The 68,858-nt window shown below is 39.6% G+C and overlaps 5 protein-coding genes across 8 annotated transcripts; 3 read left to right on the top strand and 2 right to left on the bottom strand.

Moving 5' to 3' along the window:
• The first annotated feature begins 6,499 nt into the window (after positions 1–6,499).
• LOC122641936 (zinc finger A20 and AN1 domain-containing stress-associated protein 6-like) lies at positions 6,500–7,978 on the top strand. Its single transcript, XM_043835276.1, has one exon. The coding sequence runs from the start codon at positions 6,996–6,998 to the stop codon at positions 7,503–7,505; it is 510 nt and encodes a 169-aa protein (XP_043691211.1). The 5' UTR covers positions 6,500–6,995; the 3' UTR covers positions 7,506–7,978.
• Positions 7,979–9,966: 1,988 nt separating this feature from the next.
• LOC122641933 (transcription antitermination protein NusB) lies at positions 9,967–32,054 on the bottom strand. Its single transcript, XM_043835273.1, has 7 exons — positions 31,706–32,054; positions 31,537–31,613; positions 31,204–31,338; positions 27,432–27,486; positions 27,130–27,217; positions 10,392–10,490; positions 9,967–10,280 (listed from the first exon to the last, which is right to left on the bottom strand). Exons 1-7 carry the CDS (start codon positions 32,014–32,016, stop codon positions 10,155–10,157), a joined length of 891 nt encoding a protein of 296 aa, XP_043691208.1. The 5' UTR covers positions 32,017–32,054; the 3' UTR covers positions 9,967–10,154.
• Positions 32,055–34,491: 2,437 nt separating this feature from the next.
• On the top strand, positions 34,492–50,873 carry LOC122641934 (PHD finger protein ING2). 2 transcript variants are annotated; one of them, XM_043835274.1, is made up of 8 exons: positions 34,492–34,644; positions 34,732–34,803; positions 35,003–35,190; positions 35,897–35,960; positions 49,756–50,012; positions 50,129–50,167; positions 50,514–50,584; positions 50,710–50,873. In XM_043835274.1, exons 1-8 carry the CDS (start codon positions 34,599–34,601, stop codon positions 50,855–50,857), a joined length of 885 nt encoding a protein of 294 aa, XP_043691209.1. In that variant the 5' UTR covers positions 34,492–34,598; the 3' UTR covers positions 50,858–50,873. The 2 variants fall into 2 exon arrangements, with proteins under 2 accessions (XP_043691209.1, XP_043691210.1); XM_043835275.1 differs by having other exon boundaries at positions 34,494–34,644; positions 50,514–50,873.
• A 2,445-nt stretch (positions 50,874–53,318) lies between these two features.
• Positions 53,319–56,241, top strand: LOC122643060 (protein SINE1-like). Of its 3 annotated transcripts, none has more exons than XM_043836696.1 (4): positions 53,319–53,439; positions 53,854–54,756; positions 54,844–55,199; positions 55,644–56,241. In XM_043836696.1, the coding sequence occupies exons 2-4, from the start codon at positions 53,862–53,864 to the stop codon at positions 56,124–56,126; spliced, it is 1,734 nt and encodes a 577-aa protein (XP_043692631.1). In that variant the 5' UTR covers positions 53,319–53,439; positions 53,854–53,861; the 3' UTR covers positions 56,127–56,241. The 3 variants fall into 3 exon arrangements, with proteins under 3 accessions (XP_043692631.1, XP_043692632.1, XP_043692630.1); XM_043836697.1 differs by having other exon boundaries at positions 53,854–54,751; positions 54,839–55,199; XM_043836695.1 differs by having other exon boundaries at positions 53,854–55,199.
• Positions 56,242–63,933: 7,692 nt separating this feature from the next.
• LOC122643061 (glucan endo-1,3-beta-glucosidase 8-like) lies at positions 63,934–65,796 on the bottom strand. The gene is made up of 2 exons (XM_043836698.1): positions 65,456–65,796; positions 63,934–65,090 (listed from the first exon to the last, which is right to left on the bottom strand). Exons 1-2 carry the CDS (start codon positions 65,788–65,790, stop codon positions 63,968–63,970), a joined length of 1,458 nt encoding a protein of 485 aa, XP_043692633.1. The 5' UTR covers positions 65,791–65,796; the 3' UTR covers positions 63,934–63,967.
• Between the last annotated feature and the right edge of the window lie 3,062 nt (positions 65,797–68,858).

Consider the following 68,858-nt stretch of genomic DNA (forward strand, 5'->3'; position numbering starts at 1 on the left):
AAAGTAGAGGTTTTTGACTCTTCCCATTCATGGCCTCATTTTGCCTTGGTTATTTCCAAACTACATATCCCAAAATAAAACACAGTCTTACCACACATTTTCACCTTTTTTTATTTGAAATATTAATTCCACATTTTCAGACAGGTAGCAATTTGCCGATTAGAAACGTAGAAGAAAACATTATAGTAAAATGTTTATTCACTTTTTAGGTTGTTTTTGTTACTAATACCATCTAGAGTGTTTGGAATTGAGCTTCAAGTTAAATCAAAGCTTGCATGACCTGCTCTACCAGAGGGAATCTAAGGGTACTCATGTTGCATTTTAGTTGCATCTTTTTGCATTTTATTTTGAACATTTGGTTTGGCTGAGTTCGATCGATTCTCAACTGCTTCTACGACTATATTAATTGGAATCAAGTCAGAATCAATAAAGACCAATCCCATTTATGTCACCTTAATTGGTGTTGAAAAAAAAAAAGAGACCAACCCCTTCTCTCCCTCCTCTCTTCTCGAAGATCCTTTTGTCCCTCTCCACGATATCCCCCATCCCACGATATCCCCCACCCACAAATATAATAAATTTACTTAATTTCTCCTTTAGACATTTTGGAGGAGTCTTTTTCCCTTCAAACTCTTCCCCTCTATGCCCTCCCCTTCTCTCTTTCTAGCTCATTCCCAAGCTCTCTCTCTCTCCCCCACCCACAAATATACTAAATTTACTTAGTTTCTCCCTTAGACATTTTGGAGGAGAGTTCTCTCTCTCTCTCTCTCTCTCTCTCTTTGATACAGGCACTCAAAGCTGATGGAGAGTTCTCTCTCTCTCATACGGACACTCAAAGTTGATCGTGATTCTCTCTCGAACTCTCCCAATGTTCCTTCTCTCTCACAAATTCTCTCACTCTCTCAATATATCTCCCCTCACCTGTTTCTCTATTGCCCCAACATATGGCCACACGTGCATGTTTACTAGTATATATATATGATTTATTTAACCGGTTCTCCGTCACATGATTTAGGTCAATTTCAATTTCAATCTATAATTAATAATTAATTGGTCGGGTGATTGACTATTTATTTATTGGGTGAGCAAGTCTGGGTTATTGGGTATCTACCCAGGGGCAGGGACGTCATCTCACAGTGCCCTGCGAGAGGGCATAGGAAACACCACCAATTAAAGATCTTTCTCCCTTATTTTTTTTTGAAAATTCTAGAATTCGAGTCGAAGTAATTATTAAATTGATTGGCCCGTTTTTGGGCTTATTCGGGTAGGTCCAACTTAATTTGGGCTTGGTTTTGACACCCTTATCTACACGTACTCAAAAACATAAACTATGTTAAGTTAAAGCCTAAAAGTAAGTGGAGAAGGGAAGAGAACTAGTAAATTCATATTTTTTAAATTAATGGTGTCAAACAGTCTATTTGGTCCAATTTCGATCTATTTTTTCAGTTTCTATATATCGATTCAGTTTGGTTTTCAATTGATATGGAGTTCTCTTTGCATAGAATCCAATCCAAAAAACCTATAGATATTTGTGTAATTGTTTCAGATTTTTGGTCCTCTATCGGTTTATTCATAAAAATTTGAATTCTATTTGTTTTTTGTTTTTTTATTTCAGCCCGAACATCCAGTTTCAACCGGATTTTCCTGGTTTATAAAAACCAAAATCAACACCGATTTGATAGTGTCCGGTCTATTCGGTTCAATTGGTTGGTCAAACCTTATTTATACATCCATATTCGACTTCCTATTCCTTAATTCATTGGTCCAAGTTTTTTGGGACCCCAGTGCAAATTTTGTGGAAAAATCACATGCGTATTAAGCCCCTTATTTTGAAGGGAAAGTCTGAAACAGTTACACCTCGTTCGTTTTTTAAGGGGAAAAAAAATGAATTTTTCTCCTCTCAGTTCCCTATCCGGTTAGGTTCGTAGGTTCCTCTCATAGGGAGGGTGGAAATGATGATCTCACCCCACCTAGGCAGTGTGTTCGGATAGGAGTGAGGTCGTCATTTCTGACACCGTATGAGAAGAACCTACGAACCTGACCAGACAGAACCAGAGAGGAGTTAGATCTGAAAAAAATAGGACCATAACATACCAAAAAATTGTTCTTGTTTGGTTATTGAGATGGAAAACTAAAGCGACTATTATGCTTAAATTAAATGAAGGGGGATTGTCAACCTACGTGGCAATTTATTTACCCCGCAACTCTACCCCTTTTCAAAGTCCCATCATTTTCATTTTCATTTTGGGCAGCACTTTGCAGGGAAAGCGCTATGGTAATGGGAATCGTCAGTTTTCTATGTTCCTTGACACCACCTTCTCTGAAAACTAAGGCCAAGTCCTCTTCTACTTTTTCCTCCCACGTCTTCTTGGGATTTCTGTTTCTTTGATTATCTGTGATACAGAGTTTGGTAGTCGTCGCTTTGTGTCTTTAACAAGTTAACTTGGATAGGGAGAAGGCTTAAGGATGGTGAATGAATTACCATTTGCAGGTGCAACTCAGTGTCAGTTAGCAACTCCGGTGGACAAATCTCCAAAATAGATGCCAAGAAGCCATGGATAACTGAAGTAGCCCCTTTCGTCAGCAATCGGCCATCCCCTCTCTCTCTCTCTCTCTCTAGATATTAAGTAACATGTACATGTGTTTTATCATTTGAATATAAAGCTCCCATCCTCTGTATCGGTTTCAACGTGTATCAGATAACCAAGCTTGAATCAACCTTCAACCCAATCAGGTTTTGGAGTTTGGAATCTGGATGAGTGGACGAACGATACAACGCTTCCAAATTTTTTCTTGATAATCGGAATCAACATACTTGTCCGTCCCTTTTGCAGTGCCGACTGATAGCGCAGAAGGGTGTTGTAGTGGCAAGACTGAGGAATGGTGTTACGAAGAAGGATTAGCACTTGTTTAGTCAGTTGTCTCTATGAAGAAGAAGAAGAAAGAGAGACTGAAATTGATTGTTTTACTTATTAATGTGAGGCCCACAACTTTTGAGTTTTTCATCCTTCCCTCCCTTTGTTTTCATTTTCTTTTGTCTAACGCCACTCTGTTTGGGGTCCACAACCTGACCTTTCCCACCCCTTTTTGTCTAGCAAACAAACTAGGCCTAAACGTTTTCATCGTCTCCATTGTGGAACCTCATTTTGGTGTTATGATTCATGGAGAAGGTTCTCCATATCAAAGTATTTAGTCTACAACTTTATAGGTTTTTACGTTTCAGTGTAAGTACCATGACATCGGGATGCGGGTTTCTCTGTCTTGCAAGCGGGATCCATAAGGTTCCCATGGCCCCTTTGGCGATAGGGCTCTTTCTTGGGCTTTATGAGTTTTGTTGATCATGGGGGATTGGGATCATGTTTTGTAATTAAAAAAGAATAGAGTCGCAACTTAGGATTCATGCCTAGGACCCAATGGGTGTAGCCTTATCTGAATGAACAGAAAAGACTAAGTGATTCCGTCTAGTCTGGTCAGAGATTCGATAAGCGGTCATGTTACAAGAATGAGAAGGTATTAACATCCCATCTCACCCGATCAAATCGATCTTTCTGTTAGATGCTAAGTGTCAAATAATCTCCATTTACAATTAATCTAGGTTAACATATGAGGCTAAAAAATATGCACATGAGAAATCAAATCAATGATATATATATATATATATATATTTGGTTAAAAAATCCATGATATTTACATGCACCAAATCATGACCTACTTTTACATGTTCAAATAAAAATGAAATATACTAACTAATATGTACACTAACACAGTGTGTTTTGACAATCTATATTGTGTCAAAATGGAATATAACAAGTACATCTTAATGTCAAAATGCAAGGACCTCGGACTATCAGTCGTCTCCTGGGTTAGGTGGAGATAGATGATGGAATCGCTTCCCTCCTACACAGGCCAATCGATGGCTTTTGTCAGGGATCTTCGTCACTTGGACAAGGTAACGGCTAATAGGAGAAGTTTTGTTTTCTGTGGGCGGACATAATAACAATCATACTTGGTCAAAGATCATGGAAAACATTGTTAGAGATAAGGCAATCTTCAAGTGGAGTAATCAAAAGATCTACCCACACTTAGTTTAATCAGTTTGCAAAGGGGGTATTTAAGGGGATAAAATGGGAGAGAGTGGGAAGAAATCTACCCTCAGAACTCTCTCTCTCTCTCCTGCTCCTCCTTAGGTCTCTTCTCCATGATTTTAGTGTGGGGGGGGTCCTTCCTATTTATAAATGTTTTTTTTTGGGCTTTTTGGGTATTCTGGGATTGTCTGGCATTTGGGATGCGAAACCTATGTCCATCCGTGTCCCGTTGTCATCATCATCGGAGGGTGACAAAAATTCAGTGTCTACACTCAAAGACAAGGATGTGTAGAGAGATTTATCCACGTCGACAACGTGGGAGGAATCTCCCACACCACATTAATCACGGCTTCGACAACAAAGGGATCACATGGTCAAGGAGAAGAGTGTCAATACGACCCATACGTTCAGGATGTGAGAGGACGGGGAAAAACATCCCACACTATCGGTGTGAGGATCTTTTTTTATACGGTTATAGTCGAACTAGACTCAAACTGAAACCTCAATTCAAGGTTAGCAAATCTCAATCCTAGATTGGCCCAGGCCCCAATTTTTTTGGGCGGGCTTTGAATGGGCTCAGGCTGGGCCAAACGTGCACCATCTAGGGGTGCCAAAACCTAACCCAAACTGAACAATATAGCCTGAACCAAACATAAAGGATCCTTATTGGATTGGCTTTGGAGTGGGTATTGCATGCCTGAAACGAAACGAACAAAACCGAAAACTGACTTAACATGAAAATGAGTAAATGACACTGAAACTGGGTGGAAAAAAACAGGGTCGACACCAATATATCCCGATACCAGCTCAAAAACTCATTAAAAAATGTATGTTTCCCCTATAATTTTACATACATATATGTCAAACTAAACCCAAATCAGACCAATACTGAAACTAAAACCAAAATCAAATTAATTAGAGAAACCGATAAGAACCTGAAACGTCCGAAACCTAAGTTTTCCTTATTGGTTTGGTTTTAGATTCACATACTTACCATATCGAAACCGATTCAACCCGGAAAGCGCCCAAACCGACCGATTCACACCCAAAGCCACCACCTATTCGTAGGCATAGCTCATTTTCATGCCCCTTTTCGAAAGAAAAAAAAGGCTTTCTTGTCTGGTGCCGTGATGTATTTCCTCCGCCAATAATTAGGCTTGCGGGCAGCTGTTGGGCAGGGCGGGCAGAATGCAGATGCTGCCTTCCGAGTTCCGATGCGAGCAGAGCCGGGTGGTGCTTGCGCGAAGAACGGCTTAAAACCCTAGCCTGAAACCGAGAAGAAGCCTCTCTCTCTGAGCGCCCACATTTCTCTTTCTGCATAGAGTCGATCGATCGATGGATCATCAATTTGTATAGGTCAGCTTTTATATATCACTTTCTGTTTTTGATTATCAGTAATTTCTTTTACTTGATTATTTTTTTGATGTGTTCTTTGGATCTCTATTTGAGTTTGTGTGTTCTCGCTTTTTGCAAAGGTAAGATTTACCGTCTCGTCTTGATTTGTTGTTATTATTGACCGATTCATGGCTCTAATTGTTGGTGAAATTCGATCGCGATCGCCTCTCAATCTCGGGTTTGATGGATAGCTTTTTTAAAAACTCCCAAACTCCTTGCATTATAATTTCGGTAGTTAGTATTCGTTTCTTAGAAGGATTCGAATTATTTTAGATCTATGGGGGTGAAATAATCGGTGATTCTGTGAGGTCGATTTGGTTTCTATGTTGATCTGCTTTCCCTGTAGTATCTGCTATTTCCTTGTCTATGTAGGGAATTCTCATGATTGGCGTTGTGAAACTCTTTAACTCTGGGTGTTGATCAGGTATTTCGCGTTATAGCTGGGGTCTTGGGACTGGATATGTTTCTCTTGAAAATTTGGCTTTTGGGAATGGTATTTGAATCTTTGGGATTGAATATTTGATATTTGTCTTGGGTTTATATATGATTTTGAGGATTCTGTTTTGTTTTTTTGGTACAGATCTTTACCCTAGATATTTCCAGTTCTTATAGCTGATAATGGAAAATCTGGAACCCTTTAAGGTTTCATGACTTTATTCACTCCATCGCAATGGAGATTGGTTAATTGTAGCAGTTTTACATATTTCTGATCTGGTGTATTGCGTACCCTATTGAATCTATCTTTATGATGCTCTTACATGATCATTCTTTTCTGATTAGATAGAAGAGCCTGTGTTTTATCTCTCACTCGGATATATTGTTTAAAATTTGTGTTTAATTTGTTGCTTCCAGTTAAATGAATGAAAAAGAGAAGAAAAGATGTAGGTTGCAATCTCTACTGACCCTCATGATGAATTAAAACAAGAACGATGTTCTTATTTTATTTTATATTATCTGTCTTTGCCTGTTCGAGTAATAGTGCCATTACCCAGTAACTGTGTCTTAATTTCTGAGTTTTTTTATATTTTGAATTTAGGCCTCAAAGACGAGGAAGGGCAGTTTGGGGCAATTGTTACAGCTGAATTCATTCTCTTTGAGGACTCTTTTGATTCATTTTGAAAAGTTATGGGTGATGGACTGCATTTATATCGATTCTAGGACTTCGAATCCCGTCATAAAGTTTAGTTCATTGGAGTTCAGTCTGAAATTTCTCTCCAATAAAAAGTTACTTTATGGGACTCTGAATTGAGCTTTTCAAGCCTACAAAATTCTTAGATTGGATTTCATAGAACCTGGCAGAAGAAGAGACAGTGGTGTGGGGGGGAGGAAGAGGGAGAGAGAAAAGGTGCTTTGGTGCAACAAATTTCTTCAGAAGGCTGGTTTGTATTGAAAGAAAGGCTGGGCAGAGTTTCGAGGCTTTAGGACTTCACCTCTCTTCCACTTTGCATATCAGTTCCCGAAGTTCCATTTCTAGAGAATATTTTTTTGTGGGTTTTTCCCTCTAGTTTTCAGAGGATGGCACAGGAAAGTTGGAAAAAGGAGACTGATGAAACTGAATGTCAGACACCCAAAGGCCCAATCTTGTGTGCAAACAATTGTGGCTTTTTTGGAAGTGCAGCCACCAACAACTTATGTTCCAAGTGCTACAGCGATCTATTCATGAAGCAGCAGCAGCAAAAACTCAGGGCAGCTCCAGTCATTCCGGTTGCTGACAAGATGCCTATAACATCCTCTTTGGTTCAACCCGAACCTGTTGTAGAGAAGGTGGATAGTGTGGGAGAAGGCCATGGACTGAAAGAAGGTTCCTCGTGTCAGGAGGCTGTCAATCCGCCTCCAAACCGTTGCATGTCTTGCCGAAAACGCGTTGGGCTGACTGGGTTCAAGTGCCGATGCGGTAGGACATTTTGTGCTGTTCACCGGTACTCTGAGAAGCATGAGTGCTCATTTGACTACAGGAGTGCTGGCCAGGACGCCATAGCTAAGGCGAACCCTGTTGTGAAGGCTGAGAAGATTGAGAAAATCTAACTTCTGGATTTGATTTGTGATAATGGTGATTCAGAGAAAAGTATGAGAAGGTAAATGGCCTCTCTCAGATTTGTGTTCTCCAATATCTCTAGTATGTTATCTAAGGGTATATCTGCAAAAAATGGAAACAGGCTAGGAAGGTGGGAGTTGCAGAAAGGTTTTTTGTTTCCTCTATTTTGGGGGGCAGGGGTGGAGTTCCGTGGGAGGGACAGAGCAGGTAGCATATTGCCAAGGTTGTGAACCTCACTCGGCTGAATGGTTCTGTGTTTAATTAAAATAGCAGTTTCTGTGGGATGAAATGTGTTATAAATGATCTATGGTTGTTTTTTAGGGTTCATAACCATGTGTATCTATTTGAAGGTTTGTGATTGGGCATGATGATTGAAATGTGTTTGTTATTCTATCAATTGTGTTAAATGTTCAACAGTTGTAGACCAGAATTGGTCATGCTTTGCCCTGAAGGAGTGGGAGAACTAATTGCCAAATTGAGGGAGAAAAAGAATGGCTTTGGATCTTTTAATGGGTTATTAGAGAATCCATGGATGTTTGAAAAATTGTTCTTGTCCTTCCTCTTTCTGCCCACCTAGCCCTTGACTTTGGATACCAAAATAAATGTCATTAGCTTAACACATCGAAAATAACATCCATAGTAGTAATAATACCTTTAACATGACTAGTACATGCCATTACAGATGATGGGAATATATTGTTCATTCTTTACCTTCAATATTTACAACCTTAAAACTGAGTCATAATATTGATTAATTCCAAGTAAGAAAGAAAGGAAATATGTCCTAAATCCAGTATAGAGGGTGTTTTGCTTGTTAAACCACCTTCTCAAATCTTTAATAAAGGTGACCAAGGGTCCATCCAAATCGATGCGTCATAGCAATTTTTCAACAAACCAATTTGCATTTATCACGCAAATGAACAAAAGAAGTTGAATGCCCTTGGGGTCTCCAACTTGGTTAAACTTGCAACTTTGATATTTTTCACGAGAATTACAGAAGTTTCCTTCCTCTTCTTCTTTCTTTATTTGTTTATTTTTATAAACTAATTTTGCTACTCTTACCTTCCTCTCTTACTTGCAATCAAACGAACCGTGAGGGAAAGCTAGTCTAATTTTTCTTGGGGTAGTAGCTAATGTATTATTTATGCAATTATGCCTAGCAAAACATGTGGAATAGAAACCCAATCCATGCAAATTGGTTTTGATAAATAATAATGGGGACGTGTCAATCATGTTTGTTCTTGAATAGAAAGGTTTGATCTTGTACCCAAAGAGGCATTAATCATTAGATACTCCGGTAATCCTTTACTTTGTCAGTAGTTTTTCTTTTTCTTTTTCAATACGAATTAGGGTTCCACTCAAATCATATATTCCCATGAATGAACATCGGTTACCAATAAGAGATTCACGAGAACTTACATGTAATCGAATGTTAACCACCTCATATGGATATATTTCTAGAACACGACCAATAGAGATCAGATATGACAATGTCAAATATCTGAAACCTAGAATAGAAAATAGGAAGACGCATATAGATAATAAGACGTGAATGCAAAGCTGGAATTATAGAAATTAAATTTGTTTTTATCAATCAAAAATTACCCCTCCATCCGGGAATCTTTTTGCCATATTTCTTTGATGATTTTATTTATTGTTTACTTTTAGGGATATAGCTTTTTCAGACGATTATCAAGGAATTTTCTTAATTGTCCACCTAGTATGATAGTATTATTATTTTTACATGCTTGTATTTCATGGTTTGTATATTTATTCTTTTCTAATTGACATTACCAATTTGAAGCACAGGAAGATTATAGGTATGAAATGCCCAATCTAAGCTGTCCATCAAAGAGACACCCATAACTTTATAGAAGGTTATGCCCAATCTTAGCTTTCCTTAATAGAGCTTAGGACCAGGAAACCTTCTTACATACACCATTAAAATACATAAGAAGATTTCCTGGTCCAGCAGTCTAATCAGGGAATATGTGGTCAGGTGCGTAGTTTTGCCACATGCCAAGTAATCAGGCTTAGGTAGCGTTTGGCAACACTCCCGGAGAACAGTTCTTCTGTTCTCAAAACCAGATCGTTACCAAATGGTGCCTTAAAGTCTGTGGATCGGTAAGAGTCCAAAGCTCCCCCTGCTCACAGTTTAAGTTCCAAACTTAAAAGCCCTACAGCAAAACAAACCACTGAAAAATAGAGGACTACAAAGAAGGTACAGTACTACTACTACTACCAAGAGGGTGCATGGACAAACATAGGAGGTAATGATTCAATTTGAGTCTAAAATTTATCACAATACCAATCCAAATATGATCCTATTTGCCAATTTGCTCTTCCCTGTGGCAGAACTAGGTGTCCTGACAACAGATTCCCTCACCTGCTCCGCTGACCAGGAAAGCTTTTGCCAATACACAATACATTGTCTTCAAATTTTCTTTTTCCTTTGATGGGAACATATGAGGAACTCTACTGTAACATAAAAGGCACGAGCTATCAGTTAGTCTTCTCCCATGCCATCTGAGCAATCCATCATCTCCATCGACACTCTGAAGCCAATTTAGATTGTGGATTTGATACTTAAATCAGAACTTCGGAATATGTGGGTATAGATCCATCCACCACTGCCACTTTCAACTTCTGCCTTTCAAGGGCTGGGAAATATTTGTTTCAATATGGTCTTTCACAAAAGTCCTCATGCAACCATTGATAATACGCGGTGCAGTCCCATCGCAGAACCGTTTAGCAAGATCAATTGCCTTCACGGTTAGCCATATAAATTAAATCAAATAAACCGAAGTGATGTACTTTAAAGAGGTAACAAAGACGTCTTACTTGTGAAGGGGTAGGCATAGAGGGTTGGAGCTAACCTCATTGATGACAATTTGGTGCTGTGTCCCTATAACAGTTATTTCACCCATCGCCAAGTGGAGAATACATAGCTCCAAAATTCTTGCAGCTGGTTCCTTCTGTAGCATTCAATAATTTTATTTTTTTTTTGGGGGGGGAGGAAAGGGGGGAGAAAGAAGGTATTAGCAAATTATGGTCATCCATATTATTACAGAAAGTTTTGGAGAGATATTTACAACATAATTGAGGTGAAAAGAATCAGGAACGATCTGGAGATGTTGCATACAAAAGTATGGCATTGCGACACCTGGCTACTCATACCAAGTACAAAAATGTTAAACCTACCCTATAGGTGTTAGAAATTCATTCTGAGTGTGATCTTGATTTTACATTTTCACTCTTCATTTCTGGCTGACTGGGTGTATTATTAAAAGTGAGGAAGAAAACATCATCTCCCAAACCACATGTGATTAAGTCCCTCATTACTATATTCTAAACTTCACTTGTTTGGAATGAGGTTTACTCAAGTTGTTTGTTTCTCCTTTACCCTATTAGCAATTTCAATTATTTTCCTCTATCCTTTATTTTTAGTTATATTTCTATTGCCCCTCTGACCTCTTTCATAGTAGTTCGCATCAATTTTTATTGGTGCACAAAATACCCTATTAATCAAAGGGTGTGAGGTTATACTTTGATTGGGCCAACTACCTACAGGGTTTGATTTTCTTCAGTTATCCTGTATCAGTGAAACTCTTTCATCTTTGAGTGAGCTGTACCTTGAAAGCTCTAAAAAACCAAACTGAAGATTTGGATCTGGGAGACCTTAGGGAGGATTTATATAGAAGTAACTCCTGAATCAGACATGTGATAGGTACAAAAAAGAAGGGAAAAAGATATGTTATCAGAATAAAGCACCAAGCCAGGTTGAATCTAAAGGAGTTTGAAGCATGGTACACAGTTTCGCCGAAATTTCATGAAACTCGACGAAATATTTCGGTTTTGCAAAGGCTCGAAATGAAACCCAATACGATACTTAAGAATGTACATAAAGTTTCGTTTCGCCAAAATTAGGACGAAACGTTACTTTGGCTTACTTGTAAATACATAAATTCTAACAGAACATTTAAAATAGTTTCGCCAATGAGGCTCGGAAAACCCATTTTTTGTGCTTCCTGCGCCAATTCACTGCTGTACAAGGTTGGAACGCAGTGGAAGCGAGAATTTGCTGCGTTTTTGGAAGATTTCTGCAAGATTCAAAGCTGGAGGACTTCCAGCATTTCTTCCGCCATATTATGACATGGCCAGCTTTTGTGATACAGTCGAAGGATAACTTGATTCGGAAGCAGCAACAACATTCTAGTGGTTTAGATCCTGCCCAGAACTCGATGTGGTATTAGGGTCTAGGACTCGGGGTGACTTGTTGCTTGTATCGTTGACTCCGATATATTTGACTCTTCGTAACAAACCACATAATGATGTATGATTTATAAAATGGTTTATAATTTGATGTCTATCCATTCCTAATGCACATTTAAGTTGTTTTAATTGAAATATACATGTTCTAGTACTAGACATCATATGAATAGGCCATATTGGAGAATGTATACAACACACACTACCATCAAACTATCAATTTGGGTGTACTTTTTTAGAGGGCCTAAAATACGGCTTCCTAAAAGCATAGTTGTCACAGTGCCTAGGCGAACCAAGGCAGTCGAGGGGGGCAAAAATTAAGGTGACACCAGCAAGGAACCAAGGCGCCAGTCCAAGCAACGCCTGGATGCCTAGGCGACGCCTTGACAACTATACCTAGAAGTTTCAGGACCTAATTTGGCCATTTGGCCATCAAAACCCATCATCAAAACTTGCAAGAAAAAAGTGAATAGCTTTTGGCCAAAATTTTGGTTTCGGTCAAAGTATTTCGATTTCGAGCCTGGTTTAACCTTGGTTTGAAATGGCGGTTCAAATGGAGGAGATGTGCTGGAGGTAGAAGTCAATCATTCATTGGTTAAAGGGATGAAAAAACGTGTTCTTAACAGCGTGGTAGTTGCCTAAAGGTGATCAAATTCATCCTTAGGCTGAGAATCAGAGAAAATATTTCGTAATACCTGAATGATATTTCCAAGGGAATAGATAATTTCTACTCCCTCCATCCAACAAAGATTGTCAAGTTCAAGGTTCAAAAACTCGGGTCTCGGTGGCATCTCGGCCAGGCCAGAAACCGAGTCGAGCCGAGATCTCGCCGAGATCTCGGCGAGTTGCTGCAATTTTTTTTTTTTTGGACTCGGACCCCTAACTCGGTGGGTTGTACACATATTTTGGGTCTGAAACTTGGTATCCAGCCTATTTCAGGCCATTTAAACACAATGGCATGCCCAGATTTGCCAAAAAACAAGTCCAAATATGAGTTTCACTTTGGACCATAGGTTGGTAGGCGACGAGTCGTACTAAAACAACCTAATCTACATATAATTTAGTAAAACATAGCAAATTAGCAATCAAAACATTCTAATTAGTACACATCAATCAAAACATTGAAATAAAATGTACATTACATCAATGTTCACTTAATTTGTTACATAAAATGAGATTGAACAAGAAATTCATCCCCATATCGATCCACATAGAATTCCCATGTCATGGAATTGCTATAGTGTTGCAAATAGTGTGACACAGTTTCCATATAAGTCTTCTGATCAACATATACCAATCTCCCTATCTTAGGGTACATGGGAGGCTGTTGGTATGAGGTGTAAGATCCACTGCTACTGTCATATTGAGTTTGAGGCATGTATGGCTGGTTTGGGACTAGGAATGTGTACCCAACACCTGACCCAGAGCTTTGACTGTCATACTCAGCTGCTGACTACCCATACTGACCATAGGCACTATAATCAGAACTGGTGCTCTGCTGACCATAGTCATAGCCATGATGACGCTGAGATGATTGCCATAACTGATGCTCACTAGTAGTATCTATACTCATGCTTCCGAAACTTGTAAGCATAGTGTTCATACTGCTGTTGTCCTCCTCTAAAGCATATGACTGATGTGAGTGTTTGCGACCCTTCTTTCTGTTGTATGTTTTAGGGTGGCCACCATGGTCTTGATCTTGAGTGGCATGCGTAAACTGAGACTCACCGGTGAAACGCACAGGGTCCTCCTGCGTTCCAACTTCTTGCTCGTACTGCTCGCGCATCCCCTCATGACGATCATCATAATAACCGCCACTCCGCATGCCACTAGCAGCAGCAGCTTCACCACCACCACCACCACCAGCATCACCATCACCATCACTAGCATCACCAGTGTCATCACCACCACCATCATCATCATCAGCAGAACTTCCTACAGCAGGCTCAAAAGGTTTTGGTGACTCTGCATGTGCACGCCCCTCTTGCGTCGACATATATTCATCAACATCAGTGCCGGTTACAGACGCAATCAAAACATTCTAATTAGTACATATCAAATTATCAATCAAAACATTCAAATAAAAAGTACATTACATCAATGTTCACTGAATTTGTTACATAAAATATGATTGAGTAATAAATTCATCCCCAAATTGATCCACAAAGAATTCCCATGTCATGGAATTGCTATAGTGTTGCACATAGTGTGACACAGCTGCCATATAAGTCTGCTCATCAACATATACCAATCTCCCTATATTAAGGCACATGGGAGGCTGTTGGTATGAAGTGTAAGATCCACTGCTACTGTCATATTGAGTTTGAGGCATGTATGGCTGGTTTGGGACTAGGAATGTGTACCCAAAACCTGACCCAGAGCTTTGTCTGTCATACTCAGCTGCTGACTGCCCATACTGACCATAGGCACTATAATCAGAACCGGTGCTCTCCTGGCCATAGTCATAGCCATGAGGATGCTAAGATGATTGCCATGACTGATGCTCACTAGTAGTATCTATACTCATGCTTCCGAAACTTGCAAGCATGGTGTTCATACTGTTGTCATCATCTTGAGCATATGACTGATGTGAGTGTTGGCGACTTCTTTCTTTTGTATGTTTTAGGGTGGCCACCATGGTCTTGATCTTGAGTGGCATGCGTAAACTGAGACTCACCGGTGAAACGCACAGGGTCCCCCTGCGTTCCCACCTCATACTGGTACTGCTCGCGCATCCCCTCATGACGATCATCATTTCACACCATTTCAAGTTGAATATTATGTACATATGTTGTACATAATTTTCCATAAGCAACAAGTATTTTTCCTTAATATTATATATATTTTATAAATTTTTATAATATATTTATTAAATCTGAAAAATAAAATAATTTTTTTAATGGGTGAAAATAAAAAATTAATCCATGAGGCTGTAGAGCATCCCAAGTTGTTTAACATATATCAAATTCATTTTCAAACAATCACTATTCATCCTATTTTTTTCATTTTCTTTTTTCAAATAAATCATTTATTTTTCCAGAAATTATAATAAAAAATTTAATAACTGAAAAATAAATCTGACTCCATTAAGTGATAGATCGGGCAAAGATGTTTAACATATATCAAAACCACATGAATCTAACAAGTATTACACAAATTGTTTTGAAAAAAATAGATTTGGAAAAATTAGAAAATACCTTTGAAATCCTACAAATAGGTGATGATTTGGAGTTGAATCTTCACTTTACCACTTGAATCTCACTTCAAACATCATAATCCACCAAAGATTTGAGAGAAATAGGAAGAAATTTGAGAGAGAGAGAGCTCTTGGAGTGTTTTTCTCTAAACTTTAGAGAGCTTTGGACAGAACTCGAGATTTCCGAGTTCTGTACATTGCTCTCTTTTAAAAAAATGGGCATATGGGCATATGGGTCATGAAAACTGGGTAAAAAACCATATAACTCGATACCAAGATCTCGGCTCGGCGAGATATTGAAATTTTATAACTAAAAAAAAACAGAGAAATGGCAATCGAGACTTGGCCGAGATCTCGGCGAGATATTGCAGTTTTAGGAACCGACTCCCATCTCGACTCGCTATCTCACGAAACCGAGAAACTCGGCGAGGTCTCGCGAGTTCTCGAACCATGCTCATCGTCATCAGAGTCCTCTTGAAAAATGTTGGACAGTTCAATGGGTTCTTTATCATTGGCCTCAATTCCTTCACGTATGTGCCTCATCCTTAATCTCATATTGTAGTGCACATACACAAGCTGCTCCAGTCGTTCGCTACCCAACCTGTTCCGCCTCTTTGAATGTATCAATGAGAATGTACTCCAGTTGCGCTCACATCCGGAGGATGAACAAGTTTGCGAGAGCACTCTCACTGCTACCTTCCTCAGGTTGGGTGAACTTGTACCATAAAGCACCCACCAGTTGGCTGCATTACAAATATAGAATAGTAAGAATATGTACATTCTAAAGAGATAAAATTATAATTCATAAATGTAATATCATGCCACCTACCAGGGTCTAACTTTTGTCTACCCTCCACTGCAACTAGTCGACCGAAACTTGCTAAGGCCTCTCCCCTTGGTTTAGAGCCTATCGAGTTCTGTCCCTACTCTCTCTTATGTTGGAAATGGGTTTTTGGGTGAAAAATGAGCTGAATACAAGTAAATAGCACTTTTAGGCCCAACCGAGATATCGACGAGATATTGGTTTTTTTGCATTGAAAATACCCTGTTTTTTAGCCTCGAGATATCACTGAGATCTCGGCCGAGAAATTGCACTCCTAGGAACCGACTGGTAACTCGACTCGGTATGGCCCAAAACCGAGAAACTCGGCGAGATCTCGCGAGTTCTCGAACCTTGTATAAGACCCATCCAGCCGATCACCATCTTGTTTTCATGGCCATACTGAACAACATTGAAATCACTGCCTAATCCACAGGGGAGGGACCCAACTTGCAATGCGATCCAACAGAGGTCACCCCAAAGAGAGGCTCTCTCTCAGAGGGGCAGTTAGAGGCATAAGTAGAAGTGACTTAGAAACTAGAATTCCCTAAATAGTCAAAAATATTGAGATAGAGGAGCTGGGAGGCTGAGGAGAGAAGAGAAATTTGAACTTTTGATGGGTCCCAAAGAAACCAAATACGACAGTTGGATAAGAAGGACAAACCACTGGCTATGGAAGAGGTAATACGAGGGGCATTGGCTTCTATGACTCCAGTTTCAATAAGGCAGCAGAATACAGATTGCAGGAATTTTATACGAGAACAAACCTCAGCGTATTTAGAAGGAGAGTTAAGGCCACGGGAGTTCCAAATGAGGCCTTGGTTCATTGAAAAGGATTAGGAGAACACAACAAGAGCCCTGCAGAGGTTGGGCATGACAAACTTTGGGGGGGGGGGGAGAGCAGGGCTACTCCGGTAGCAATGATGGTAAACATGAATATTAGGAGATGGTCAAACCAAGGGGGGAGGCTAGGGGAGGGGTAATGCAAGAGTCGACCTCTAACCAGGGAGAGATCAATTGCAGCCAGGATCAACACGATAAGGAACAAATTAAATAACTAAAACTCACTTGTTTTTTTTTTTTATTGTTGTTTTTCTATTACATATGAATGGAGAACATAAAGAATAAGAAGAAAAGAGAAGAGGATAGAAGGAGGAGGTAGGGGATGGGCTATCTCAGCCCTGGGTCTCTCACCCACAGCTATCCCAGCGATTGAAAAGGAAATGTTCTCCCATAACCGATGACAAGCATGGCCCCAAAATTCTGTTATTCAATTCTGATCCTTCCTTACAATAGGGGCCTATTAATAGCTTAGGCAAGCTTTCAAAATAGAAGGTAGTGTAATAAATGTAGAGCGGAAGAAGAAAGAAGAAGAGAGGAGGAAGAAGAGCTGCTGCAATTGGGAGATACAGCCGTAAGTTAGACTGCCCCCAAATCAGTATATTTAAAATAGGTTTGAATAAAATAATACAGAGACAAAAATACCCCTGAATGGGGAATCGTGAATAGAGAGCTGACGCTAGCTCTATTCACGATTCCTCCTCCCCCTTACTCCTAACACTCCCCCTCAAGCTGGAGCATAGATGTTAATCATGCCCAGCTTGGTACAAATATAATTTACTCTCATACTTCCCAAAGGCTTGGTGAACAAATCAGCAAGCTGTTCCCCAGTGCGAATATGACGAGGAGAAATAATCCCTTGCTGCAGCTTCTCACGAACAAAATGACAATCAACCTCAATATGTTTCGTTCTCTCATGAAACACCGGATTCTCAGAAATATGAATAGCAGCCTGACTGTCACACCACAACAGCATTGAAGACTCATCACCAAATCCAAGTTCAGCCATCAACTGTCTAATCCAAATTAGTTCACAAGCGCCATGAGCCATAGCCCGATACTCCGACTCTGCACTAGATCGAGCTACCACAGTCTGTTTCTTGCTCTTCCATGAAACTAGGTTCCCTCCAACAAAGACACAATAGCCTAAAGTAGACTTTCGATCAATAGGAGATCCTGCCCAATCCGCATCAATAAATCCATCAATCCTTCTATGGCCATGATTAGAGTATAAGAGACCACACCCTGGATCCTTCTTAATATATCGCAACACCTTTATAACTGCCTCCCAATGAGCTGTCCGAGAGGCGGACATAAATTGACTCAGTACACTGACAGGAAAAGAGATGTCAGGTCTAGTCACAGTCAAATAGTTGAGTTTCCCTACAAGCCTTCGATACTTCTCTAGATCATCCAGAACATCCCCATCCTCTGCCATAAGTTTCACATTAGGATCCATAGGAGTATCCAAAGGCCTAGATCCCAATAATCCTGTCTCTGAAAGTAAATCAAGCACATACTTCGCTATGAGAGCGAAATCCCTTTCCTTGATTGAGCTAGCTCAATACCCAAGAAATACTTCAGTCGTCCCAGGTCCTTAGTCTGGAATTGCTGTCCCAAATATGTCTTCAAGTTCTCAATACCTGAAGAGTCATCCCCTATGATAACAATATCATCTACATAAACTACCAAAAATATCTTCCCTGCATTTGATTGCCTGAAAAACACTGAGTGATCACTCTCAGACCGAGTCAAACCAAATTCCAGCACAACATCTGTAAAACGGCCAAACCACGCTCTCGGTGACTGTTTCAGCCCATACAAAGATTTCTTCAACTTACACACCTTACCAGACTCCCCCTGAGCAACAAACCCAGGAGGTTGCTCCATATACACCTCTTCAAGGAGGTCCCCATGCAAGAATGCATTCTTAACGTCTAGCTGAAACAACAGCCAGTGATGTATAGCAGCCAATGAAATCAAAATGCGGACAGAAGTTAGTTTCACAACCGGAGAGAAAGTATCCAGATAGTCCACACCATAGACCTGGGCATAGCCTTTAGCAACAAGACGGGCCTTCAACCGAGCCACGGACCCATCAGGATTAACCTTCACCATAAATATCCAGCAACAACCAATAGCAGACTTACCAGAGGGTAAAGAAACAAGATCCCATGTCTGATTGTCCTTCAGAGCAGATAACTCCCCAGTCATGGCAGCCCTCCACCCAGGGTGAGCCAAGGCCTCTACCACCGACTTAGGAATAGGATAACTGTCATAAGTAGACAAACAAGCAACAAAAGAAGAGGACAAACGAGCATAGCACACAAAACGATTAATAGGGTGTTGGGTACAACTACGAAACCCCTTACGGGTAGTAATAGGAACATCAAGATCAAAAATAGAAGGTATAGTAGCAGAGGAGGAATTACCTGGAGGGGGATCTGAAGGCGAGGAGGACGAGGGAGATGGTGCTGCCTGGGTACTGTATCTCTCCATACGTGTAATGCGATGTGTCGGCTCATCGAGTGGGCGACGACGAAAAACAGCCAGTGGTTGTGTTCGAGGTGGCACATGAGGTAAAGGTCCTGCACAGGAGAAGAAGTATCGACAACATAAAGAGGGAGATCACCGTCCAACTCTGAAGCAGGCAGCGAGGATGCAACAAATGGAGTAGATTCAAAGGAGACATCAGCGGTAACAAAGTACTTTCTTAAATCAAAAGAATAACAACGGTAACCCTTTTGGGTTTTAGAATACCCTACGAAAAGACATTTAAGAGCTCTAGGATCCAACTTAGAGCGACCAGGACGATGATCCCGAATAAAACAAACACACCCAAAAACACGTGGTAGTAAGACAAACAATGGATGGGAAGGGAACAACAAAGAATATGAAATACCACCACCCAAAACAAAAGAAGGCATGCGGTTAATAAGATAACACGCAATCAAAACAGCATCAGCCCAAAAAATTTTAGTCACTTTCATCTCAAATAAAAGAGATCGAGTAACTTCCATCAAATGTTTGTTCTTCCTCTCGGCTACACCATTTTGTTGAGGTGTATCCGCACAGGAGGACTGATGAATGATCCCATGCTGAACCATAAACTCATTAAAGGGAGCAGAAAAATATTCTTTTGCATTGTCATTTCGAATAACTTTCAAAGAAGTAGTAAATTGAATCTGAATTTCAAGCACAAAAGTACAGAAAATGGAAAACAATTCAGAACGATCTTTCATTAAATAAATCCAGGTAACTCTGGAAAAGTCATCTACAAAAGTGACAAAGTAACAAAAACCCAGCACAGAAGTAATAAGACATAGACCCCACACATCAGAATGAACTAAAGAAAAGGGTTGGACAGCCCTGTTATTGATTCGAGGGGGATAACTTACACAGTGAAGTTTCCCAAACTGACAAGACTCACATTATAAACTAGACAAGGACTGAAACCGACTATCTAAAATCTTCAAACTCTGCAATGAAGGATGACCCAAACGACAATGAATCTGATGAGGAAGTGCCACACTCGAATACGCCACAGTGGATGCGTCGTCAAGAAGATACAGTTCCCCAGATACGCGACCTCTACCAATTGTCTTCCTCGACTGGAGATCCTGAAACTCACAATAATCAAGAAAAAAGGTAACAGAACAATTGTTAGCTTTGGTGAATTTTCGAACAGATAATAAATTAAAAGGAAATTTGGGCAAGTAAGAAACGAAGGACAACTACAAAGAGGGGGTAACTTGCATAGTGCCTGTACCCCGAACTTTAGCAAGAGATCCATCGGCTAACACAACATCGGAAGAAGACTCACGAAATGAAGAAAAAATACATGATGCTCCAGTCATATGGTCCGAATCACCTGAATCAATGATCCAGGGACGAGAAGTAGATGATAGGCATGCAATAGCATTACCTGGCTGAACTAGGGTAGCAGTGGAGAACTGAGATCAAGGATTTAAGTATCGGAGTGTATCGTATCGTCTCGGCCGATATGTCTCGGTATCGGTCGTGGCCGAGACGAGACAGGTCGAGACGTATCTTCTTTTTTTTTTTAAATGTAAATGTCTCGAATGTATCGGTATGTATCGACCGATATATATCGATATGATACGATACGGTCGATATGTATCGATACAGACGAGACATGATTTAAACCATTATTTTATTATTTTTTAGATAACGATACGTATCGAGACGTCTCGATACGTATCGGCAGCTTAAAAATCACATGGGCCCAAGTCTTCTCAGAACGGAAAACTCGAGCAGGAGCAGGCTGGAGGAAAAAAAACAGTTCCAACTTTGAGAAACCCATCAAAAAACATCTTTAAACTTGGTTTTTGCCAACGATTTGTTGAGGGCTTTGATTCCTTTAACGACTAAAGGAGGTGAAATCTCATCATTTGCTGCATCTAACAGCCTACATTCGAAATCAAAAGGTGTTCTTGAAGGGAAAGCTAGGTTTTTTGAAAAAAACTTGATTCTTTTGTTTAAATCTTTGATTTTTGGTATTTTTTTTGCTATGATTCGAAGGGAATATGTTAAACTAACTTAGTATTGCATTCTTTGTATACATTTACAAAGATTTGAGTTCAAAATCCATGTTTCTTTGCATTTTTTACCCAAAACCGAAAATTGCTTCTTTAAAAAGAATTTTTTTTTATTTTCTTCTAAAATTTAAAACAAATGCTAATATATATGTTCGGTTAGTACACAACATCATCCTAGTCGCTCCTATTGTTGAAGACCCTTACAGACATGACTTTGATCCACCCCGACATTCTTCATGGCAATAGAGTGACTCTACATGTAAGAAATTTCATCTTTTAATCTTTTATAACAACTTCAATGTGCCGCACTTGTCTAGTTATTGATTATTCACAATTCTTAGTATATATGCATGATATATGACACAAATTGCTTATTTATATTGTTTTTATTGTCCAAAAGTGTATTTCCATGTGTATTTTGATCATTTTCATGCGTTTCTGCACCGGTCGATATGTATCTCCGATACTATACGATACGATATGATATGATACGTCTCTTAAAATCGCCCGACCGATACGATACCCGATACCGATACTTAAATCCTTGATTGAGATGACTGAGAATTCTGAAATTGAGTAAATCGTTCATAATCTTCATCAGACATAGTCACTGTTTTACCCTCAGGCTTGGAAGGAGGGGTAACCATTGGATCACTGCTGGCTAAATTTGCAAACTGAGGTGGTTTACCATGAAACTTCCAACAAAAGCGCTGAATGTGACCAGCTTTGCCACAATGATGACAAGTGCGCACCTGTCCTAAAGTCTCTGAAGGACCGGATGTGGGTGCTTTACTATTCCCTGACCCACGTCCACGGCTACCACCACTGCTGCCCATACCTGTCCCACCACTGGACCCACGGTTGGGAAATGTTGCAAGAGCTGAACTCTCATTACCATGGGTGGAATCTTGGCTGTTCTCACGAGAAACCCGTAAAAGTCGAGAAAAAGCTTCTGGAAGTGTGGTGACTCTATCCCCACCGAGGATTTAAGACCGCACTGGCTCAAATTCTTTTTGAAGTCCACCCAAAAATACCATAACAGCCAGCTGCTCTCGCTGTTGCTGCATCTCTTTCACATCAGACGTGATAGGAAGAATGGAATTCAACTCCTCATATAGTTGCTTGAATTCCGTAAAATATTGGGTTATAGTCAGTCTTCTAATCCACATTATAAAAAGCTTGGGACAAGCCATAAATCCGAGACAAGTTGTCCTTCCCAGAATAGAGGACATTCAAGTATTCCCATAAATCCTTTACTGTGTCAATGTGAATAACCAGGTCTGCAATCTGATTATCCATTGAGTTCAACATCTGACTCAATATGCGTGCATCCACCGTATCCCATGTCGTGTCTCCTTCAGGCTTTGGCTTTGTGAGATGATCCTGTTGATCACGGCCCGTCAAGGCAAATCGAACCACCTTTTTCCATTGCTGAAAATTAGAAATCCCTTCAAGTTTCCTTTCGGTAATGCGATGAGAAGAGGACAGTTCAGTCACAGTAGTCTTTGCATCACCCATTCTTAATTAATATCACAATCAATCACTGAAAAATTTTCTGAAATTAATACACCACCAATAACTCGATCCAGACAGCAACAAAAATCACCACCAATAACTCGATTCAGCCAGCAAAAAATTTCTGGAATTGATACACCACAATAACTCGATCCAGCCAGCAACAAAAATCACCACCAATAACTCGATTCAGATTCTAATCACAAACAGTACCTGAATCGATCTCACCCTTTATACATACCCCAAGCCGAGACCTAGTTCCTCTATATTGACATGAACTAGTCTCAAATAAATTCACAAAACTGCAGCAAAGGGTGCTGCATCCCCTTTAAGATAATATCACGGGAAACCCCAAACCTTTAGGTCTTCAAACCGCAAGGTTGTTCAAAATAAAACGCAGGGACCAGAGAAGGATTAAGGATGTTGGATCGACTCCTACAGTCCTTGCTCTGATACCATGTAATAAATGTAGAGAGGAAGAAGAAAGAAGAAGAAGAAGACAGGAGGAAGAAGAGCTGCTGCAATTGGGAGATACAGCCGTAAGTTAGACTGCCCCCAAATCAGTATATTTAAAATAGGTTTGAATAAACTAATACAGAGACAAAAATACCCCTGAATGGGGAATCGTGAATAGAGAGCTTACGCTAGCTCTATTCACGATTCCTCCTCCCCCTTACTCCTAACAGGTAGAAAATAGAAACTTCCTAAAATAGAAAGTAGGAAATAGAAACTACTAAACCTAGCAACTAGTGACAATGGCAACTTATTGAAAATAGAAACTAACTAGAGTTAGAAACTAGTAAAGCTTTATATATCAGCCTTCTAAAACAAAAGGAAGGACACTGAAAAAGAAACTAAATAAATTAGAAAGTCTTCTAGAAGTCTTCAAAGTTGCATTCAATCTCCACCAGCTTGTCCATATCTGCCCTCAAATCTATTTTTGTTTTTAAATTTTGTCTTGGTCTCTTATCTTCTTCATTCTTCTGTTTAGGCTGGGGCTGCCTTAGGTGATGCTCCATCAAACCAACAAAAACTTGCCACATCATCAGACCATGCTGCCTCTCACAGCAGTCGAATCCACAACCTTGCTGGACTGGTTTTGGGGCTTGTTCCCGCTGGTACATATGGACTTGTGATCTACATCAAAGGGACTGGGAAGGGAGAGGAGGCATAGGTCTCGAAACTTTAGTGGGACAAAGCAGGATCGAGTCAAAGTACCGCCATCAGCCATGGGATACGGGCAAAGAAGATGGGTAATTCGGTTTTTAGGTCGTTAGAGAGGGAGGAGTCCAAACTCTGGGATGAGAGAGCTGGAGAGGAGGGCTGGACCAACCCAGAGAGGCCAAGGAGCTGGGCTGAAAGATTGGGTCAGGGTATCCTAAACTAGAGTTGTGGGCCAGGGAAGGGGAGACCGAGATAATGGGCTCAATAAAATTATAAAGGTTGGGGGTTGATGGGCTGTGGGCTTAGATTTAGGTTTAGAAACTGGGCCAAGGCAGAAATTGGGTTGAAAGTAGTACTGCCAACATCGTTAGCTGGATTAAGAAGACTGGGCCCCACTCCCGAGATCGAGTAAGCGAGGGGTAAAAGGGGGGACGGTGGACTAAAAGGCATCATCGGAACCAGCAGAAGCTGAGGGAGCGGAGAGGGGAGAAGGGGCGATGATGACGGATGAGGGTGTGACAGTAAGGTGATTCTATGGCAGTTGCAGCGATAAAGAAGCATGCAGGGTTTGCTGGAGAAACCGACTAGACTGAGGGCAGCAAGGTTCATTAACACTGGGAATAGGATCTACAACGGCCTCGGGAACAGCAACAATGACAGCCTTGGGGACGTCACCAGGTTGCAGGGAGGAGAATCAGTTTGAACTGTTAGTCCTTCCTTGGTTACGGACCAGCGGTAGGGATGAGATACAGGTTGCACACGGATTCAACGGCCATGTGGACGACAACTTCTACGACGGTCTCAGCTGGGAGAGCGATGACCAGAAGGGATTTTGGCCCAAGATGAGGGAGGAGGGGGAGGTGGGTGAATGGTGGGATGGTGTTTAGAGGAAATAGAAGTGACGGTATCTGGGATAAGTGATTGGGTCTCCTGATCTACATCCACAATTGATTTGGGAGAGCACAGGCTGGAGTCGTATCCAAAAGCTTTGCAGACAAGGCAATGGGGAGGGCTCCGTTTGAACGCAACACCTTGCTCGAACGAATATCCTTCATCGTCGGTGACAGTGATGAAGGAAAGCAGGCGTTCCTCAGTAGAGACCTCAATACAGATTCAAGCATAGGCGAGTCTGTTTTTCCTCTTGGTTCTGGCGTCTGAGTAAAGAGGTTTTCCCAACACCGAACCTACAATACTAAGACCATCTGTACACCAATAATGGAGAGGGAGGCCAGGCAGAGAGATCCACTCAGGGATTGAACTGAGGTCAACACGATGGTGCTGGAGATGGCAATCCCATCAATGGAGAAATGTCAGTTTCCAGCCGATTTGCCACGGACCTTCCTCCAGTGCTCGCAACTTGCCATGTTCATCAAAGAACTTGAAGATTAAAAAAAAAAAAAAAAAAAACCATTATCCATCGGGTAGGTATCAGCATTCCCTAGTAGTCTCCATTGCTTAGTGAGGGAGAGTTTGACAATATTGAATGGTGGTCGGCTTCCAATGAAGTGGCCGACCAGGGAGTTAAGACAAAGACCTACTTAGTCATCCAGTAATCTAGTCTGACAATGGGCTATCTTGGGGCTTACAACGATGGAAGGAGCAATGAAGTGGAGAGGAGACATCAAGTTTGTGATACCAATACCGCTCAACAACACCAAAACTCTTACCAAAAAAAAAAAAAAAAACTCTTATTGTTTCCTCCAATCATCTCTAATTTATGGGGGTTGTATTACATTTATAAAGATCTTCTAAAATGCCTAAATTGACTCGTAAAAAGACTCTTAATCACTCTAACATACTCAAGAAAGTAAATAAACTAAAAACATAACTCTATCTAACTATTTAGTATCTTAATTTATCTCAAACACTTAACTACTAATCTCGTATGTAAACTTTGTCCCCAGTTTATGGGCTTATAAATTAAGCCCATTATAATGAAACCCAAAAAACATAAAAGGCCCAACCTATAATATAACTATCCAAAGCTCCATTGCAGCCTACTAAACTGCCACCAACACCTTATGGGTCTTCCAAGCATGCGCATAGGCCTCCATATGGTATTAATGTCCAAATGCAACTGCATCAACCCTCCAATATGGCAAGGCAGAATCAATTCATGACCAGTCATTGCCCTGCCAGTTTTGCAAGAGTTGCTTTTGTAAATGAGCCGGGTGGTGCCAGAGGCACTAGGAGATATCAGGAGGTGATCGATCATCAAATCATATGATGGAAGTAGGAAAGATCTCAAAGGCCAGAAACCGCCACCAGGGATCTATGGTCAGAAAGAAACAGGACAAAGACTTGAATGAACTTGAATGATCAATGCTGAACCAGCATATATGGTAACTCCCTAGGTTTCTGAAAGCATTACATGGAATTAGTGACTCCATTTTTTGGCTAATATTCTCCATTTATTTGCAGTTGTAAAGTTCCAAGTTGGAGGGCTCACAAAATTACGTTATCGGGTCTTTTCTCATCCTGATCCTCCTCTTCTGTGTTTCTCTATGAATTATTTTGCCCATTATCAAGAGAAAGAGTGCTCACCATGGGATCAAGCATTAACAATAGAATGAAAGCTTGAGCGAAAAAGAAAGCTTAAAGTATTGAATTAGTTTAAATTGGACCATATATGAGTTTTCGTAGACAAGCTTGCTTCAATATAATTTCACATTAAGTTCATACCGTTATATGAAGAGGAGCAAAACCACATGATTATCTGCAGAGGCACATAACTAGATACATGCCATACACTGATGCTCACATCAATGACTACATAGCTACACAATGGGTTTTCAAAAAAAAGATTAATACAACAGAGCACATAATGGATGGAACATCACATAGAAACAAGCTACAGTTTACACACCACAAGACAGTAATAAGCTAAATCAATAAAATTATCCCACAGTTTTTTAGGGATAGGTGATGATTCCACAATCATTGAACTTAAATGGAATACACCCATGTACATGCAGATATCAACAACTACATAGCTATTGCAATGTGGGGAAAAAAGAAGAAGATAAATGCAACAGAAAGAGGAACGTGCTATGCATGGAACATAAGATAGATTATTAGCTGCAGTTTACATAGCAAGATAATAAATTTAAATCAGTAATGATTGTTCCATAATCTTTGAACTTTAGTAGGGAAAATTCACATGCTAATAAAATCAAAAGATTGATTTGGTTGGCTGACAAGTAGAATAGAGCAATTAATAGGTTTAAAAACCCGTAATTCAAGGTATGCACCTTCCAATTTGGAGGAGCTATGCTGTCAATAACAAGGACATTCTTATCCCATCTCTCTGTGACTGCAACCAAAAGTTTTTTTGTGAATCTGCGAAAGGAAGAAGAATACAGTGAGTACAACCAAAAAATTCTGCAAGACTCTTGCCCCTCCTTTCATCCAAGGGTAACTGCCCTCAACCTTGAATGGTATTGAAGCTCAAACTTCTAGGGAAGTGCACAAGTACTCATGGGAGGATAGCACCTTTTTCCTAGAAAGTGTTTTTATGAAAACAAACTTAAAAACTTAACCCTGAGGGGCATACCGTAAAATTAGTTTGCTGTAAACCAACTTTGGAGGAGCTGAGAGGACTTCTGCTTCTGAGATACACAGAACAGGTAAAATGTTCAACATTCATGCTATAAAGAGGAAAAAGAAAGTACAATATTACCTACATTGTTAGATTTCTACTGATAATATGCCAGATAATCTGCCACGAATAGGTTGCGAAGAGGGTAACTGATGTGAAGAAGCTGGTACGCTAAAGCTTGAAGGATGACAGCAGCAAATAACAATATTTTCAAACACCCCCCCCCCCCCAAAAAAAAAGGGCACATGGATGCACACACACAAAGCTTCAATTATTTGGACACACTAGGAATATAAAATGAAACTCAATGAGCTACTTTTCTCTTCATAAGGTTCAAAGACAGGTAAACCTCTGCAGTAGGTGAGGTTTGAGGCTGGTCGCTGGCTTCCAGAATGAGTTTCAGAAAGATTTCCTACCAGTATGGATAATTCATAGAACACATTGAGAAGTTGAGAAATGTTCATATCATGGGTAACCTGGATAAAAAACGTAGCAACAAAAAACTATTGTCCTCCCAATAAAAAGAATTAAGTCTGTCATGTATCCTTCAACTCCAAATAAAACAAATCTTCTAACACATCCCTAGGCATAAGAACATCTCTAATGTGTTACTTATAAGATACTATGTCATGAACTACAACAGTAGTTGACAAGCTAAAATGGAAGAATACTATTCAATCGTCGACATCATGCGAGCCAAGTTCAGTTAGTTGCAGTCAACTGACTTCAACCTAAAAACTTTATGTCTGCATGGAGGCCCCATGATTTACCTTGAACATATCTAATCTGTCTTTGTCAGGGAATAATCCCATATTGACTATGTTTGGGAGAAGTTCATTGAAGCCCGTTTGAGAAGAGAGACTCATATGTCGGTGAACCAGTTTGGCTTCATGGCTTCATGCCAGGTAGATCTACAATAGAAGCTATCTACTTAGTGAGGAGGTTCATGAAAATATATAGCGATAGCAAGAAGGATCTCCATACGGTCTTCATTGACCTGGAAAAAGCCTATGACTGAGTCCCTAGAGATTTAATCCAGCATACTCTAGTGAAGAGACGAGTATCGAGTAAATATGTGCAGGTAATTAAAGATATGTATGAGGGCATGGTGACTAGTGTAAAATCTAAAGGAGGTCAAGGCAAGGAATTCCCAATTACGATTGGGTTACATTAAGGATCCACCTTAAGCCCTTATCTATTGGTGCTTATCATGGACGAACTAACCAAGAGCATTCAAGAGGTCTTGCGGTGTATGCTATTCGCCGATGATATTGTTCTGGTAGATGAGACAAAAGAAGGGATTAACACTAAGTTAGAGTTATGGAGATCAACCTTGGAAACAAGAGGCCTTAAGATCAGTAGAACGAAGACGAAGTATATGATGTGTAATTTTAGTCGCACTATGATGGATATTGATATAGTGCGAATCAAGGCAAGAGACATACCGCAAAGTGTTTATTTTAGATATCTGGGGTCTATCATAAATAAAGAAAGTGACATAGAGGATGATGTTTCACAGAGAATTAAAGTGGGATGGACGAAGTGGAGAGGTGCGTCCGGAGTGTTGTGTGACCGACGTATTCCTTTAAAGCTTAAAGGAAAGTTCTATAGGACTGTTGTTCAACCGGCCATGATGTATGGGGGCAAAATGTTGGGCAGTTAAGAAGTGTCATATTGATAAACTTTATGTAGCAGAGATGAGGATGTTAAGATGGATGTGTGAAAAAACAATGATAAAGTACGGAATGAACATATAAGATCGGACTTGGTAGTTGCCCCGATCAATGACAAACTACGAGAGAGTCGTTTAAGGTGGTATGGTCATATTCAACGGAGGCCTAGGGATGCCCCAGTTAGGAGTGTTATGATTCCGATTGAAGAAGCTAAAAGAGCTAGGAACAGACCTAAAATGACCATAGGAGAAGTGGTGAGGAAGGACATGCATAAGCTAGAACAAGTATGACCTCGGACAGACCCATTGGAGGGCAAGGATCCATGTTGCAGACCCCATTTAGCTGAGATTCTCCTTACACGGTAGGCTATGCCTCTTTCCTTTCACTATCTTTCATCTTTCATCGTTCATTTTTCTATTTATTTCCCATCTTTCATTTGTAATTTTCCTTTTTCATCTCTCATCTCTGTCCCCATCTTTTCTTTCCCTTTTTTTTGGTTAAAACTCTGTTTTCCCTACTTTGTTTTGTTTAGATCCATGTAGCCGACCCCATAAGTTGAGATAAGGCTGAGTTTGTTGTTGTTGTTGCTGTTGACTAAGTTTGGGACCTTGGATGACTTAATATATCAGTTGGGTCCACCTAAGAGCTTAAGCATTTTTGGGATAATCAATAGTCTTTAACGGAGATCTCATCAATGATCACCACAGTGACCAAGATGCCAACTATTTTTATACTCTTATTTGGTTGTTGCACTTGTTTTAGATTAGCTCTTTGAGCTGATCTTTACATGGTACAATGTATCCCTTGTATCTCTACATAATCCTTTTCTCTTAAGTCAATGAATATTACTTCTCAAAAAAAGAAAAATATATCTGATTCTCTGACAGTATATGAGGTCTAGGCTGTATGGGTGCCCAGCTTTGCTTCTTCACACAGTGTTTAACATTCTCAGACCATTGCCAAGATTATGTTCCAGTAGATTATAATCACATTCATCACACGTTTGTGAAAAGAAAAAGCATCAGAAATAATGTAATTGCAATGCATGGATTCATCAGAAGAATAAGTTGGAAAATAACATCAAGCAATCAAAGAAAGCATTTGAAAGGTCGGGTAGTAATCACGCAGAATGGGAAATCAACAACAACAACAAACTCAGCCTGATCCCAATACTATGGGGTCGGCTACATGGATCCAAACAAAACAAGGTAGGGAAAAAATAATCAAGAGATAGGAAAAGAGGTGACAGATGAAAGTAAGAGGAAAACGGCACAGCCCAGCAAGTCAGGAGAATCTCAGCTAAATGGGGTCTGCTACATGGATCCTTGCCCTCCAATAGGTTCTATCCGAGGTCATACTAGGAACAAGACCTCGACTATGCATCTCTTTCCTCACAACTTCTCCCATAGTCATTTTAGGTCTGCCCCTAGCTCTTTAGCTCCTTCAATCGGGATCACATCACTCCTCCTTACTGGGGCGTCCCTAGGCCTCCATTGGACATGACCATACCATCTTAAACGACCATTGCAAAGATTATGTCCCACTAGATTATAATCACATTCATGGAAGAGACCATAACACATTAAACGACTCCGCAGAATGGTATATCAATATCCAAGAAATGGATCTGCCAATTGATATCATGGAAGAGACACTAAACTATTATAACCTGTGAGTTATAGTAGCAGCACAACAAATTGAATCAAAGGTACTACAAACTGCTAGCACTCAAAGTACATAATTCGTATCCATCCCCCAACCTCCCCAAGTCCCCCCCTCCCAACAAAAAATACAGAATTCGTAGCTTAAAATATGTCGAATTGTGCATCAGTTTGCTGGGAAGTTTATAAACATTTAGCCTCTCAATTATGAACTTAGGTATCACTTGATAAGAAGCTAAGAAGCTTTTGACTTCATCCTCGAAAAATAAAATAATGGGAATTCCACTGGAAAAACCCACCATGTATAACTAAATTTAAACTGGGACGAATCCATTTGACATGCGTGTCAAACAAAGTGCAATTAAGAAAAAATATTAAGGTTAACAGTTTTACCTATTGCAGATTCCTTTTCATTCTTGCGTAAGTGCTCCTCTGCCATTTCTTCTGTCTCCGTCGAGAGAGGGGGCCCACTGAAGCTCATGTGATTGTATTCCAACAACAAGGCCTTGTTGAACTCATAGCCAGGTTCTGAAGGTGAAGATGAGATACCAGTAAATCAAAAGTATTCTTCATCAAGGGAGTTCCCCAGTGCCAATGGGGTTTCTCCTTCTAAAAGAATAACTCTTTACATTTGATAGATAGAGCTAGAATACATAATTCGTTCAGAATAAAAGAAACGTTCTAAATGAACAAAATTGAGCAAATTCAAGCAGCAGAAAATCCGACCTCTTCTCGCATTCAGTCTCTTTTCTAACAGCCGAACTGGGTCAGACCCTTCTAAACAAGCAGCATAAAGTATCAACCTGCCATTACATTTCCACCGTTTCAAATTCGTAAAGAAAAGTACCTGCAAACCCAGAGAGAGAGATAGAGAGAGAGAGGGTCTTCCACTCACAGAGCAAGCTCTCTGGCAGCTCTCGGGCTACAGAACCTTCCACTCTTATCGATCTTTGGAAACGTTTCTTTCAGTGAAGAAACAGAGACTGAAGCCTTTTCTAGAGCTTCTGTAACGGCGGAAGCAGGAGAAGTAAGGGAGCTTCTAACGGACGATAAAAAGATATTTCTCTTGGCCCATAAACAACTTTTAATTCGTTTGGGATAGAACCTAATCGTCTGAGACGGTCGAAAAGCGGTAAAAATACTGAAAGAATCCAAGTTGTTATGGAATTTCGAAGAAAAGAAGCTGAGAGCAGAGCTTCCTTCCATTCTGCTTCAAAATCAGAACTCAATGGCCTCTGAGAATATATAACCAGATAACAATATCTTCTTTTTTTGGTAACCCAAAAAAAATATTAATTACCCTTTCACCCGTGAGATTTAGAAAATTTCACGTACCACCCACCTTGCTTTCCAAACTAATTGACCCAAAAAAAATCCAGTCCTTTAACTGTACATGGTAGTTGGGAACGGTAGGAACTTTGAAGTCCCATTATGACCAATATACCCTTGATAGGATAAAATGACACTAAAGTTCTTTTCGTATTCTTCTTCTTTTTGACTGATTCTAAAAACAATCCTAAAGAACTCACCCCAAGGTAATTGTCTTCCCAAACGGCAAATGGACAAACTCCAGCCCTAACCCCAACATATAAAAACCATAACCGTAAGAAAAACCTATCCCAAATCATATGTAATTGGGAGAATTATTTTCACTACCCTACACTTAGCTTATATTTATTAAAACTACCCTACCTTAAACTTCTTTTCTGAAACTACCCTGCTTTTAAACTTTTACATCTCCTTCTACCTTCATGTTTTTAAATATCTCGATTGCCCTTCTTTTTCACCTAGTAACCAGCTAATCTATTTAACCTATCATTCAGCTTCTACTTTTACTATTTTTATCATTAAAATAGTAAAAAATGAAAGCACCACCTGCTTCTTCTCTCTCCTATTTTTTACTCCATTCGGTTTTTTTTTTCTTCTTCAATTTTTCTATTTAAGTAATTTTTTATTCAACATTCCATCCTCATTGTTCTTCGAACAGATCATGGTTCTAAGTATAGGTATCGTAGTATTGGCGATACGTATTGGTTTTGCTAGTCACCGATACTGTATCGGCAGCACGGGATAGACAAGGGGTAAAATGGTCAAAAAACCCATTTTTAAAGGAGATTAAGGGGAAATTTTGCTTGATCCAGCCGATACCATATCGGTTTTGCAGGTTACTGATACCCGTTTCGATACCGTACACTAAAACCATGGAACAGATGGATTCTCTTCAAAACACCCCACTTCTTCTCTGTCTTCCTCTTTTTATTCAATTTACTTTTTACTATTTTTGAAGATAGTCGATCTGTTCCATGGTTTTAGTGCACGGTATCGATAACCTATAAAGCAATATGATATCGATATGGTATCGGCTTGGATCAGTTGTTCCTTAAAAAAATGAGTTCTCTGACCTTTTTACCACTTGACAGTACCTTCTTGCTACCGATATGGTATCATAATGGTATCAGTATCGGTGACTAACAAAATCGGTACATCGCCCCGATACGGGTGATACGATACCTATCGGGCGATACGATACCGATACTAAGAAACATGATCTGTTTGAAGAACTATGAGGATGAAATGTTGAATAAAATATTAATTAAATAGAAAAATTGAAGAAAAAATAGCAAAAAAAACTGACTGGAGTAAAAAATGGGAGAGAAGCGGGTGGGTGCTTCATTTTTTACTATTTTAAGGACAAAAATAGTAAAGTGTAGAAGAAGAATGGTAGGTTAAATAGACTAGCAAGTTACTAGGTGAAAAGGAAGGGCAATCTGGGTATTTAAAAATATGAGGGTAGAAGGAGATGTAGAAGTTTAAAAGCAGAGTAGTTTTAGAAAAAAAGTTTAAGGTAGGGTAGTTTTAATAAATATAGGCTAAGTATAAGGTAGTGATAGTAATTGCCCTAATGTAATTTAAGTATTTAATGGAAAGGAGATGAGATTTTGCCTTAATTTCATAGAATCGAAGTGAGAGGAAAGAAGGGGCATGAGATTGTAGCCTAATTTCACATAAAAGAAGGAAAAAGAGAGTTCCCACCCTTGTTTCACATAATCTAAAAGAGATGAGAGGGAAAGAATATCAAGCCCTGAGGAACTTACCTTCGTCAGAGAGTTGTAGCTTTCTTTCCATCGAAAAAGTGTAGGAAATTCGAAGATGGGTTTGGAAGACCCATATGTTCCTAACGTATGGTTCCTATTCCCTATTTGAAATGTAAGATCTAATTTGGGATGTTTGGGTTGAAGATATAATAAGGGTAAAATGGTCTTTTATATTTCACAACTACCACCTGATTAACATCGTCAGTCTTCAGAGGTACAGGTGTAAATTCCCAATGCAAGTGGTAGGGGATTGCAATTGGGCTATAGTCTAGGGGAGGACTATGTATTTTACCCAAGTTAAAAATAAGAGAGGAGCCGGGAGAGTGGTTTGCGTACGTGTCAGAAGTAACCACTTGTCCTTTTTATTTCCATTAATACTCCTCATCACCTTATAAATGACAAAAATGAAACAAGTGGCCTCTTGCACGGAGCCGGAGTGCCGGACCCTATTGATTTTGTCGCGCTTTTATGCTTTCGCTCCCGCCCCCGATCCCGCTCTCGTTTTGGGTACTTAATAGATTTGAATTTTAACGACTTACATGTGCCGTTCAGACGCAACCCTTACTTCTTACCAAAAAAAAAAAATCAAAATAAAAAAACGCAACCATTACTGATTACTCCTTCCACCGTAGACGTCAAAAACTCGATTGTCAGAACGAGAAATCAAAGGAACCCTAATTTGAAGACAGAACTATGGCGATTGCTAGAACTGGAGCCTACGTTGATGATTATTTAGAGTGTAAGATTCTGTGAATTATAATCCCTCTTTACCTGGAACTCTTCATTCTATCTATATCAATTAATTTATTTGCTTTTTAATTTAAAGATTCGAGCACATTACCAGCAGAGCTGCAGAGGCTTCTGAACACCATGAGAGAACTCGATGAAAGATCCTTAGGTAGGATTTTTTTCTGATATTACCTTTGACTTTGTCTTCCGCAATACCCAGTTCGTTATTTTGTTCAGTTCTGATATTTCCGAGAGCAAATGCTTTATTCGCTAAGCTTTCTTGGTGTTCTCGATTTCTCCAATAGGCCCAGGTTGTTTTCCATTTTTTTCTAATTTTTGTCTCTACTTTATCTCTCTCGTGTCTGAAGCAATGATAAATCAGACGAGAGAACAGACTGAATACTGCTTGGGAATGCATTCTCAAAGCTCAAAAAGGGGGAACTACGATGAAGACGAAACGTTTGAGAAGATGCGGAAGGAAATCGAGGCAAACCAGGACAGTGCCTTGAGCCTCTGCACTGAGAAGGTCCTGTTAGCAAAGCAAGCTTATGACCTCGTAAGTCCCTTTGCTTTTGCTAGAATTTTTAGTCTTGCTTGATATTTTATTTGTTTTGTTTTATGTCTTCGGGCTCCTTTTGACTGTATTTTCATTCCTAATGGGTGGCATGTTTTACTATTTGGTGCTTGTGGAACATCAGGTTGTTCAGTTTTATTGGAATCAAGCTCTCTTTATCTGATGATTTGGTATTTAACTACTGCATCAATGGCATGAAGAGACTGATTGGCTCATCAAACAATGACACATAGGGTTTAATCGAAACCAAAATTGAAACCTATTCAAGATAATACAAATGTTGATTAATGATTGCATTTGGTGTTTTGTTTAAACCAAAAAAATAAAAGGACAGGACACTCTTGGCTATACTGACTACAAGGAGTATTAGCATAATAAATATTTTATTCAAAGATTTTATTTAACGTCACTAATAATTTAAGCTATGCTTGCAACCATATGATCTCCTTGTTGAGATTAGCTGGGAAATGCTTATGAGTTCGTTGTTATGATGGAAATATTCTTACATAAAATGTTTTTAAACATGAAGAACTCTTATTCAATCCCACGGAAAATGGACAGTTCATATATTAAGAAGTTTCCAAGTCTTATTTAATGAGTCCATGTTTCCTGATATGATTATGAGCATTTAGCTTGAAATCTCTCAAAATTTAGCTTGAAATCTATCAGTTTTTGCAAACCCTTGCAGATAGATAGCCATGTGAAACGGCTTGATGAAGATCTCAACAACTTTGCAGAAGATCTAAAGCAAGGTATGATATAACCTGAATTATTTTATATCAACGTGGTTTCTTACTGACATCAATTTTGGATTTTGAACCATTTGATTAATATTTAATTGGTTTTTGAATCTTCTATTTAATAATGCCATGAATCATGAAATTCTTTATTGATGGGGACCAAGGTTCAAAAACTCGTCTCATTCAGTGTTTTGGTCAGGTCGAAACTAACGAAATTTTTGCCGAAACTCTTTTTTTTGGTTTCATTTTGAAGTTTCAGTGGGCAAATGGCCAAAGTAGGCTAATTTAAGGAAAGCTTGTTTTAGGCTTAATAAACATATTTAAGTCTTCAAATTGCAATAGAAAAAAAAAACCAATTGGTGGTTTTAGATTTGCACCCTTAGTTGGCAATAATCAACGAACCCCGGTGCATTACTTATGTAAATTTTCCTATTCGACACATTGTTTTAGTACTATGAGACATAATTGGCAAGTAAAACAAGTAAATTATGTAATAATGGATGAAGGAACATAATATTAATAATTATTTAAGAAATATTTAAAAGACTTAAAGTACAAACTACAAAGTACAGTGAACAATACCTATTACATAGATACCCAAGTACAGTGGTCCCAACAATACAGTTCTGTAACACTGTTTACTGATATGAACTATGGCGTGCTAGATCAAGTCCACTCATGGTCCATTGGAGCCGACGTGCATTGTTCTCCGTTTGCATGACAAATGCATGCTACATCATAGCGTACGAGAAGAAACGAGGGTAGTCTTCCACAACTGCCCTATAACGGTCTCATCTACATACTACAGGCTAGCCACTGAGCCATTTTCAAAAAATTTTGTTGCATACATGTATGGTTGGTAGGCTGGGTAGGAGAAGCTGTTGACAAAGGACGATCCAGTATGTCCCTGTGAGTGGACGTCATACTCAAATTGGGAACGGATGAAGAAGATGCATACTCTCTAACACTAATGAAATGACTATATGGACTGTACTTTGAGAGGGGGCTCTCTCTGGTAGAGGATGGGGCATGCCAATTCCCACTTCCTCTGCTGTCCCCTATACTCATCCCTCCCGGAGTGCTAGACAAACTATCAATGTCCATACAATCAGCTTGCTCATCTGCTCAGAACTGGCTACAAGGCCCTCTCGTCTAGACTGCATGTGGGGCTACACATGCATCATGGTCTGTATCCTGTATGACATGATCATACTGGGTCTCCCCAGCGAATCAAATTGGCACCTACTATGACTCTTGCATTGCTTCTGCCTGGTCATACTCATACTAATACTGCTCTTGAAGTCCACCATCGCCTTTTACCAAAAATAAAAAAAGTCCACCATCGTCACCTTCACCACCCTCGCCGCTACTTCCATCATCATCGTCATCTCCATTACCTCCATGAGTAGACGATGATGGTATGTGAGTCTACCACCTGAGGAAGTGTACCAATCAAGATCCTCCTCCTCGTCATCCTTGCTAGGTGTGGGTCCGAACGGTCGGGGTGTCCGTGAGTGTATCTGACCCTTTTGTAGCCATGTACTCATCCACATCAACACCATCTCACTAGCTATATGGGGGTTAAGCCTACTCTAGCCTGATCCATCACCAGCTCACTTTTATCCCTCCCCACTTCACTAAAGGATCCTTTATGCAGATACATCACCAAAAGAGGCTTATTTTAATGGTAATAAGTCTAGGGTTGGGTTATATATATGTTAAGCCTTTGATCCCATGGGTTTTCAATGTAATAGGCCACTTTTATGGGCGTAAACTATGGGTAATAAGGTTGCATACGGGATTAGTTAGTTTAGTTTCCATACTTAGTATTATTTTTGAAGTCTTTTGTTTTTAAATTGAACTGGGTCCAAGCTGGTCCAACCAGTGGTTCAGTTTAAGTGACTTTAATAATTTTTGGATTGGGACTCTATAAGTTCTGCCATGTTTTGAGTCTATTTCCTTCAGTATTTCAGTTTCCTAGTCGGTTTAGGTTAACTAATAGGTTAAGAATTGGGTTAGGGCTTTCCTTTTTAGTGTAGGAGTCTATTTTTGAGTCTTTTATATAAGGTTGTAAGGGAGGCAAGCATTGGACATGAATGTTGATTAATGAAAAGCTTTTTGCTGCTCTTCTCTTCTTCTCCATTGAAGATTTTTGTCTTGTGTTTGATCAAGGCTGAATGAATCGGTGTTTGATCCGATTGACACCTTGTGATGGGAAGCCTGGTATCTTTTGGTTCTTCGTTACATCTCCATTGTCATTCTACTGTCAAGCAATTTGATATTAAGGCTTCTTCTCCAACAAGTAAGTCTGAGCCTCAAAACCCTAACCATTCTCTTCCTCTCTTCTTGACAACCTCCATCAAGCCCAGCCAAAACCAGCCGTAGGAATTATCCCAAACTTTGGTCAAGTACTCTACTACCCCATTGGGGAACTCGATCCAAACTTTGGCTGATTCTGCCCAGCCACTCTCCTTGAATCCTATTTTGCCCTTCTAAACCCTAACCATAGTTTTACCCTATTTCTCCAAAAAAACCTTGCTGCTGATTCTGTCCCCACCCTTTTGGTTTGCTGAAATCATGCAAATCAATATCTATTATCAACCCTAGCACCATTACCCTAATTCCCATAAAATCCCCATCCCTAGTCTAATATATTTGAGTTCCCATTTTTTCTCTTGATTTCCTCATATGATTTAGTTCCCATTGTTCTCTTGGTTTCCTCGTATGATTTAGTTCCCATTGTTTTCTTGGTTCCCTCATATGATTTCTTGTTTATTGGGGGTGTTTTCTATTTGATCCTTACTGGGATTAGACCTATCCTGGTTCTAGTCTTACGTTAATCCTCATCATCTGACTCGATCTGGAAAACGTTGCCAAGCTCTATCTGGGTAGTGTTGTTCTCCATACCCATTCGTATATGCTACATCATCAGCCTCATATTATAGTGCATATACACCAAGTCAGCCAGACGTTGAGAACCTAATCGGTTGTGCCTCTTTGAGTGGATTAGTGAAAATGTAATCCAGTTTCACTCACAAACAAAGGCGGAACATGTCTGGGGTAGGACCTTGATTGGTATCTTTAAATTTCTGCCGAACCCCAATACAATATCTGCCATTCAGCTGCATTACGACAAGAATACATGTTATTTGCATTTCACAAATTTAAATACATATGTAAGTAAGAGAATATATAACGTAATTGTTTACCAACATCACCACCATTTCGGATAGCCTCTGTGGCAGGGGTTCCAAAACTCCCTGTTTCATCCCTGAAACTTTTAATCCATACTCTAATGTAAGACTGGAATACCAGTCCCAAAAACCCATAAAAATTCAAATAAAGAATAGAGCCAGAATTTGAAACTTCGGTTTATGATCAAACCAGCCAAGTGATGGTCACCACATGTGGATCGAGTGTAGGGCACAGTAGGGGTAGACTTATCTCCAAAATTGGTTCAGGTCTGATGGCTTGATGTAGAGATATCAAAGAATCACCAAAATAGAAGGTTTGGAGAAACCTTCCAAAACAGGGCTGTTCTGGACTTCCAGCAGTAACCGAGTGTCAAGCTTGGTGAATGAAGTCTGTTCTGCAATTTTTGGCCAATTCTGATGGTTAGAATTGAGGATGGGAAGATGAGAATAAAAATAGAAAGTATGGGATTAAGGGAAGATTCAGGCAGTGGAATGGGGTGGCAGTGAGGATTGAGTGGGGGTAATGGAAGGGGGAAACTGAGTTTCAAATCCCAGCAGGTGTTGGTGATGATTAAAGGTGATATGGATTAGAAGGTTGCAGTCAGATGAGTTGCAGGGTTGCAGAAACAGCTCCAGCTGATGGTCTTCTCAGTAGCAGCAATCACAAAGGTGACTCCAACCTTGATGAGGATCTCCAGCAGCAGCAGCAGCAACAGCAATCGAATGACTTTCTGGGCAAAAGAATAATCACACAGCAGACCTGGCTCGATGGAGAAGAAGAAGAATGGAAGAGAGGGTGGAGGGTGGGGGGTGGGGTAGGGGGAATGGCTCTCTCAGCCTGGGCCTCTCACCCACAGCTATCTCAGCTGCTGCAGCAAAGGAGAAACTCCCATACTTGATGGCTAATTTGGCCAGAATATTTTTTTCTCTAAAATTCTGATCTTTCATTAAGATGTGATGCCTTTTAATAGCTTAGGCAAGCTTACAATAGAATAGAAACTTTCCAAAAATAAGAACTAATCTAAAGTAGAAACTACTAAATAGTAACTACTAAGTGCACCAATCCCAGCTGACTGGTCAAATGAGGATTCTCTCAAAATCACGTGGCATCTTTCTCTCAAAATTGTGGAGCATCTTTGACTGATCAAGGGGGATATCACAATCGTGGGATATAATGCATCCTTGCTTGGCTGGCTCGAGTTGGTCCTGCTAGGCTGACTTGAGCTGGTCCATCTCTGGCCCCAAAAGGGGCCTGGTCTTTTGTCTCTTCCTCTGGCCAGAATCTACATCATACTCATTTGGAAAATTGTATATGTTAGGAATCCATTTGGACTAATTACTTATTATAATCATAAAGAACTACACAATTAACCTCATTGTTACGAACGGCCTGTTGGTTTTTATTTGGCTCCAACTTTGCAACCAATGTCTTTACTGCTTCTATGTGGTCCGGATTCATCCCAAGTCTGTGGCTATATTGATACTTGGGGTTTAGGTAGTATGTTGAAAATTGACCTATAGATATTGTCAATGTATTACATATTGTATAAATAATAAAACATTATATGAATTAGACACATAAATAGAATACTCACCAACCTTATGTAATGGATGCATAAACAGAAGCTCCCGGCAGTTTTTGATTATCTTTAAGGACCGACTGCCAAATTGTGGCATGGCATGGTGGGCTTGAAAGCAGAGTCCACCATCTTTTGGACCGAGTCAACTGGGCCTAACACAATCACCACCTTACTCAACTAGACATAAAACACCTCAGATATAATGGCTGACTGTGCTGCCCTACCGTCGGGGGAACTCAACTCCCTCTACCCAAACAATTCTTCAGATGCAAAAATAGCTCTAAGTCCAGCCTTCTTCGTCTCAAAGCTCTTTTATGCAATGTAGTTTGTGTTAAATCTGGTGATTCCGGGCCTAATCAAGTCCTCACCACACTTCCCTTGAGAAGGTTCAGTGCAAACACATGGTTGTAGACGAAGGTGCTCACATGTCTGGCTCTCTCAGCAACACTCTGCACCAAATTTACCTTCCCCATGTCCTTCAACATCAAGTCAATGCAATGGACTGCACAAGGGGTTCAGACAAGCCAATATTTACTGTTATGCATCAACTTCTGACCGACCTTCTTGAAGTTGCTTCCGTTGTCCGTCACAATTTGGATAACATTTTCCACTCCCATATCACCAACCACCTCCTTTAATAACTTATAAATGCATTTTGCATCATTTTTCTCCTTGGATGCATCCATAGATTTGTGGAATACTGTCCTCCCGTCACAGTAAACCATAAAGATGACGATGGACTTTCTTGTAGACCTAGGCCAACCATCACACATAATCGTCCTGGAGCTCTTTTTTCTATTGAGGCAAATACATATTTATCACCTCATATGCTGTGGGCCCCTTGACCCTTAGGCCAGCCTCAACAATTGCATCTAACATCGTCTAGTAATAGGTCTCCGTAGTGACGTTTGTTGGGATGTTTTGGAATAACATCATCGTTTATGCATAATCAATTGAATGTACTTGTCTCGTCGTACTTTGCTCTACTAGCAATCTCCACAGGTACCATGTGTTATGCAACCACATTTGAGGCATTCCTAGCCAAATGTTGTTTCAATCTTATGGCCCCCACTTGACATAATCCTCTTGTGACAATAGTTACATTTTGTTTTTCTTTTCTTACCATCAATGGGAGTACCATTCAACCATGCTATATTTCCCCTGCCTCCTCCCCTCACCTTCCGTGTCTGCCATTATCTCACCTCCTTAGTGTTGCATAAAGAAAAAGAAGCCATTATTAATTGAGAAACATAAAGCTAAGACAACTAAAACAACTATGCAAGCACTTATTATTTTTCCCCTATCCCTTATATTTTTTCATAATAAAAAATAATTGTCAGAATTTTCTTTCAATAAAATATTGGCCTAATACAATAAAACCAAATATGGTACGACATTTTTTTTTGGTGAATAAATAAATCTAATACCAAACCCCAGACGGGGGCGGAGGGAAAAAAATGGGGGGGGGGGGAATACAAGGGGGGGTGACAAAGGAAACAAGCCTCAAGCTACCTAAGAAGAGGTAGGAGGCTGCAAGAGAGAAATATCAAGACTCCAGGATACGACAATATGCCTGTTCCTTGGGGTATCTAAAATGGACCTATGAGGGATAAAGTTGAGCTTGGAGGACACGTCGAAAGAGATGGCTTTCCAAATCAAATCATAAGATCTAGAGTTGGAGGTCCATCTCCTAAGATTCCGCTCCATCCAAATGTGATAATTTGCAAAATTGAAAACAAGCTCACCAACAGTGTCACAGATGGTATTACCAGAGAATGTCATGTCAAGCCGGAGCCATTCTCTATCAAAGGTCAGAGGTCTCCTGCACCGGGGCCAAATGGTAGTGAGGGCTTTCTTGCAGATGGAGGAGGACAAAGGGCAGTCAAAGAAGAGGTGGGCTATATCTTTGTCACCAACCAGTAGAAAACACAGGAAGGGGGGACAGGGATGTGTCTATGGATAAGGAAGGCTTGGGTTGGGAGGCATAGGCTAAGGGTTCTCCAGGTTGTAAAGCTATGGTGAGGGATATGGCCTTTGAACCAGACTAACTTATGCCAGGGGACAAAGGGACCAGGGTTCTTGACAAAATTTTAGGCCGATCTAGAGCTAAAGAGGCCGTTGGGGGAGGGAAGCCAAATGACCTTATCTGCATGAGACGAGGGGGAAGAAAGAAGGGGGGGAAGGGATGGCCAGATCTGGGATAGGATGGTGGAATGGAGGGAAGGAGGGGGGGACCAAGAGCCTTGAGAGATGATGGAGGAGAGGGGGGTAGATTTGGGGATGCCCGAAGAATAAATCTGCCTAGGGCTAAAGACATTGTAAAGAACCCCATTATAAGCCTCATATGTGCTTCCAAACACGTTGAAATCAGCAACATTATTTTTCTAAACAAAACAAAATATTTTTACTTATTTTTTCCTATTTATGATTTTTAAAATAATTTTCATAATAAAAAAATTAATTATTCACCGGCAAAAAATAATTTCCGATATCGTGCAGCCATAGATCAGGCAATGGTGATTAACATACATATAATTGGGCCCCTTCCAGTTTATATTAACCCTAATTCTTTCACATTTTTTGTTGTAGGAAAATCAATTTTTTTTACCAGAAAAAAATTTCGACACCGTGAGGTCGTAGATCAATCATTGGTGTCTGACATATAAAAAATCCACTCCCTTAAAACAATTATTTGTCATTATTTTTTTCAAAAAATAATTTTTGGGAAAAGGTAGTTTACCTGAAGTTGTTGGATGTAGCCAAATCTTCCTCAATAAGCAGCAAGTGATCTCTTTGGAGTGATGTGGCAAGCCCTAACAGTGTTTGGAAGAGTGATGCGGCAAATATCCAAGTTTCAAAGTCTATGGTGCTTCTCCAGGTCGAAACTAGCGAAACCAACGAGTCTCTATTGCGGTTTCGACTTAAACTCATGAAATGGGGTATATTTATACCCTTGTATCATTTCGGCGAAACAGTACAAATAGTACTGAATGTCGAAATTTTGGTACCAAATAATGTAACTTTCTAGTTGGGTATATGGTTTCTTCTCGAGCCATTCGAAATTAGTGAATTTTACGAAATTTTGGCGAAATTTTGCTGAGTTTTTGAACCATGATCTAAAATCTGGGGGCTTGTCTGTGTGCACACTTTTGATGTTGTTCCTCCCGAGGTTTATTACTGAAGTACCTTGAAATAATATATTTCTTATAATGCAAATGCTTGTGACATCATAAAAGAAGGGATAGATGGGGGTACTACTTTTTAGCATGTATAAATCTTGGGCACCCACTATGCCAGGACGGATATTTTTAACCTTTAATTTCTCTAGATTTAAAGTCAATCTAGTTTAATTATCAATGCCCCTGGATCAGATAGTCCTGAAGGTGAAAGTAGATGGAAGAATTATGCAATTTTTTGTGAAAATGTAGAAAAGTGGCAATAATATCTGTAAATGTGGGAAGAATTGGAAACTTTATGGGGAAGAAGAGATGAAAATATGGGATTATGTTTCAGTGGAAAATAAGCATTCAAATTTAGAGCAGACTGACTAGCACAACAGGCCTTGCTAAATATTACTGGAAGAATATCTTTTGTTCTTTGAGTAAATGTTACATATCAGTTTTAATGAGTATTCTTTTATATATATATATATATATATATATATATTTTATTGTTTTAGATAATAAAGGAGTCTAGAGTGGAATGTTTCTTTTGTTTTGTCGACTTGTCATGTTTGTAGGGGTACTGGGATAATTGTTAGTGGGTGGTCAGTGGTTGGTCCTACTATTTCTGTTTTTGAGTGTTATATTCTTGTAATGTAGTCCTAGATAGGTAGGAGACCTACTAGGAGCCAGATGACAGGATCAACAGCAAAAGGGGTTGCTGGTTCGAATGGACAGCACTAGGTTTTAGGTTAATTCTAGGGTTTAGGATGGGAATTTGGGAATGGGTCTTATATAGGTTTAATATGCAGGTCTAGGGGGTTATTATGAGATAAAAATAATTGGATTTGGTTAAGTTTGAAAATCTGCAGAATTAGGGTTAGGATTTCGGGTTTTAGGTTTAAGGATCTAGGCTGAAAACTAGGGTTTAGATGGTCAGATGGGACTCAAATTGGGATCGAGTGTAGGAGGGAGAGGGAGGGATGTTTGCTGGAAGTTTGGCACAGATCTGATGGTTGGAAGGTGAATGCTTGGGGATCAAGCTAAAATTCGAAGGAATAGTTGCAGGTTTAATGGAGGGGATGGAAGGCTGGCTGTAGTGATCTGATTGGGTCGATGGGAAAGGATGGATTTGGTTAGAGGATGAAGAGGGGAAGGATATATGCAGGAAACTAAAATTACTTATTGGTTTGATCTCCTTCAAAGGCAGCAGCAGCAGCAGCAGCTTGAAGAAGCTTGATTGAAGAAGGAGAAGAACCTCCCGGTACTGGACAGACGCAAGGAGTCGTGAGAGTCCACTCACCCTAGCACCTTGAGATCCACAAGGCAACACTCACACAAGGGAGCAATAGCAGCAACAAAGGCAGCAATCATAAAGCTGAGTTTTTATTAATCAAAATTCGTATCCAATGCTGGCCTCCCTTACAAACTTATATAGAAGACTCAAAAATAGACTTAGACAGTAAAAAGGAAAGGCCTAACCCTATCCCTAACCTATTAGGTAACTCACTGACTAGGAAACTAAAATACTAAAGGAAATAGACTCAAAACATGGCTGGACTTATAGAGTCCTAATCCAACCTAATTTACATCACATGACCACTTAACCAAGTCACGTGATCACTTAAATTGAACCAATTGGATGCAACCAATTTGAACCGGTTCAATTAAAAAACATAAAAATAAACTAAGTATTGGGCTAATCCCGTATGCAACCTATATACCCCTAGTTTAGGCTTATTAAAGTGGCCTATTACATAGAAAACCCTTGGGATCAAAGGCCCAACATATATATATATATTCCAACCCTAGACTTATTCCTAATAAAAGAAGCCCAGTTTGGTGATAATTCTGCATCATCTTGTGGGTAGACGTTAGAGTTTGTTAGTGGGTTCCTATTTTGTTGGAGTTGTAAGTGGAGTGGTTTATTTCCATTGGCATTGTAAACGGAAATAAACCACTCCACTACCAAACTGTTTATTTGTAACAGGATTAAAACAACCGTACCCTTTTAGTGTCCTAGAGTAGCAAAAAATAATATACTTAACGGAGAGAGGAAACAACTTATCAATGTTAGGGTGTAGGATATCAACAAAACAAACACAACCAAAGATTCATGGTGGCAAATCAAACAAGGAGATATAAGGATATAAAATAGAAAAAAGAATTTTGTTGTTTAAAACAGATAAGGGCATACGATTAATAAAATAACAGGCAGTAAGAACAGTATCACACCAAAAACATTTGGAGACATGCATATGAATAATAATAGATCGGACTACCCCTAACAAGTGTCTATTCTTCCGTTCGGCCACCCCATTTTGTTATGGAGTGTACGAACAACTAGTTTGATGAATTATACAATGAGATAAAGAAAAAATTGGAGATCTCAGTTTGAGTATATTCAAGGGCATTATCAGAACAAAATATTTTAATAGAATTATCAAACTGAGTTTTATTTCTTGACAAAAGTTTTGAAACACAATAAGAAATTGAGACCGTTCTTTTAACAAGTAAACCCAAGTAAACGGGAGTAATCATCCACAAAACTGACAAAGTAAGAAAACCCTAATCTAATATGAACTCGACAAGGATCCCGAATGTTAGAATGGACTAAAGAAAACAAAGATGAACTTTTGGGTGCATTCGAGCAGGGAAAGCTGCACAATGATGTTTTCTAAGTTCGCAGGCTTTACATTCAAGACAAGGAACTAATTGCAACTAGGAACCATTAACTGGAGTTTTGATAGTGATGGGTAACCAAGACGAAGATGCCACTATAGGGGAGACAGTACGGTAGTAGTGGTAGCAACAATAGAAGGTCCAGTGCCATCCAAGTAATACAATCCATTTCGCTCGAGCCCTCCACCAATCGTCTTCTTTGTCTGAAGGTCCTGAAAGATATAGTAAGAAGGATAGAAAGTAACTGAACAATTGAGAGATTTAGTAAGTTGACTAACAAATAAAAGACTTAAAAGGTAATTTGGGAACTTGAAGAACGAGTGAAAAAGTCATGGAATAAGTCGGAGAGACGATACCATGACCAATCACCTAAGTAGAGGATCCATCGGCGAGGATAACTGGGGAGGAGTTTTGAACTTGAGTCATAGAAGAAAACAAATTTGACTTGCCAGTCATATGACATGATGCACCAGAATCAATAATCCATGGGGTAGAGGAGATATGGAATGTAGAGTTACCTGTATGAGCTAGGGTAGCTGTAGAGGTGGAGCCAGATGCAGTGTCAAGTTGTTGGAGACATTTGAGGAATTGGTTATAATCATGTCGAAACATGGTAGAGGAGGCTCCAGATGTAGAATTGTTAGTTATGCCATTAGTAGTCTTCTCGGTAGAAGTATCAGTCATGGCTGTATTAACCAACTCATTTACCCACTCAGGTTTTCCATGTTTGGCCCAACATGTATCAATGGTATGATTTATCCTGCTGCAGTGAGTACACTGGCGAAAAGATTTATCTATGGTTTGGCTACCTGTACCACGGCCACTAGCTCCACAACCTTGGCCTTTGGATTGACCACGACCACATCCTTGTCCAACATTGGCAACAAAGGCTAAATTGTCCTTGGGAGTAGTATCAATTTTGGAGGGATTAGCCAGACGATTCATGCGAGAAAAGACTTCATTAAGAGAAGGAACCTTCTCCCTATGAGAAGATGACTCTTCACAGATTGGAAGTCAGGATGTTGTCCAGCTAGAAATTTTGCAACATGAAATTCGGCTCTTTGTTGCTTCAACTGCTTCAGATTGGTAATCAAGGGCTGATGTATCTGGAGTTCTTCAACCATTTCTTTGTAACTCCCAAAGTATTCATTCAAGGACTTAACTCCCTATTTGAAGTTGAAAAGTTTCTCATAGAGATCATACATACGGGAGATATTCTTCTGCAGAGAGAAGCTTTCATGCAAATCTTCCTAGACATCTTTAGTAAGAGTATGAAACATCACATTGGATGCAATAGCAGGTTCAACGCTGTTCCATAACCATATTTCTCATGCAGACCATCCACTCATCATATACTATGGGTGTGGTAGGATCTTTCGGATCAGGAGTAGGAGGATAATCGGTAATATACTTCAGTTTTCCTTTGGCATGTATGTATGCCTGCACTGCCTGGGCCCATAAGAGATAGTTGGAAACTCCGGAGAGTTTAATGGTAGTAATCCTGACATGGACATTGTCTGTGGGTGGTTTAGGATCAGCCATTTGAGCAACTGATCAAAAACACAATAAGATAGTAGCAGGAGAAGTTGAATCACAACTGGCAGAGATAGAACACTCAAGTAAAACCAGATTTAGGGTGATTTTAATTTCAGAAACGCAACAGGTCAGAATGACCTAAAAGTAGGATTGAACAAGGTAATGAGGAAGGGGAATAAAACCCCAAATCTCACAACAATCTACTGAACCAATTGTGAGTAATTGCAAATTGAAAAGAACTGAAAACTTACCCTAAAACAGGGTATCACATGTAGTGAGAAGTAACAGTAATTGGATGAGTTCAAAGAGTCTGATCAGCCTCAAACTTCAATCGAGTTGGCCTTGAAGTATGGGCAATTCACCTTCAAAATCTGAGAAAGAACCATTGGTTGGATCAAAAGTAATTTAAGTTAATAATAGAAGTAGAAATCAGCCTTCCAGGATGAGCCACAACCTAGATTCTGCAAATTTCTTGTCTGCACTCAATCTTCATTCCGTGGAGATTATAGCTTAGGAAATAAGGACCCTAGTTTATCATCAGTATTATCAACTAGGGCCTAATCTGAAACAGTATGCAGCTTAGGGTGCTGCAACCCTTAACAGGAACCTTGTGAGACTTTCAAACCAGAACCGTGAGTGTATATAACCAAATAACCAAGATTATGCTCTGATTCCATGTAACAGCAACTGAATTGTAGAACCAGAGAATCGAGGAAGAGAGAAGAGATGGGAGAGAAAGGGCAACTGCTTAGGGAACATAAGTCAAAAAAAAAGAAAAAAAGAAGGCTCTATTTATAATTAAGAGATTACAATAATAGGCTCCTATTTGTAACAGGAATCAGAAATAGAACAAGTCAATAGCCCAAAGACTAACCCTAACTACTCCTAATCATATTAGGAACCTAAACATCAACCCATGATAGTGGGAAGACTCCCCTTATCATGTTACAACATAATGTACCCCACGGTACATATAATTAACAAGGTCGTCCTACATCTTTATCAACTGCTATTGGACTAGTCCAATTGTATGAAGCTTGAAATTTGGAAAGGGCTACAGGGAGAAGGTCACTATCTTAGCTAATGGACATAAAAGTCATTTTTTTGGTAACCAATATAAAAGTAATCTCATAGATTACTGTAAATTCATGCATCATAGATCCGACTAATATTTTAAACTTTTAATGTTATTTTTCAGCAACAAAATCCAACGTTTTGTCTCTAGACAGAATACTGTGATTTATCCATCATCCTTATGACCCCAGAAAGAGTATTTAGAAGGCTAAATACTCCCCTGAAACATTTTTGTAGTCTGGTTGAAAGTTTTTGCTATTTCTTGATTTCTTTGGGAATGCATTATGTTTCAAGTCCATTGAAATTCTTGGGCAGCAATCCTAAGTGAAAAAATGGGTTACTTTATCATCGAAGAAACCTCTTGATTCCAGTCTTATATAACTTTTTTTAACATATCAGCGGGCAGTTATAATAATCTTTCAAAATAAAACTGTTTTTCCCCTTTGTTTGTATTTACATATTAGTTTTATATATTTGTTTTGAACTATATACAAAAGAATATTTCAAGTGGTTGTAATATATGTGGTGGTTTTTCATTTTTAATTATTTGCATACTACATTTTGTTGATTTTCTCCACAGAGGGTAAAATATCACTTGATGAACCGGCTATCCTTCCTCCATTACCTATAGTCCCAAAAGATGAGAAACGAAAATCCTTCTTTGGGACACCAAAATCAAATAGGCTTGATTATAGGGACCGTGATTGGGACCGGGAACGTGATAAGGATTTTGAGCTGATGCCTCCTCCACGCAGTCACAAGAAAAATGTTCCTGCTCCAGTTGATGTTGATCAACCCATTGATCCAAATGAACCGACCTACTGCGTCTGTCATCAGGTTCTAATGCAATGCTGACTTTAACTCATCCAGATGAATAATCAAAGTTCTCTTAAGTTACTTTGCAACATTTCTCACATATGGATGTCGGTGCTTTATTTGTCATGGTTTTCCAGGTTTCTTTTGGAGACATGATTGCTTGTGACAATGAGAATGTAAGTACCTCCCCTTATAATATAGTTAATCCATGCATTCATTTATGGTGTTGCATGAGCTTAACAATTTTCTCTGTACTTATAAACTGTCTATACATTTTCATGTCATCTAATATTAACTGCCTTGACTGTTTAGAAAGTTATAATGTTTTTACTTTAAAAAAAAAATAACTTTTATGGTTTTTCTTTTTTAATTTAGGCAATCTCCCATGCCAAAAGGCTATTGATAAATGATGCAATAGTTTATACCTTGCAATTTTAAATATGGTGTTCAACCTTTTTGAAAATTCTCCTCTCTTTGGTAATGAATTATATTCACCCAAAAAAAATTTATTTTCTTTGACAGTGTCAAGGAGGTGAATGGTTCCATTACTCATGTGTTGGGCTCACACCAGAGACAAGATTCCAAGGGAAATGGTATTGCCCAATGTGTGAACCACTATTTCCATTGGCTTCAAAGGGGCTGTGAGATGCTTGTTGCTGTCATTCTTGGTTGATGCACAAGTTGCTACATTTGCTGTATTTGAATGTTGCTTCTGCAGGTCTTTGTTGCTGTACTTGGTATTCTTCTCTATGGGAATAGAACCAGTGAAGAGTTTTGGGTTTTGTAAAGTGCTTAATTATATAATTGCTTTGAATTTGCTTCAAGCAGTGTCATTGGGAAGGGAGTTCTTGCTTGAAAGTTTATAGAAAATGTTTGATACTCTATAGGACTCTGCCCTGAAGCATTAAAAAAATGGATTCCCCCGGGCAAACCTAAACAACCCCCTCCTCCCAGTTCTCATTTTTGCATGACTTAAGATGACTTTGAAAGTAAAGTAGTGAATAGTTCAAAATGCATGGGAGATGATTTATCAGTGTGTGTGCATAATGTGACTACAGCATGGATTGTATCCTTACGGCGGGGGCACATACTAATATGGGTGAGATACATGCCAATGTAAGGATTGAACCCCACAGTATGGCTGCAATCTGCACTGCTGTTGTCTCAATATGTGGATCATAAATAAAATTGCACCTAATGTTACACATGACCAACTTTTCAATTGACTTAAGATGCCCAAGACTTGTTTGGTTTCTCTACATTACCAAGCATGATGCGGTGCATGCGCACAAAGCAAGTTACTCTACCCATTGCAGTGAGCATTGAACTTGACAGGCAATCCATTAAAGTTCTTCAATGATCAACCTAGCAACTAGTCACTTATCCAGATTCTAGAGTATGTAAGAATGATAGTTTTCACCCAGTTGCTCAATATGAAGTAGTACGGGAGCCAATACAAATAGAATTACAACAATGTAGTATGAAAAAGATGTGTTTATGGAAGTATAGATGTATCTCAGCCTTGAATGATTTTTCGTGAAATTAAAATGGTTTTTGATGTTGGGACTTGGGGTTATATAATAAGTTACTAAATATTCTGTGGGGCCATTGTGCAATCAAGTGTCTCTGTTCTTTGTGGGTCTGAGAGTGAGGGAGAGGATTATACAATTTCTTTTGGGGTTTGTGTGTGGGATCTAAAATTGGATCTTGCAAATTTAGCATTCATTAATTTGTCTATAAAATAAATAGAATTATATCTCGCAAATATAAGCTATGGAACTAAACCATGCAAATCTGTTAGCATTATGTTGCTCTTTTCTCTCCATGTTTTTTTTTTTTCCATTGAATTTTATTCTTGAGGTTATGCAAATCTCAAAAATCTCTGAGGATGATTAACCTTGAAAGGAAAGTGCATAGAATTATTACGTAAGTAAAAATGTGGTTTGTGTCCTCGGTTCTTCATAAGTTGCTTGTGTGGAAATTTCAGTCTCAATGAATTCTTCACAAGCAAATTTTTAGTCTTCCATTATAATGAATGGGTCTTTTAATTGCTAGCACTGCTCATAGTATAATTCTGAATAGTTTTGAGAATGATTCAGGAGAATCGTAGGATTGAAGGATTTTGTATTTTTTCCTTTTTAGGGATTTGATTCCATGTCTGACTTTGTAACATACGCTGGCACCTACTTGTGTCTATCACTCACTTCCGTCCTATGAAATGATATAGCACCTCTTTTGTGCGAAGAGAGAGATAGATATAGGAATACACTAGCGTATGCTATGCAGTGTGGCAACATTCTTTTCCCTCTTTTTTAGGATCTTATTATTCTTCACCGTTGGAGTAGGAAGAATTCACTCACCACGGCCAGTGGTTTGATTTGATTAGAGAGGGATGTTTTTGACCTTGTATAGTAAGGGGCATGGTTTGAGGAATCACGTCCAATTCGTCTTGGCTGATCCCATATAGGTGGACGAATTGGACAAGGGTAAAAATGTTAAAAAAACAATCAACTTTTAAAGGAAATATGGGTAAATTTGTCCTATTCGGATCAGTATCGGATTAATATCAGCCGAGACTGATACCGATGCTAATTACTAAAACCCTAGTAAGGAGTGTGGAGTTTACAATGACATGGGAATTCAATCACTACATCAAATCACCAATGGTGAAAGGATTGTTCCTTCAAGAGGTGAAGGAAAAACTTTATTTATTTATTTAATTTAAGAGGATTATGTGAACAAGCAGGGTACTCTACTCCCTTTCCTCTCTTTTTTTTTTTAAAACCACATCCATATTCATCTGTTTGACTTTTGTATATATCCATTCAAAGATAGGAAAAAAAATAGCAAAAACAAAACGAAAAGAGCGGGAAACAATTTCTGTCCAAAATCAGTAAGTGCAATAGTAGAGCTGAATTGACAATGTAATAAACTTTTAAATGACCATATCAAACCCTAACTTTACCCGTAATTACATACCGAACGGGTGTCTTTTATTTTGTCTATCAGGGGTAGTTTCATCTTATAAGAGGGACCAATCAGTCAATCACCAAAGGTGGGATAGCGGGGGAATTTTGAACAAAGATTTCGAATTTCACAGGCCCCTCTCTCTCTCGGCGCTCTAAGGTAAGTAACTACTGAAAATAGGACAGAACGTAAAGAAAGACAGTAAAGAAAGAAAGAAAGAAAACCCTTAAAACAGTTTTAACACTCAAACCTTGCTTTTCTTGGAATCTCTTCCATTTCAATCGATTTACTTCTCTGCCCTGAGTGCCGTCCCTCCCAACTCTCAATCTCCTTCTGATCAGAGAGATCGGAGAACTTTCTCCCTCTGTGGTGCTCTCTTTATTTGATCGAAGCTTTGAATGCCACACATATGTAACTCCTCATCAGCAGAAATAGAGGAGAGACTACAGTGATAGCACAGCTTCACCCATCTTCAAGACAGGTATCCTTACATTCTCTTGCTTTTAGATTTTTAGATCACTTCGAATTCTGCATCTTTTTTTGTTTTTTGTTTTTTTGGGTGATTAATTCTACATCAAATACACAAGTTGAGTTGCCTTACTTATTCTTCCTCTAGTATGAAATATGAAGCGCGTATTTTTTTTCAAGCACTGATTTGCTATCTCGTCTTTTCTTTATTTTGTTTCTGAATCATTTTACCATTTCGAAGCAAGTTCAGGCCGGCCGCTGGCGGTGGGGGCTGGGTGGGAAGAGGGGAAACACTGCCAGAATATACCAATGATTATCCTTCATTTATTCTTGGATTCCTTGAAGAATCCTTTATATTTCATCATCTTCTGTTTCAATAATTGGATGTATAATTTTGGTATTTCAACTGGATTCTTTGTCATTTCAGATTCAGGAATGGGCAGGAATCTCAGTCCAGTTCTCCGCAGAGAGCTGGCTAACCTTGACAAGGATGCTGACAGTCGAAAATTGGCTATGAAAACACTCAAATCTTATGTGAAGGACCTGGACTCGAAGGCGATCCCTCTCTTTCTTGCTCAGGTTTCTGAAAGCAAGGATTCTGGTTCATCATCTGTGGAATACACCATTTCCCTCTATGAAGTTCTAGCCCGTGTACATGGTCCTAATATTGTTCCTCAGATAGACAACATCATGTCCACCATCATCAAAACCTTGAGCTCGAGCTCAGGATCCTTCCCACTCCACCAAGCATGTTCAAAGGTAGTCCCTGCTATCGCTCGGTATGGGATTGACCCACGGATACCAGAGGATAAGAAGAGGAGGATAATCAAGTCTCTCTGTAAGCCTCTTTCAGATTCCCTATTGGGTTCCCAAGAGGGCCTTGCTTCGGGAGCAGCCCTTTGTTTGAAGGCTCTTGTAGATGCTGACAATTGGCGGTTTGCATCAGATGAGATTGTAAACGAGGTTTGTCTTAGAGTTGCTGGGGCATTAGAGGAGAAACCCACTCAGACCAATTCTCACATGGGGTTGGCTATGGCTTTGGCAAAGCATAACAGCCCAATTGTTGAGGCCTACACAAGATCACTAATACGATCTGGATTACGAATTCTGAGTGCCGGTATTGCAGATGGAAATTCTCAAAAGCGGTTGTCTGCCATCCAAATGGTGAACTTCTTAATGAAGTGTGTGGACCCTCGGAGTATTTTCACAGAGTTGGGGACAGTTATTGAGGAAATGGAGAAATGCCACTCCGATCCAATGGCTTTTGTGAGAGGGGCAGCTTTTGAAGCATTGCAGACTGCCAGGATAATAGTTGCAGACAAAGGTCCAAAATTTGAGAAGGATTCAGGATCAATCACAGGATTGAATTTTGTAAGGAGTACAGATTATGATGGGCAAAAAAATATATGGAATTCAGGAGATCGATCTCCAGTTTCTGCATCACCAGAATCACAAACTGTTGATTCTTTCATTGAGTTTGATTCTTTGGTTGAATCACCAATTCCAACTGAACTGGAATCATGTAATTTGGATTATGGAGGTAGGAGTGTTAATAGGAAACTCTGGAAGAATGACAATGGTGGAGTGGATGTGTCACTCAAGGATGGTTTGTTTTCGGAAGCGAGTGTGGGCAGTAATGTATCAAACACTCTTTTGGAGGGCTTTGATGATGATGTAATAAGCAATAATGGAGATCAATCAGATGTATTCTCCGGGTTTTTGTGGGGAAGTCCTAGAAATGGAGTAACACGCAGTACTACTCCTAGTCCGCAGGTAAAGCTTCTCTCTCTCTTCTGCTCACATTGGGTTTTATTTATTGAGACTTCAGTGTTGAAGTAAGTATTCACCATTGGATTCAGAACCCAAGGGTGTTAATTGGATCAGCCGTGCAAAGTTGATCCGTAGTGACTAGTTTAGCTCACCATTAAAGATGTCCATTTTACTGACAAACCTCCGCACTATTCATCTGATGTAAAAGCTTTTGGGTTAAAGAAAATACCATGGTTTATTAGCAAAATAGTTGAGGTAGCTATAAACTCTTAAGCCTTGGTACCATATCTATTAAGATTATTATATCAACTGATTCTCAAGGATGATCTAGTAATGCAAATTTCATTTTTATCAGTGAAGGCACTGAGGTTCGGTAGTGTTTTGTGTGTTTTCCCATGTTACTAATTGAAACAATAACCTCACTTTCTACTATTTTTCAATCTTCAGAGGCCACACTCGCAACTCAACATTGATGACATTAAGATCTTCACAACTCCAAGGAAGCTTATTTGTTCTCTTCAGGATCCGAATGATGTAAGATCTGAATCTTCTGAGAAGCAAACCCAAAGGTTTAGAAGCCCAGCCTTGAAACATTCGCAATGGATCCCAGCAAGGAAAGAAGGGAAAGGCCTATCATATGATCTAAAGTATGATGTTGAAGGTGCCAAAAGTATATCCAAGAATGGGGAGCAGACACATATTGGCTCTGAGTCCGTGTCATCAACAGGTGATGTTCTCACTAATACTGAACAAGTGCCTGATGAAGTGAGTATTGAAGATAAAGCTGGAGTCCGAAGTCATAAAAACAGAAGTTTTAAGATGGTTGCTCTTAATTTGATTTGTTGCCTCTTCTTCATCCTTCTTGCAATTAGCATTTCAGTAACATGGACTGATAGTCTGGAGGAAGGGTCTAATCTTGTTCCAACCTGATTCTATTTTGCTGTATACGGAATCTGTAAGCAATCTTGCAGGTAAGAAGTCTGGTTATTATGAACATTAACAACCTTCCTTGAATTTAAATCTATTTATTAGGGAAAGCTCTCAACATTTTGTGTGATCTTTATCCACTTTCAGATTTGGAGGTCTTAACTTAATGAGATTATCTGTTTCTTTTCATATTCGCTGATTATTCTTCATTCATTAAAAGGATAGAATAACAGCTGACCAGCAGACTTTGTTGGGAACCTTTTGCAATTATTTTTAATAATCAAGGGTAATATTTTCTGTAGCTTTAGTTAAGATTTCAGGGTTTGCTCACTCCTGTACCATGCTTCATGTCTTTAGGCTCCAAGATATTGGTTTCAGTAAGCTACATGGCATTTAATGGGTGATTCACATGTTTGATTCATCACACAATCTACAGTACTGTTTCAGCTAAGAAACATAACAACAAACTATATTTGACAGCAGTGAGTCATACAAGTGCAAGTCTACGGAAAGATATGCATGCAAAGATGCGTAGTTTGTTGGGGGTGGGGGTACCTTGGGATCCCTTATATCACAACTGATACCTAATCAATAATCCTAACTATCCATGGCGTTTCATTCTTTTCACTATTAGGGAAAAAAACATGAGACTGAATGAAGTTCAACTCTAGTGAAAGATCTACATTTTAGATCCATGGAGATGAGTATTTAAGTTTAAATCCTTTTCTGCTTTCAGTGGACCTAGCTCTACCATATTGTGACATATGGATGCATTAGCAAGATGAAAGGCCATCCCTCTGCCGCAAGTTGTAATAGTTTGACAAGTAAACCAAGATGTATAATCTCTCAAGCATTTCAGATTAGAATATTGGATTTTTAGTCATTTTATCCATTTGATGAAAGTTTACCTTCACCTATATGGAAGGAAGAATTCCTTCTAAAGTGTTGAAGTGATCACTTGATCGGACTCTTAGGTCATCATTATGCTCCCGCCCCATATTGTCGAAGTCAAAATTAACTACCCCTCCCTAATGCAATCCAATGGTATTGATCACTATGGTGAACGGATGGATGAAGGGAAACTTGGTCCATCCCATTTTGGCCAAAATACCTGAAGTTTCCCAAAGGGCTACGGCCAATTCCCAACAGGGTTAAGAATGTGGGTTTGGGTGAAACAAAACGGAAGCAAAGCCAATTAACTTCATAAGTAGTCCATAGTATTCTTGCCAAGCTGAATTATACATGTAATAGGGAGGATGAAATGGAGGGGTGCATCCAGAGTGGTGTGATCAACGTATTCCTTTAAAACTTGAAGGGAAATTTTATAGAATAGTTATACGACCAGCTATGATGTATGGGATTAATGTTGTGCAATAAATAAAAAATATGTAAACTAATTTAATATGGTAGAAATGAGGATGTTGCGGCAGATGAGTGGTAAAACTAAAAAAAGATAAAACAAAGAATAAAAAAATTATAGCAAACCTAGGTGTTGCCCCTCTTCATGATAAGTTGCAAGAAACATGTTTGAGGTGGCATGGAATTGTGCAACATAGGCCTCTAAATCCTCCATTAGGGAGAAGTGAGTCACTAGGGGATACGCTTCAGACAATGGGGCATACAAGCATATATATATCTATATATATATATATAGTCAGATGCTTTCAATGCTTCGTATATTGAATTGAATGCGTGGTCAATTCGTCAAACAAGCTTAGTGGCCATTTCGCACTAATGAATCAAATAGCACGATCGGAGGGTTGTTTGAATGGTATGGATTTTGCTCCGCTTTAATCAGTAGGGTGGTCTACGATCAGTAGCAAGAAAAGGCCTACAACTATATAAACGGGCTAACACGCCCTAGCAAGCAAGAAGCCAGATGCGCCCCTAACAGAGTGAAGACAATGGTGCTCTACGATCAGCTCGACCACCGGGAGAGAGTGGTCTACGATCAGTTAGCCGTTGTATATAATCGGGCCCTTGCTTTTGCTGGAGTTTTCAGGCTCGGCTTTTGCTTCTGAGGGACGAAGAATCAGTTTGCTAACGCATTGGCCACACTAGTTTTTCAAATCTTGCCTTAATGTATGGGCAAGCCTTGGTGCAATGGCTAACTTGAGCTATAGCAACCATCAGGTTGGGGGTTCAAGACATGGAAATAGTATCTTTGCGAAGTAGGGGTAAGACTGCATACATTTGCTCTTCCAAGACCCTGGAAGTAGTGGAAGCCTTGTTGCACTAGGATGCTTTTTTTTTTTTTTGAAGGAAAGAGCTCGAGGTGGACATAAAATAACTATAGGAGAACTGAGGAAAGACATTTGTATAGCTCTTATAACTAGAATCTTTTGGCTTTGCATAGGAATGATTGGAGAAATAGGATCCATGAAGCTAACCCCATTTAGTTGTCATAAGGTAGAGTTGAATTTAGTTGTATACAGTGATTGATAAGTTTTCACCAAAATTCATTTTCTACGTGTATAGTAAAATGTCCACCAAAATAAATTTTACGACTTAAAAATTTGCAAAAAATTGGAACAATATGCAAGATTAATTTAGACTCATGTGCTTTAATGGAAGGTAGTTTGTTTAAGTAAATCACCATAGATTAAGGCAAGATTGCACATCCATAGAATCTTAAATGTCCCTAGAATAATATATTAATTTTATTGAGCTAAGCATCAAAAGAGCTCGGGGTGAAAAGAAAATTAATCATTGAGCTTTACTCACATTACCATAAGTATTACTGATCGAAGCAGTTACATGCTTTACCTTTTCTTGCTAATATTTGTATAGTGGTCACATAGGATACATAAGTTTCAAATACTTCTTATTAATCTAATAATGTTCCTATTAATCGATATTGCATCTAGCTAGCTAGCAACCAAGATATGTCAATACCCCCAGAGTTCTCTCACACTTCAAGGAGGTCCAGTTGAATTTTTTCATAGAATTTCATGTACAGTGGAGTGATACAAAGAATCATCTTGAAATTAATTAGCCAAACAAACTTTATTGGCAATACTTGGTTTAAAGGCTACTCGATCTCATTTACCCGAAGAAGTGGGGTAGTAGTCCCATGAAAGAGAAGAAAGTAAAATGAGGTTATTGGGTTGGACACTAGGTTTGATTGCCATGGTCAAGTCTCTAAGCTCTTGTATCACCTTAGAAAAAAAGTAAGGGAAAAGGCCAGCATCCATTCTCTCTCTTCCCCCTCCCCCCTTTGAAATGACTCCCCTACCCCTCATATATAATGCCCTTTCATGCAACCCCATTGGTGCCACCCACTAGCTTACTGCACAAGGGCCGGCGTGCCTATCCCACCCATTAGGGATGACATTTGGCAAGTAGACATTGGTATCAACATCTGAGCTTCTCCTTTTTGAAGAATCTTCGATAGCCCCTTTCTCCGAGAGAACAAGCGACAGCATTCGGAGTTCAACCTGTCCCTCACCCCCCCCCCCCCCAAACTAATGATGAAAAAATGGGAATGTGTACCAAACAATGTTTCTATCAATTCTAAAATGCATTCTAGACCCATAATGCATACCAAACACAGCCTAATAGGCTTCCTTTGGTATGCATTCTTGGAATAGATTTTGGGTCTAGAACGCATTTTGAATTTTGAAATAGAAAAGACCCAAAATCTATTCCAAGAATACAAACCAAACTCAACCTTAAATATTGTCCAATGCCATGGTAAATTGGTAATAGTGTCACGCCCCCATCCCAGACAAGGGATAAATTACATTATAAGGGGTGACTAGGACAACGCTTGTCATCCTATTAAGCTGCCAGGATCACTGACACAGTGTCCCAACTCACAGTCATAACTAATATTAAAACAATATAATATCAGAGTGCGGAAAGGAAAATATTACATCCCAAATGATCAGTAGTTTTACGGAAGCGTATAAAATCAATAATTACAAGATGATCAAAGCCTAGATGATAAATACTGTAGTTAATCCATTTTTCATTACCATCTAATAATGATTAACAAGGGTATAACAGTAAATGTTTTTACATGGGCCTACGCCCTAAAATAAACAAAAGGGGAACAAGTCCCTAGAATTCTCATGGCCCGTAGGCACAATTGTCACAAGGACACCCGTTGCCATGTTCCTCTAACACAGCTTCCGGCTCCTCCGTACCTGCATCATAATCTAAAAATTGTGTACACGAGGGGGTTAGCTCTCCACTGAGCCAGTGAGGGGATGGGGATGCACAAACACACAATTCACATAGTCCAATGATGCATGCATATGTTAAGTAAATTTTCCACCTAACATCACAACTAAGTCAATGGCATATGCTACTGTGACAACTCGGGAGACACTGTGGGTCACTTAACTTATCGCCACAATGAAACCTCAATTGTCACCTGGGACCTACGCCGATCGAAGCCTCCAAGACCACTCAGTGGCAGACCCCTGATAACCAATACTACCATGACTGGCCTCTCCCACCTCCACAGAATCCGGTATACTGATTACCCAACACCTAAACCCCTGTTGGTAAGGGTCGTAGCATAAGGGTGTAAAATCCTAGCCACAGCTACATGCAAGTCCTATCGTCCCGAGAGGTAATCCGGGCGCATCAACTTTTCATCTGGTTTAGTGCCCGGTTACCAGCACGGCACGGCGCATACAGTTCAACATGACATTCAACATAATTTCTTCATAAATATATATATTATCCGGGGGTTTTGGCACCGGCACCCACCGGCACCGAGACCCATCAAAGTAAAGCATCTCCAATTAACATCATAACATTCATATATAAAAGTATGCAATATGCGCAAGCATGCTTAATAATTTATAATGATGACATAATATACAATGCAATAATAATATCAAGCCCAAACAACCAAACCCACTCACTATTTGTGTTATGTCCCGATGTTATGAGTTGTCGCCGCAATCAAGTAACACGTCACAAGATGAAAACTTTAAACCTAAATAAAGAGTGCAAACAGGATTAATTAAGTAAAGGGACGGATCCCCAAAAGGTCTCCCATTAATCATTTAAGTATAAGGTTTCAGAAGTGAAGTGGTTGCAGGTGTGGTTTCATGCCCAAATTCTGCAACCACATGTAAATCCTAGGAAACCCGGGGCCCAGGACAGTTTTAGTCAAGGTCGGATGCAGATGTGGTTTCAGAAAACTGAATCCGAGTGTAAATCCTAGGAAACCAGGGGCCCAGGATAGTTTTAGTCAAGGTCGGATGCAGATGTGGTTTCAGAAAACTGAATCCGAGTGTAAATCCGACCTTCACAGGGGCCTTCTCGGGAAGGTAATTTCAGGGTGGTTTCTTGTAGGTCTAAAACCACATGTAAGTCCTAGCTAACCAGGGGCTTAGGATAGTTTTAGTCAAGGTCGGTTGCAGGTGTGGTTTCAGAAAACTGAATCCGAGTGTAAAACCACATACCTGCAGAACCGAAAATTGAAGGGTTTCTCACTAGGGATTCATTTTCCAAGGGGTTTAAAGGTAGGGAGGCTTCAAGAAAGCTTCCTCCTAGGTCCATTAGGATTCTAAGACCTCATTAGGTCCATGTAATCCCATGGATTTAAGAGAAAACAAAGAGAACCTAAATTAGGACATAATATGGTAGAAAACTTAAATTTCTTAAATGGAAAGAGATTACTTAGGCTTAGGGCTTGTAATGGAGTGAAATAACTCCACCATAATCTAGGTTTAGAGGTTCCATCGATTCCTTAGGTTCCAAGAGAACCCTAGGTCGAATTTCTCCCATTTCCCAAACCCCAAAACCCAAAATAGAAGAAAAGAGATGGGATTGAATGGCTTACCCACCCCAAGGTAGAAGGCTCCATGTTGAGGCTCCAAGAAGTGATCTTCAAACCTCCAACCAAGATTCTCCACCCTTCTTCCTCCTTTTCTCCTTCCTTCTTTCTTCTTTCCTTCTTTCTTCTTTCTTCTTTCTCCTTTCTCTCCTCTTTCTCTCTTCCACGATTTAGGCTAGATGGGAGAAGAAATGAAAATGAATCCTTCTCCCCCCCCTTTGTCTTATTTATAGAAAATGGGCTTGGGTCCTTTAAGTTAAATGGGTCAAATAGTTAAATGGGTGGATCCAAGATAAATGGGTCATTAGGCCAAATGGGTAGTTTAAGTTAAATGGGTCAAGAGGGCTTAATGGGTTGACCCATGGTCTTATTTAGGGTACAAGAATGGGTTAACCCATCTTTGGGTCAAATAGAGTTAAATGGGCCTGCCCACAACCTTAATTAGGGAAAAGCCCATTCTTAGATGGGTTCATAAGAGATGGGTATAAGTCCCCAATGTACTTCCTAAAGGTACGTGGGACCCGAACTTAAATTATTCCCTTCTCTCATGAAATAGCTCGATCGGTTCAAGCCCGGACCCGCACTTCGAGGTTACCAAGGGAAGAATAATTAATAAGACTTGAGGCTAGAACTTACTTTTCCATTGCCATGGTGAGTCAATGGTAAGCCCGTATCATGATCAATAATTTGTAACTGGGTTTGACCACCAGTGAGAACAGCTCACCAGCACGTGGCAGTGATAACCACACGTCACGGGGAAGAAATAATAATTAATTATGATCCGGGGTGCGGGTATAACAAATAGACACCAGTTCTTCAGCTTATAAAAACACACCCAGAACACTCCATCCCTTCCCATGTGATTATGACGGCTTCACCACTTTTGATCTGCTATGTTGCTAAAATCCCAATTCATTTTAAGGGGGGGTTGGGTTAGATAAAGAGAGGGGGAAGAAAATGCTCACTAAAGTGGACGAAGAAACAGCATCTGAAAGCGAGCAAGAGTCCTCATTAACACCCTATTAGTTGCTTGTATCATGACAACCAGTCTAACTCCTTCTCAAGTCTCAACCAATTAACACTCACAGAACCAATGCTAAGCTCCATACAATCAATGCAACTCCCTAATTTAAGGGATTTCGAACTATCCATCTCTTCTAGTCACTCTTAGTGCACCAACTCATTTCTGTATCCACCACACAGACGTTTCATCACACAAAAGATATACTTGGCCGTGGGAAATAAAAAAGCATACAAAAATGGATCTCAGATTTTTCCGAGAGAAGGAAAATATGGAATTGATCTGACCATGGGTTTCAAACTTCATGTATTCATTTCAGGACTTGAAAAAAAAAATCAGTTGACCAGATTTTGGTCTACAATTACACTCCAGATAAGCTCTAGGAAAGAGTAGCAACAATGGCAGGATTTACATATCAAAAAAGAAGAAAAAAAAATGGTAGGATTTAGCAGGAATTTTATCACAGGCACCAAAGAAAGGATCTATTTTGGTTGGAGTTGGACTACGAAGTTGAACTGATTTCCCTTCTCTCTTACATTTAGTTTGTAAGGCTTCTTTTATAACTGAGAGGCTGGCTTAACCATCACTACTCAAATGGCTGCTAGCCCAGAGAAGTTGGTCAACAACAAACTCACAATATGTTACTTTGATTCCCCTTAAAGACCAAATTCGCTTGCCATTATAACATACCCTACTTATATGGTTACACCTTAGATAAGACATTGGTTCAAGTAAATGTAGACCATTTTTTCTCTCTTTTTTTCCTGGAAGATTAAAATTTTCCAGGCATATAAATTTACAATAAAGGCGCCATTAAATGGGTCGGAGCATCCTCACTAACATGCTTCTCCAACAAGTAACAACTGATCAAACCATAAAACAAGACCAATGAAACATGCCATTAGAACAAAATAAATACCAATCTGTAACCCATGACTGATTATTTGACACATCAAAGAAATAAACATTAATCCAAATGTCTGATACAAAAACTAAGGAAAAAAAAAAGGGGTACAAATGACATATCTACAGCACCATCACCAGGATAAAATTAAAAAGCATGGGAAACATTATGAATGATAATACCACTGCTGAAGGTCTGAGGGAGGAGGAGAATGATGCAATCTCAATCATGAAATTGCATGTACCCTGTGACGCATTTTGAGTTGTGATCATGGCCAAACCCTGGAAATTACAGCTCAAATCTTGCTGGTTCTGAACTTGGAAATACATGTTAAATGCATAAGAAGCGTTTCCTTGAGCATCCAAGTTATTACATGATGACCCATAACCAAGTGCAGTGCAATCAGAGTAGGTACAAGCATAATTGATGTTATCTGCAAGTTTGCTTAGGTCTGTTGCACTTGGATTAAACACACACCATCGCTGAGGAAGATATTTCACATTGTTTGCTGCCACTAGAAGATGATTGTTCTGGCCCTGACCTGAGAGATCCATTGGGAATTTGGGCTGCCCATCATATCTAAAGATTCCCCAATGGCGCTCAAAATTTCCAGGAGCAACGCTTTTGGCATCCTCATCAATAAATCCAAACAAGTACATTTCCAGATACCCAGGACGAATTGGAGTACCTTGGTTGGTAGCAAGTTTTTTCAAGAGTCCATTGTAAAATCTCTGAGCATAAACTACATTTGCATTCTTGTCTCCATCAGTGGGCCAACCAACCTCCTCCACCAAGATGGGCATGTTTCCATATCCAATTTTCTTCAGAGCCCAAACCAATGTATCAAAGTTTGCATCAAACACGTTTGTGTATGAAACCCCATTATCATTTATAGGATTACTCGTCCCATCAAAGAATGCAAAGTCAACAGGGAAATTTGGATTGGCATAGAGACTCAAGAAAGGGTAAATATTAACAGTGAAGGAAGCATTGTTTTTGCTCAGGAACTGAACAATCTCAGTCATCTGTCGACTGATGTCACTCCGAAACATTCCTCCAGATGGGACAGGATTTTTAGCAGGTGAGTAGTAGACATCGGCATTCATGGGTACAGTGGCCTTTATGGTGTCACCAACCCCAGCCTCATTGAGTGCATTCTGAATGTTCTGAAGGGCTGGAAAGGTGATATTTGTAAAGGAGTTGTTATACGATGTAAGAAAAGGTTCGTTCCCAACTGCTACATATCTGCCGGAAAAGAAAAAAAAAACATACAAGAAGAGAAGAAAGAACCATGATTATGAGCAGCAACAAACACTTATCTACAAAGTCCAAACAAGAAGTAATGGGTTTCACATCAAATGGAGAAATATAATTTGATATGTCCAGTATTAGAAGATAGGATATTTTAAAAAATACCTTTTTGTTTTTGGTGGGTGAGAACCATTAGTAAACACTGGTAGCACAGCTGAGAATTTGACGGGTAGGAAAACACTTGATTCCTTGTATCCCAGTTAAATTTCAGCAACAAGACAAATTAAGTATAGTCTGGATCTAAGAAAGGCAGAGAGGAATTAGAAGGGCCAAGAAAGAAACAAAAATAGAAATCTTACTTGATGTTTACACCTCCATTGAAGTTATACACAGTGACATTGCTCTTGACCCACTGCTTGGCCGTGTTATAGTCGGTCATATCAGCAAGCATATTATTGGGGATGGCAACCATGACTTCAATCGAGCTTCCAGCCAATGAACTCAAGGTAGACTCGTCAGCATCGAATAGCTTCACTTTCTGAAAACCATTGTCCGTCAACATCTGAGCTACAGTATTTGGTGGCAACGGATGTGTTGCCATTGTTCCCCAGTTGACCCCAAGACTATCGACAGGAACAGAATCCAATAGCATCCAAACAGAGAGAACCCAGGATAAAAACCAGAGTCTGGTCATTTTTCTTTCTTTCTTTCTACCCAGTAGTAAATGAATGCTTTACCCAAAAAAGACAAAAAAAAAAAATTGAATTTTGCAGAGATGGGCCGGAAGAAAATCACTGAAGCAAGAAATTTACCGACCAAAGGTGGTCCTAATAATATAAGGTAACAGCTGAGAGATGTGGACTTTATTCTTCACTACAGTGGAGTTGAAAAGACACGGTTTTTGGCTGGTGGGTGCGGTTGCCCGATCTCCAAAAATCCAGCGATAATTCCGAATTTTTTTGAGCTTGTGGAGTAACACTTACCGATGCGCTACAGGTGGTAAAGGGAAGGCAAATGAATAAAGGAATTTGTTAAAAGAATATGAAAATGGGAAAAAAGGGGTATAAAAAGCGAAAACAGATGGGACAAGGGAAAATCTCACTGGCCAACAATGGTTCTAAAAACAGAGTTGAAGATTATTGAGATAAAACGAAGAAATCAATAATAGAATGAATGAAAGTAACAACAATGCCACCTCTCAAAGTTTCAAGACAACCTACCACGGACGGAAACGGTTATTAAAAAAAAAAATCGACGATCTCTTCGTATGTATAAAAATTTCTAAAATTAAACAAAATGGAGAAAAGATTATTAGCAAGCTAAAACGATAGGGAAAAAAAAAAAATCCCCAAAGAATAGAGAAACAGAGTGACCGGAAAACCGCGGTTTCAGACAAAGCACCACCGAAACAGGTAGTAGAACTAGATTTCCGAGGTGGGTTTTGCCGTCAAAAAGAAACTTTAGGGGCCTTTTGAGATAATCTCAGGAGATTTGACACTGAGAATCAGAAGGGAAAAAAACTGATAAAAGGCAAGAGGAGGATAGGGACCCGTTTTAATTTCTCATGAAAAACGAATTCACGAAGTTTGGGAGGGACGACGAAGGACTTTGAAAACAGGGGGAATATATGGGGGTGGTGGGGCCGTGGGGGGGAAGAGGAAGTCGGCCAGCTTTCAAAACTTCCACGAACGATCGTGTGATGACGTGGCACACGAATGCCTAAGCGGCGAAACTACCTTACCTAAGAGAGCCCCGGTCGGAGAGGAGAGAGAGAGAGAGAGAGGCACCACTGTTCTAAGGGTGTAAATTTGGGATCAAAACCAGAAACCATCCCAATACCGTCCCATTAAAATCCGGTACCGTACCATCCCATTAGTAAATGGGACGGTACTGGTATCTGATTTTGGTACCGAATAATAAATGAGACGGGACGATTTTGGGACGGGATTCCCAACAGTACCAGTACCGAAATACCAATAAGGTACCAGAATGGTACCGGACATACTAGTACCGTTTAAAAAGAAAAAATATATAGGATCTTTTTTTTGGGGGGAGAAAAAATAGGGTATAAGAATTATATTTATGATGCATTAGGGTTTCATTAATTACGTTGTGAATATGAAAAGGAACAAGTGAACAGCCGTAGCTCTTGAAGTCTCGCCTCAAAATTCTGGTTCAGTGCTACTCTCTCTTCCTGCAAGCAACTTCATGTACCAGGTTTTTCTTTTTTCCACTTAGTAGTACCATGTGATAGTGACATGTGTGATAATAAGATTTTGTTTGGAAAATCAAAGAGGAAAACACAATCGGATTTTTCTATTACGAACAATTAAACTTCTTCCTTTTTCTACAGTGTCTAGAACTGTTTAGGAACCGGTACCGTCCCGTCCCGCTAGTAATCGGGACTGGGATCTAGGTTTGGTCCCATTAAGTAAATGAGACGATACTGGAATTGACACTTTTGGTACCGGTACTGGTACCGTCCCGTCCCAAGTACCGGGAACCGTCCCAATTGACACCCTTACACTGACCACCACAACTCTGTACAAGACTACAAGAGTAATGTGGTGGTTGTTGACGTTATTTTAGTCTTTTCAATGTTTGCTCAACGAGAAGGATGGTCATTGGATATCATGATCATCATCAGATATAGCTTGAAAGAACTGGAATTGAATCTACATTGTTTAATTTTTATAGGAAAATTATCAGCACCACCCCCTGACGTTTGCCTATATTTTAAAGCACACCCACTAACTATCATATTATCAGCGCCACCCCTGCTTTACCAAACTAATTACCCCTGCTTTACCATATTAAGGGGTGATGTCAGCTATATAATATTTTTCAAAAGATAATTTTGCCCTTCTTAGGGATCCGACTTCTCTACTTCCAAACCTTGTACTTCCATCCTACTTCCAGCAGCTCACAGTGTGCCACCTGGCTTGATCAACATCCAACGGATGATATTGAATAAATTCAAAATATTTTGAAAAACACATGACACATATTTGAACCACCTATGAACCTAAAACAAACCCACCCGACCGGTTCGGCTCATCAACCCAAATCCATTTCACTCAAACTAAACCCAAACCTCTCATCTGCCTAGGGTTTCAGGTTTCAGATCGTTCCTCTTCTTCCCAAATCTGCTCCATTGCTCCCTTCTTCCTTGAAACCCTAGGCAGATGAGAGGTTTATGTATCACGAGAGAAATGGCACAGATCATCAATACTTCCTCCATGGCTAGCGTGCTTCTCTGCATCTTCGCCATCTTCTCTGCTACTGCGATTGTTTCCGTTGAGGAGTCCTCGACGCCGTCTCCTTCAAGTGAGGCAGGAGCTGTGTTTGCATTGCCAATATACGCTACTATTCTAAGCTCGTATCACGCCTTGTATTTCTTCGCTCTCTTCAAGCATTAGATCATGAAATGCTGCGTTCACTTTTGGCTTCTGTGATCGTATTCCGTTTCTTGGTTTTTGGATGGAGTAGATCTCTGGAAGTAGTAGAGAATAACTAAATTGTCCCCCAATTTTGTTTTGGGGAGATGTATTTATTTATTTTTTCATGTATATATATCACTATATTGTAGCCGATACATACATACATACATAAACACTTTCATAGATTATTTGTGATCTCTGATCTCAGATTCATCAGTTGTTGGAATTTTTCCAAATAATAGATGTGGGATTTAGTCCCACATCGGTTACGGAGAAGTGTTTACTTTGGTTTATATATGATTGTGTGCTATTATTACATGTT

The sequence above is a fragment of the Telopea speciosissima genome, chromosome 10, assembly GCF_018873765.1.
Source record: "Telopea speciosissima isolate NSW1024214 ecotype Mountain lineage chromosome 10, Tspe_v1, whole genome shotgun sequence".
Taxonomy (NCBI): Eukaryota; Viridiplantae; Streptophyta; class Magnoliopsida; order Proteales; family Proteaceae; genus Telopea; species Telopea speciosissima.

Excerpts from the sequence above, each read along its gene's own strand:
- LOC122641936 (XM_043835276.1), top strand. The coding sequence starts at position 6,996 with ATGGCACAGGAAAGTTGGAAAAAGGAGACTGATGAAACTGAATGTCAG.
- LOC122641933 (XM_043835273.1), bottom strand. The coding sequence starts at position 32,016 with ATGGAAGGAAGCTCTGCTCTCAGCTTCTTTTCTTCGAAATTCCATAAC. Across the intron at positions 27,487-31,203 it reads TGAAAAGGAATCTGCAATAG|AAGCAGAAGTCCTCTCAGCT; the intron begins GTAAAACTGTTA and ends TGTGTATCTCAG. Across the intron at positions 10,491-27,129 it reads TAGCTCCTCCAAATTGGAAG|AAGGAACCAGCTGCAAGAAT; the intron begins GTGCATACCTTG and ends TGAATGCTACAG.
- LOC122641934 (XM_043835274.1), top strand. The coding sequence starts at position 34,599 with ATGGCGATTGCTAGAACTGGAGCCTACGTTGATGATTATTTAGAGT. Across the intron at positions 34,804-35,002 it reads ACTCGATGAAAGATCCTTAG|CAATGATAAATCAGACGAGA; the intron begins GTAGGATTTTTT and ends TCGTGTCTGAAG. Across the intron at positions 50,168-50,513 it reads TTGCTTGTGACAATGAGAAT|TGTCAAGGAGGTGAATGGTT; the intron begins GTAAGTACCTCC and ends TTTCTTTGACAG.
- LOC122643060 (XM_043836695.1), top strand. The coding sequence starts at position 53,862 with ATGGGCAGGAATCTCAGTCCAGTTCTCCGCAGAGAGCTGGCTAACCTT. Across the intron at positions 55,200-55,643 it reads GTACTACTCCTAGTCCGCAG|AGGCCACACTCGCAACTCAA; the intron begins GTAAAGCTTCTC and ends TTCAATCTTCAG.
- LOC122643061 (XM_043836698.1), bottom strand. The coding sequence starts at position 65,790 with ATGACCAGACTCTGGTTTTTATCCTGGGTTCTCTCTGTTTGGATGCTA. Across the intron at positions 65,091-65,455 it reads AATGGAGGTGTAAACATCAA|ATATGTAGCAGTTGGGAACG; the intron begins GTAAGATTTCTA and ends CTTTTCCGGCAG.